Source organism: Tetrao urogallus (genome assembly GCF_951394365.1).
Source record: "Tetrao urogallus genome assembly, chromosome: 24".
NCBI lineage: Eukaryota > Metazoa > Chordata > Aves > Galliformes > Phasianidae > Tetrao > Tetrao urogallus.
The window spans coordinates 3,768,650-3,823,777 of NC_136837.1; the positions used below are offsets into that span (position 1 = coordinate 3,768,650).

General features: G+C 58.0%; 2 protein-coding genes across 2 annotated transcripts; both read left to right on the top strand.

Moving 5' to 3' along the window:
- Nucleotides 1-6,167: 6,167 nt before the first annotated feature.
- On the top strand, nt 6,168-47,379 carry PLEKHA6 (pleckstrin homology domain containing A6; the record flags this gene model as incomplete). Its single annotated transcript, XM_079546372.1, has 28 exons — nt 6,168-6,250; nt 6,604-6,680; nt 6,998-7,055; nt 32,252-32,332; nt 32,459-32,579; nt 32,679-32,783; nt 32,888-32,960; nt 33,428-33,528; nt 35,649-35,824; nt 36,028-36,516; nt 36,804-37,311; nt 37,677-37,763; nt 38,554-38,607; nt 40,183-40,263; nt 41,339-41,410; nt 41,699-41,779; nt 42,041-42,190; nt 42,311-42,406; nt 42,799-42,910; nt 43,026-43,165; nt 43,691-43,840; nt 44,973-45,096; nt 45,262-45,371; nt 45,634-45,816; nt 45,963-46,127; nt 46,350-46,483; nt 46,562-46,704; nt 47,264-47,379. The coding sequence occupies 28 exons, from the start codon at nt 6,168-6,170 to the stop codon at nt 47,377-47,379; spliced, it is 3,870 nt and encodes a 1,289-aa protein (XP_079402498.1).
- A 2,879-nt stretch (nt 47,380-50,258) lies between these two features.
- GOLT1A (golgi transport 1A) lies at nt 50,259-51,497 on the top strand (the record flags this gene model as incomplete). Its single annotated transcript, XM_079546465.1, is given in 6 exon segments — nt 50,259-50,283; nt 50,767-50,784; nt 50,787-50,857; nt 50,953-51,135; nt 51,215-51,277; nt 51,459-51,497. Coding segments are annotated over 6 exon segments (399 nt in total).
- Nucleotides 51,498-55,128: the final 3,631 nt, after the last annotated feature.

Consider the following 55,128-nt stretch of genomic DNA (forward strand, 5'->3'; position numbering starts at 1 on the left):
TAATAAAAGCTCACTGGTCTTTTAGATTGGTTCACTGGAAGCCACACCACGTTGCTTGAATCCCTTTGCAATGAAGAAATGGTTCTCCTCTCCATCACATCACGCCCTCAGATTCCACGGAGCAGCTTTCTGTGCTTAGGAGTCCATTTTCCTGTGCTGTTTGATAACTGCTCTGCTTTTTATTTTTGCTTAGGGAAAAGCATGCAGGACGATTGATGCGTTGGAATGACAGGAAACGTGGTGCTGTGTGACCCCAGCATGGCTGATAAATCAAAATGCTGTTCCTTGCCCTTGGTAAAATGCACCATATCGATTTTTCCGTGGCGTTCCTCATCCATTTGCTGTTGCTCCAGCTGCTCTGGCTGGCACACCTGGTGTTGGCACAGAGTTCTGCAGTGATCTGAATTAACACCTGCTAACGCTGCTCCACTCTTTGCAGACACTTGGGAAAGGCTGCAGCTGAAAGGAGCAGCGTTGACAAATGGCCCCCAAACTCCATTGCTGAGCTGCTGCTTCCAACAGCGCTTCTGATTGCTGAGATAATTGGTTTCAACACCAGCACTCGGTGCTAAAACTGGTGGTTCTCAGTGAGGAATTGCAGCTTGGTGAGTCCTCTCTCTCCTCTCAAACCTGATGCTTTCAAATTGTCCAATGCAAGGCGATGAGAAGTCATGAAACACTAAATTAAGGAGCAAGCTAAGCTTATTAGTCCCCATTTCCCCTATAATGTCCCTTGAGGTGGTCTTGCAGGACATGTGTGTGTGGTTTAAGTGAGATGTGAAAACCAATTGCTGAACTTTAAATCAAAACTGTGATTACCAGATTTTATTTTTGTATGATTTAGAGAAAGCCAGAAGACCTTCAGCGTTGGCTTCATACAGATTTTAATTGATTTGCGTCGAGTTTGTTGGGTTTTTATAAATCTAAAAGTTCTATTTCTGTACATAATGAAACTATTCAGAACTAATCTGTAAATTGTAATAAAGATATTTGCAGGATAAAGGCTGCGTTGTTTTGCTTTTGGGGGGGCAGGGGGTGCCATGTATGTGTTTGCTTTCTTCTCCTTTCTGTGCTGGGAGAAATGTGAGGTGTCCTTGTGGCAGTGGGAATGCCAAACAGCTGAGCTCTTTAATTACAGCCACATCACCCCTATGTTCTGCACTGTAAGCTCAGCCTTTAATTCAGCACATTCTTTCTTCTCCTTTATGCTGTAATGATGTATGAAAAGGAGAGCCTGGTGTTTGTCCCCATACAGCACAAGCAAGTTTCACCCTGTGCTCACAGCCCTTCCAGGCCCCTCTGGAACCTCCTCATGCTGCATTTGTTTCTGTAGCAGCACAGAGCTGAACGAGGAGGAGCATTGGGAGCTGCCTGCAGTGCCATCCCACTCTGAGGGCTTGAAAGCAGAGAACAAACAAACCTACGCCGTTCCTGTGAGCTGCAGCAGCTTTTTGAAGCCGTGCTCACCTGTTCTGCTGGCTCCAAAATCTGCCCTAAGAATGAGAGTTGTAATTTCTTTTGATTCAGCTTTAAAGAAATACAGCGAAGTGTTGCTAAATGGGAGCTGCTCCGTATCTGGCAGCACATCAAGGTGCCATCTGGAATGGAGAAATCCTGCTGTGGGGTTTTTTGTTGTTGCTGCTGTTATTCTATCAGCGCTGAAGGCTGCAGTTGGAGCTCGGCTGACGGTTCATCCGTGTTGGAGTGGAATTGTTCTGTGCTGAATCTTCTTCAGAACTTGTTTGTCAGCACACAGGGAGTAAATAAGCTGCTATTTTTGTAGTCACTGCTGACTGCATCCCCCTAAAGTGCTGCTTGCAGGTGAATCCAGTTGCAGAGTAATCCCCCCCCAAAAAAGGAGTTTCTTCTGAAGCTGCCAGGCAGAAGGCGATGGCAACTGCAGGAAGGATGAGAATCACGCACTGCGATTCCAGGGAGAGCCCAGTGCTCCTCTGCTGCACAGAGGTGATGGGCTGCACCTCAGCTGTAACCCCAAGGTCCCGTTCTGTGCCAGGGAAGTGCTTTCTGAAAGCAGCCCATTGGTCTTGAAGGCATGGAGTATCAGAGCCCATCAGCAGCAGGCACCCAGCTGCCCCGACTGCTAATGCTGCAGATAAGGCGGCTGGCAATAAAAGCACGTGCTGCCTTGTAACAGCTGTACAAGCACACTGTGTGTGTGCCCCTTTCACTGCCTGTTTTCAGTGCTTTGTTCGACAGCTGACATCTTCCACATTCTTCTTTCAAGCAGTAGGCGCTGCTCCTAGCAAAACAAAAGCAAACAAATGCAAAAGCAAAGCCAAACAAAGCCAAACCGAACTCAGGACTGCACTGGGCTGCCTCCATCTTCCCACTGCTCCTCCCATGCAGCCCCGCTCTGGGAGCTTCAAACCTTCACCAGAATGCTCCAAATGCTGCAAAGGCCATTTTCTCAGCATCCTCTGGAGGATCAGAGCTCATAGAGGTGATTGGGATCAGCTACAGCCTCAGTCCAATAAAAAGGAGAAAACAGAGATAGACCTGAGAGCAAAGGCTCGGAGTAGGAGCAAGGCTCAGAGCGTGGCTGCACAGCACAGCCTGCAGCAAGGCCAGGAGCTGCTGGGGAGGCAGAGGGAAAGCAAAGCCCTTCTGCACCTGGTTTTCAATGGAGAAGCAGCCCGAGGTGGCCCTGATTGTTACAGGACTCAGGTGGCAGCTGCTGGGTGCTCAACAGCAGTAGGGGCTGAGTGTTGTATGTGGATTTCATCCTTCCATCTCTCCATTCATCCCTCCATTTATCCCTGCATCCCTCCATCCATCCCTCCATCCATCCATCCATCCATCCATCCATCCATCCATCCATCCATCCATCCAGCCCTCCATCCATCCATCCATCCATCCAGCCCTCCATCCATCCATCCATCCATCCATCCATCCATCCCTCCATCCATCCATCCCTCCATCCATCCATCCATCCATCCATCCATCCATCCATCCATCCATCCATCCATCCCTCCATCCCTCCATCCATCCCTCCATCCCTCCATCCCTCCATCCCTCAATCCCTCCATCCATCCATCCCTCCATCCATCCATCCATCCATCCATCCATCCATCCATCCATCCATCCCTCCATCCCTCCCTCCATCCATCCATCCATCCATCCATCCATCCATCCATCCATCCATCCCTCCATCCCTCCATCCACCCCTCCATCCCTCCATCCATCCTCCATCCCTCCATCCCTCCATCCCTCCTCCATCCCTCCATCCCTCCCTCCCTCCCTCCCTCCATCCATCCATCCATCCATCCATCCATCCATCCTTCCATCCCTCCATCCATCCATCCCTCCATCCATCCATCCCTCCATCCATCCATCCTTCCATCCCTCCATCCCTCCATCCATCCATCCATCCCTCCATCCATCCATCCATCCATCCATCCATCCATCCATCCATCCATCCATCCATCCCTCCATCCATCCATCCATCCCTCCATCCATCCATCCATCCATCCATCCATCCATCCATCCATCCATCCATCCCTCCATCCATCCTTCCATCCCTCCATCCATCCATCCATCCATCCATCCATCCATCCATCCATCCATCCATCCATCCATCCATCCCTCCCTCCATCCCTCCATCCATCCATCCATCCATCCATCCATCCAACCAACCAGGCCTGGCTGGAGGGGGGCACAAGCAAGGCACGCACCCTGGGGAAAGAGCTGGAGAGATCCAGATGGCGATAGGGTGCTGCCCCCTCTGCACCCACACCTTATTTTCTAACGCAAGAAAAGCAAAAAAAAAAAAAAACATTAAAAAAACGTGAACGGGAGAGCAGATAGCAGCCGGAAGGAACGGAGAGGGGAGGAGATACGGAGAGCAGCCGTTCGTTCCCCGGGAGGTGGTGCCAGAGCCACGCTGCTGCTGCTGAGCCACGGGCGGTGCGATGCCCTCGGGATGCTCCCGTGCTCGCCATCCCTGCTAAAGGGTGCAGAAAGGGGTTGGGAACCTCGCTGGGATCAGCTCTGGAAGCACGGAGCGTAAGAGTTGTTCTAAAGAAGGCCTCGGTGTGTGCCTGCCTGCCCCTAACCCGTGCGGGAATGAACGGGGAGTTTTAAAGGGATTGGAAACAATAAGAGAAGAACAAGTCCTTGCTGGGATTTCCCCTTTGAATTTCCATTGGCTTAAGCTATAGAGAAATGGGGGGAGGGCTGAAAAAAAATCTCTTGTGGAAAGCAATAAAAGCTGATTTATTTACCTGGCAGAACAGAGCTCAGCATTCTTGGCTGGAGGTCCAGCACAGCCCTCCAACAGCTCTGCCTCCCTTACCCCAGCCTAAAGCAGCTCCATTGCTTCTGCTGTTGGCGTCTGATTCCCTGCAGCAGCTCTGATCAGCTGAACCCCATCACTGCCACAGGTAACCTCAAAATGAATGAGGGGACCTCGGTGATACCCACAGTTAGGGAAAGGCGTCCCTCCCTAGGAGCTGGAGAGAGGGTAGGAAATCTTTTAGGATCATCTGAGCTTATCTCACGCAGACTCTGATCCCGCACACCCCTGGGGTGGTCGTAGGGGTGATGCTGCAATCATCAGAGAGGTTTGGCCCTGGGCTAAAAGCCAAGAGCTGCTCACAGTGAGCTCTCAGCGCAATGGCTGCGTGCAACCTTTTGGAATCCCTCCTGCTTGGAAGGTTTCATTGTCACATCTGTAAAAATCTAAAATGTAAAAAACGTTTAAAAGGAAGAAACAACCCAGCAGACACTGACTTTGCAAACTCCTGGTCCTGATTGCTGAGATGAGGACATCTCTGGTTACTTCTGGCTGCTCTGTGCCCGGAGCATTGGATGCTTTTGGTTCAGATCACCAAAGTGTTTGTGCTGAGTGCTGATTCAGGCTGAGCTGTGACTCAGATTGAAGGTGGATCTGAGTAAACGAAACTGCGGTGAGCAGAGCTGGGCAGGACAGGCAGGAAGGGAGTTGTGCCTTTGGGGTGACCTCGTTGTCCCCAGTGCCTCCCAGAGAGCTGACATTGTGATGGAGCAGCACCACACCGAGCTGCTGGGGTCTGGGCAAAGAGAACACGAAGAGCAGGGATTTCCCTGCTGTGTTTTGGCTGCTGTGGGGACCCAACTTCCCAAAGCTGGGATGCATCGTGGCACCAAACCTCGGGGTGCGCGGGTTTGCGGCAGAGCTGTGATGTTGGATGGGAACATTAGAAGGGCAGGAGCGCTTGTGTGATGCAGACAAGAGGCCAAATCTTGTACCAAGCCTATGTGCAACGTGTGACGCTTTGCACCCCAGCACTTCTCCCACGAAGCAGAGCCTTCCCAGCAAAGCAGTGCTGGGGCTGTGGCATCGTCCTCTGCTGCACTGCCATCCCTTCTCTCTCCCAATGCTTTTGCACACAGTTCATCCAAGAGCTGTAGGAAGAACCTTTGGATGAACTGATGCCCTGCATCCCATCAGAGAACCACTCTGATGTGAGCATTGCTCAGCAGAACAACTCCTTCGTCCTGCTTCGGGACCAGCTCCTGCATTCACCTCTCTCCTCCCCTCACCCCAGACCAGCTCATTTCCCTGTGCCATGAGAAACTCCCCAAAGGCACCACAGAGACACGAGGGCTCACAGTCACCCAGCCCGACTGCCTCCCAGACCCCACCTTTCCCCTTGAAAGACGTTTAATTGATGGCTAAGAGCGAGCAGAGAGAAAATACCCATGGGGCAGCACCGAGAGCGCAGCAGATAGTCATCAGGGTGCCCTACATACTGCCTCTGCTTGGCTGCGAGATCAGACGGAGAGAAGAATTTGACATTGTTTAAAATGAGCAGGAGAGGGAAGGAACAACTCCATCATTACTCAGCCCGAGTTAATTGACGGTAATTACACCGAGTAGGCAGTGGAGGAAGCGGTGATGGGCTTAGCCCTGCAGAGTCACTCGGAGCCGTGCCCTCTGAACCCTGCAGCCCGGCTCTCAGAGGGTTAAGTTGATGGGTTTGGTTTTTCCTTTTCCTTTTTTTTTTTTTTTTTTTTTTCCCTCCCTCCTGGGTTATTTGCAGCAGCAAACACAACCCGGGTGGAAGGTCTGAGCTAAGCAAGTGTTTGCTCGGGGTGGGGGCAGGAATTGTTCTGCATTTCCCAAGCGGTGCGAAGAGCACAGGACCGGGCTGCTGGGTGCTGTGCCCATGGCAGATGACATCGACTGGCTGGACCTGCCAGGCAGGTGGACCTACGGTGTCTGCGGGGACGGCCGCATCTTCTTCATCAAGTAGGGTCCCACCGCAAGGCCAGGGAGGGGATGGGGCATGGGGTCTTGGGGGGAGTCTGGCTTCTGGGTCGGTGCGTGGCTGGGGGGCTGCAGGGGATGAGGGCTCAGCCTGGGGCCCCCATCCCTGAGCAAGGGTTCCCACCTGCTGCTTTCCTATTGCATGTGATCCGCTCTCCTTGCTCCCCGTTTTTCCCCTCTTGGGGTTTTATCCCAGATGCTTCCTGATAGATGCTACTTTTCTTTTCCCAAATATCTGCTCCTTCCCTTTCCTTTGGCTGCCAAAGTTATCCCTATCACCAAAGAGTGTGCAGGGATACCCGGAGCACTCACTGCCTGCTCCTTATCTTTCACAGCGACGAGACCAAGTCCACGAGCTGGGTGCACCCCAGCACAGGTTACACCATCCAGAGCGGGCATTTCTCCTGCACCGGTAAGGAAAGGAGCCCTGCTCTGCAAGTGTGCTCCTCTGGGACAGCAGGAGGTGTGCCATGAAATGCTCCAGAAATGCATTAGAGATGCTGAGAAGCTGCTTTACAGCTCGAGTGTTTGAGGAGCTTTGAATGATGTACGAAAAAGCGTTGCTGCATCCTTTGGGGAATGCACGAGCCTTCGTAACCTGGGGGGTGGGTTTGTAGCCAGAGGAGTTTGACTGGTGTGATGGGGAGGGGACCAAGCTTGCCCCTCTGGTACAATGCCCAAAAGCAGGAACAGGGAAGGATGACCCCCACTTCTGCTGTGTGCTTCCAGGGCTGCCCCGAGGCTGGGAGGTGGACACCACGCTGCACGGGGGCTTCTATTTCATCAAGTAAGTGATGAGGGCTGGGGGGAGCAGCTCTGCCTGCTGCTCTGGTGCAGTTGACAGCCACAACCGATGCTGCACCCTCTGCCTGATTCTTTCCAGGGCACTGTTATGGGGTTTGCCCCTATCCTTTGGGGGTGCTGGTGCTGCTGGTCTTACCTTGCACCCTAAAAAATGCTTTCTCATGTGATTCAACCCATGTGCAGTGCCAGGCAGTGTGGTCTGGGAGGCTTTTGAATAGATCAAAATGCTGCTGGTGAATGGGGCTGGAGTTCATGCTGAGTGCCAAAGCATGAGACGGAAGGTGGGCAGGGGGTTCCTGTGGGTCATCTGTGCTGCTGCACGTGCAATTGTGACAGTGCTGTGGGTACCAGCAGCCAAATGACAGCACAGCTCTGGCTGGCGCAAGTCCTTGCTTTCCTGACCCTGGTGAGGACATGGGCAGTGCCTGCACTCCTGCATTCCTGCACATGAAGGTTTCCTCCCTGCACAGCTTCCTTTGTGCTCCCCTCACCACAAAAGCCACCCAGGGCACCCAGCAGAGGCAGCAGCAGGACCTGCTCCGTGCTGCAGGCAGCTCCTGCACCGACTTCCCATTGCAGATGCAAAAATTGCAGATCCCTGGGGCAGGTGGGCAGCCCTCAGCCCCCTGCCCCACATCTGGCCCTTGTGTAAGGATCCCTGGAGCCACTCTGACCCTGCATGGGGAGTTTGGTTCCAGGCTGGTGCACTCACTGGGGACAAGAGCAATGGGATCGTAGCTCCATTGGGATACAGGTGACGGTGCTGTCTGCATGCACTGAGGCCGTCTCGCCTCCTGGAGCCTCATGCAGAGCTCCAGGTGAGGTGAGGGCATCACGGATGGGATCTCTGAGCCTTATCTGCCTCACTCAGAGGCTTCGCCGTGTGCTCAGCCCACGCTGAAGCCTCCGGGAGCAAAGATCCCGAGGCGAGCAAAGGGCTGCAGTGAATCACTGTGATTATTGGGCTGATCTGCTGAGCAGAGATGGCTGTCCTTGAATCAGCCCAACTTTGTGTGGAGCAGCACAACACTGCTGGGAGCGGGGCTGGATGGGTGAGAGCTGCACAGGTGAGCCCTCCTTTTCAAGTTTGAGTGCCTGCAACGCTGCTCCACACCAGGGACTTTCCTCCCACTTCCAACCTCTACTGTTGTGTGCAAAGTGTGCCGGTTCCCCATGCACCACAGCAGCTGGGCAAGCCTCAGTGGAGCAGGGAGAGTGTCGTGGCTGTGGCTGGGGGGCTGCCACCAGGGCTGCTCCCCCCTCCAGGCTGCATTTTACAGGAGCACCCATGAGGTGGCACTGGGGATGGCACAGCAATGCACGCTCTGCACATTGCTGCACGTGAGCCATTGGTTGCAGGGATGGGGCTTCTTGCTGAGGAGCAATGCTGGATACCATCCCCATCTGCACCAGTCTGTAGGGGTGGGGAAGGAGTCAGCATCCAGCCCCTTCCCTGCTGAGTGCAGCTACAAAGGGCCCTTTGCTGCCCCACTCCTGCCTCCGGCTGGCTGCCCGGTTGGTGCCAGCAGAAGAAAAGGCCACGCTGTGTCTGCGCCTTGGGGCTGAGACGTGATCGGGACCGACGTGACAGCAGCGCGTGGCTTTTGTCCTTTTGTAAGGGGGGTAGGGAACAACCGGCCCCCAGCCTGGATGGAGTTGCTGCACCCTTCCTGCTGGGGCTCAGGGGCCAGTGAAGCTGGGGATGCCCTTAAGAGCCCTCACTGCCCACGTCTGTGGGCTGTTCCACAGTTCTCAAGGCTTCTCTGGGTGACAGCAGGGGGGGGCAGAGTCCCACAGTGCTGCCTGTAGGGTGAAGGGGTGCTTGGGGGCAGCAATTGGGAGAGGGGTCCCTGTGCAGTGCAAGGAGGGAGGGAGGGGAAGGAGGAACTCACCTGTGGCTGCAGGGGAAGGAGGGGGAAATGCAGACTGCAAAGCCTTCAGTGAAAGCCACCCCCCTGCAGCCCCTAATACCTTGAGGCTATGGGAGTGATTATAGGATCAAGGGAAGCCGTGGTGTTTTCCCTCCTGGAGAATCCCATCCCTCCCCACGCCAGCACACATGTGCTAAGCATGGAGAATCCCTGTGCAGTGTGGGGTCTGGGCTGGGCATAGACAGGGTCCCTGATGGCTGTGGCTGGCAGAAGTAGGGCAGTGCCATAGATTGGGACACGGTGCCATCGCTGTAGGGCTGGAATTTGCAGATCTGCAGCTCAGGAATTGCTGTGCTGCCAGGCGCTGGGGGTGGGTGCTGAGCAGGGCTGGGGGAGGATCTCTGCGCTCCAACCTGTGCTTGGCAAACTGTCCTGCTGCCCGGCCTCTGGGCACCAGCTCCCTGCAGGCTGCTCTCCCCGGGTTGCAGAGCCTGCAGGCTGCTCTCCCCGGGTTGCAGAGCCTGGAGGTGCTTCCTGAACCCCCCCCCCCCCCCCCTCCATACTCCGGGGGGGTTAACAGACGTGTTCCCCCCAGCCCTGGGAGATGTGGACAGCAGGAAAATGAATGTCCCGGCTATTTTCCAACGCTGGGATGTGGGGTTAGGGCTCGTGGTCACGGCTGTCCCCCAGCAATGCGATGCAGGGGGTGTGTGGTCACCCTCCTATACTGAGAAACAGAGGGGCTGCTCCCCCCCCTCCCACCCCCTCCGTGCTGCAGAGCGGCAGCACGATGCGTTCGACCCCCCCGAGGATGCAGAGATCCGGGGGGCACACAGCGCGGTCCCCCCTTCCCGCAGTGACGCAGAGAGCTCCGCTGCCGGGCAGAGGGGGGGAAGGGGGGGCACAGTGCGGCGGGGTGGGGGTGGCTGCTCGGTCCCGTCCCCCCCCCCCCCCCTCCGCTCGGTGCCAGCCCGGCATCACGTGCCGCTCACGGTCCCCGAGCATGCCCAGCTCCCGCTCCGGCTCCCGCTCCGGCTCGGGCTCGGGCTGCGGCTCCGGCTCGGGCTGGGGCTGCCCCGGCAGGATGCTGAGCTCCTGAGTAACGGAGGGGGCCCGACCGCTGCCCGCCCTGCACGGTGAGTGCCCCTCAGGGCTGCCCCCACCCCCCCCCCTCCTTCCTTCTCCCTCCTCCTCCTCCTCCTCTTCCTCCTCGGGTTTGCGGTGGGGGGGCGTGAAGCGGCGGAGCATCCCCAGATCGGGACGTGCGCTATGGGGCCGGCGGGGGGAGTCTTTCCTTGTGGTATCTGTGCTCCAGAGGGGGGGCCCAGCACTCCTGGGCTGCTCTGAATGTGCCCCGTGGTGCTGCAGAGGTGGCACCTTCTGACGGTCCCTTGGGAAACCCTTTCTGCAGTGACGTCGGTGAGACGTGGGGACCCCCCCCCCAAGCTGTCCCCACGGTGTGTTTGTGTGCTGAGTCCTCCCTTGTGTCCCCAACCCCACCGCTGTAGGATCTGTGCTTTGGGGAGGGAATGGGGGGGGTGGTCTCTGCATCCCTAAGGCCCCATGCTGATGGCTGGGGGGGGGTCAGATTGTTGGGTTCCCCCAGATATGCATGCACTGAGCTTGGTTTCATGGCTTTGTCAGGATGGGTTGCAAGCAATGCAGCCCAGGATGTTGTCTGGCACTTCCCTGGGCTCCATCTCACTGCCCACTTGTTAGCAGCACTGAGCCCCCCCATGGCGGTGTGTCAGCAGTGAGGTGCTGTGTTTTCTCACCCCCCCCCCCCGCCGGAGCACTGAGGTGTCTGGCAGAGCTGGAGATGGTCCCTGAGCAGTCAATGGCAGCTTTGTGACGCTGCTGCTAAATCTGAAGGCACACGCTCTGCTCCGTCATATGATGGTGCATGCTAAATTAAACACGGGTCTGTGAATCCCATGTGGAAGGGCTGGGACTGATCACCCCATGGCAGTGGGGAGGGGGCACGTGGCCATCCCTGGGTGTACAGGGGAGTGGGCAGCTCTGCTGGAGGCCGTGCACTGAGGAGACCAGGGTGGCATTCACTGGGGATGATGTTCCTCCAGGCAGACGAGGCTGTTGGTAGGCAGTGCATGCTGCTCTGCAGCTGAGAATTAGCAGCATCCGTCGGTTTCTCCCACTTCTACATGCTGAAGGTTTGCAGCCCGCTGTGCATCGCATTGCATCCTGCTGTGCATCCCATTGCACATCCCATTGCATCCCACCGTGCATCGCAGGGCAGAACCTGGGCATTCTGCTCTCCAGGAGGAATTGCTCCTGGCCTGCTCCGATCCGCGCTTCTTGACCCCTTTACTCTGCTGGGGAAGAACTGGTGAAAGGTTCTGGTGGAGCAGACAAGCAGCTCTCTTCATGGCTTTGGGCAGCCAAACCAGTGCCAGCCTCACTGGGAGCCGTGTTTTCCTGCTGAGTTCCCATAGAAACCGGCAGGAGCAGCAGCAGGGCTCGCAGGACTGAGGAGAGGAGGGACAGGCATGGATGGAAGGGCGAGCTGCACGCCTGGCACTGCAGGAGGAAGCTGCTGTGCCTGCTGCACCTCCCTGGCTGCTCCCTGCTTGCAGGAAGATGCATCAGCATCACCCGATCTGCAATGCTTTTATGTGCATGCGTGCATGTGTGCATGTGCCTGTGCACGCGTGTGTCCATGTGTGGATGTGCATTTGTACCCGTGCACGCTGCTGCCTGCTGGCCGGCCCTGTGCTCTGCTGCTCTGCAGCCAGGCCTGGCATTGCCTGAATGCTGCAAACATCACCCAGATGGGCAGCCAGGGCTTAATCCCCCGCCAGGCTGCCGAGCTCAGCTTAACCCCTTGCAGCCAGGCTGGGGCTTGGGGTTCTTTTCTTCTCCATCTGTATCCGCAGGAATCAGCTGGGCTGGGATTTCTCCTGCCTGTCGTTGCTAGCTGGAGGGGAAAGCACTGCTTCTCCGCCTGCCCTCCTCCCTTTCTCTTCTCTCTCTTCTCTCTCAGGCATTTGTAGTAGCATCCCCCCTTCTGTTTTCCATAGCTTGAAACACGATAATCCACAGCAGGCAGAAAGAGTGCAGCAAGGAATGCGCCGTCTCCTCTTTAGCCTCGTTTTCCCCCAGGATCTGCCAGCTCCGTGGCTGCAGGGGGGCACCCAGCTGTGCAGTGCTGCCCCATCCCAGTGGTACTTAGGGGTGTTCTGTGCTCCCCCAGCCCCAGATCTTTGTGATGGGGGCAGCGGGATGAATTGTGCTGCTGTCGCATTGGTTGTGCTGGGACTCAGGTTGTGCAGAAAGGCTGTTGTTGGTTTGGGGGTTTTTTTTTGTGTGTGTTTGTGTGTTGTTTGTTTTTTCTTCCTGGATTTTTGGTGCAGTTTTGCTTTTGGTTCAGTTTTCACTCCGTGCAAAGCAGTGAAAGCAGCAGCTGGGTGAGGTGGCAGGGAATCAGGTTGGGTGATGGCAGCGGCCGGTGGTGGCCTTAATCTGTGAATTTACCAAAGCTCTTTAATAAAGATTCAAAGTCACCAACTTCTCAATTAAGGGATGAGACAGCGCTTGATCCACGTTTCTGGGTCAGCCGGAGAAAGGCCGTGTCAGCCCCGGCTGATGGCTTCCCTTTGATGTTTCTGAAGGAGACATCCTTTGCATAAGGACCGTGCTGTGATGCAGCAGCAGAGCTGAGCTGCTCCCTCACCCCCAGGAGCCCCGAAGAAAGCCTCTCCCATCCCCTGTGTGCGCTGCGGGGACACGGCCGGGCCAGTGCCACCACCCCGGGGGTGACACCGCTCTGCTCTGGGGCTGGGTGGGCTGCGTCCTGCCGGAGCCCCCAGCGACTCCAAGGGTGCTCATAACCCTCTGTTTACTCAAACAGCAGCCGCTTGCATGGGTGTTAATTGCAGAAGCTGGCAAAGCACTAATTAGGGGATAATGAGACGGCTTTTGTGCGCGCCTGGCGTCCCGTCGACAGACAAACGCCCTGCTCTAAACATGCTGCTCCGTGTCCGTGCTGCCTGCTTGGGTGATCCTTACGGGTCGGGATATTCTATGAGTCTGTGGCGATTCCCCACTCCGTGTTACGATCCCCACTCAGGATCCTGCCGGCTCGCCTCCCCTCCCAACCACGCACAGCACTTTGGGTGCTGCTCCCCATCTGCCCCCATTGCTCCATCCCAGCATAGCAGTGCAGCCCAGGGTTTCCTTCCACACCTCCCGTATCACCGGCTCCCAGTGAAGCCTTGCGATGCCCTTCTGTTCAACGTTCCTCTCATTGCAGCTGAGCAGCTCGGGTGCAGCTGTGCTGCCCTGAGCCCCAGTGCTGGTAATTAAACGGCAACCAGAGCCTTCGCAGCGCAGCCCTTTGTTCTCAGCAGGGCTCAGGCTGTCCCCATCCCCCGGTGGTAAGGGGCACGGGACCGGAGCTGGGAGCATTGGCAGAGCAGAGTAGAGCAGAGCAAAGCATCCCCTGCAGCCCACATCCTCGTGCCGTGCACAGCTCCGTCACCCATCTCCCGCCGAGCAGCAGAGGCTGCTGTTCCTCTCCTGCTGCCTGCAGTTGCTGGGGACTCACAGCAGCGCTCTTCTCCTCGCCTCCCTTACGTAAGCAGCGGCGGCTGCTCCGACAGCTCAGCACCGCCGGGGCCTGGAGCCTCGCAGCTCAGGTAAGAGTCGCCCCTGCAACGTGTCTGGAATAGGTAGAGGTGCTGCTGCCGTGCTCAGCCTTGGGGTCTCACATTGGGGGTGAGCTGGGAGGAATGCGCCGTGTTTGGATCCGTCTCCATCCAGGCTGGCAGCTGGAGGAACAGCCAGGACCAGTCTGGCAGCACCGGGAGCACTGAGCTCCCCATCCAGCTCGGCCGGTTCTTACCCAGCCCCGCTCTCCCCATTCCCGGGGCACCGTTTGGGAGATGCAGTGGGCGCCCTGCTCAGCACCTTCCTGGGTTCTGTGCCCCCAGGGGACGGCGCTCGGCGCCGGGTGAGGATGGGGCGTGTGCACCCATGGCACTGTGCCCCACACACAGCCGTGCTGGGGCTCAGCATCCCAAGGGCCAAACATCCACGTAGTGCTGTGTTGCACCCGTGCTCCAGGCTGGGCATCTGAAAGCCTTTGGGGGACTCTTTGTGGTGGGTGCTGCGCTCTCGTGCAGTGCTGTGATCCGGCAGGTGAGGGCTAATTGTGGCTTCAAATGAGCTGCTGCAAAGGGCTCACCTGGCGCAGGTGGTGTGGGTGAGGGTGAGCCTGGCTGCTGCTCTGCACGGCTGCTCACACCGCTGTGTTCCAGAGGCTCATCCTGACCTCTCCATTTGGGATCACGGGAGGTGGAACCCCTGGGTTGCACAGGGATTCCCTTCCTTTAAATCCACGGGTGATTTGGAGGTTTGGGTGCAGGATGGGGTCGGGCAGCGAGACAACACCCATCCCCATAGAGGACCCTTGGAAGCGTTAATTCTGCAGGGTTGGGGGCCAAGTTCTGTTGGGTTCAGAGGGAGGGGACGTGGCTGCCTGTGTGGTGACCCAACCCCCCCTGACCCCACAGCCTCGGCAGGGCTCAGCTCTGCCCCTGCTGCTCTTCAGGGCATGTTGGATCCCCAGAGCCATCTGCTCAATGTGCCGAAACTGATTTTCAAGCCTTTATTCTTCCGGAGAATTTGAAAACGAGTTGGAACCCTCAGGGTCAGGGAAGCAAATCGGGAGATGGAAATCTGTGAGTTTCGCGTGTGGCTGATTGCTTTTAATTGCAGAGTGCTGGGCAGTTGGGCAGGCAGTGCTGGAGCAGAGCTCCGAGCCGCAGCGCTCCTTTGCGTCTCATCCTCCATGTGAGCGTGGGATTTCTTTTCCTCCTTTTCTTTTCTTTTTTTCTTAAGTGCATATTTTGTGAATGTGCAAACGCAGTGACCTTTGGCAGGGGCCGCCTGCAGCTCCGTTGCTGCCTGCCGGCTGCTCTCCTGCCTGTCAGGGAGATGAGGGATTCGAGAGCTACGTGCGAACTCCACAGCCCCTGGGCTCCAACTCTCAGCTGCAGTCGTGGTGATGAGTTCCCGGAGGGAAGCGCAGAGCTCCTCATCTCTGCCTGTGTGCTACGAGATGTAGGGCCCTTCAGCAGCCGTCAGCGCTGCCGCTTCGTGCCCTGTCCCTCATCTCCTCCCTGCCAGCTGTGAGCTGCTCTTGGAGTGACCTTGTCCTTGCTGCCATCATCGCAGGAGGAGCGGGTGCTGGTGCATCCGTTGGGGTGAGCAACCAGGAATGGGGCCAGCGGGTCCAACTCCTGCCTGGCACAACCAGCTCCTCATGCTGCCCCATCTCCCAGTGTCCTCGGGCACGAGATAGGGCCACGACCTCCTACAGGCTGCAGACAGATCTGTGTGAGCCCACTGGAGATAAGGGCTGTGCCGGCCGGGAGCCAGCAGGAATGTGATTTATGTGGTTAAAGTTCACCTGCTCTTAGGGGCCGTCCCCACTGATGGAGGGTTTGGGGTGGATGAGGCCGGTGCAGACCTTCCTGTGTCTGTTCCCGGTTTGAAGCCCTGGGATGGGGATTTTGGGGGCTCCTGGGGTTGCTCATGAGGGTGCAGCGTCCTGTTGAGGTTGGGGATGTGATGCAAACGAAGCTCCCGCGCAAAAGCTGAGATCTCTGAGAATGGTACGAATGCAGAGAGAGGGGACAGCTGCTGTGCTGGTGCACAAGTGGGGAAACAGAGGCACATATGGTGGGATCCAGGAGTCCTCTCTCTGCTGTCTTTTGCCCTGAGGTTTCCTGGGGTGTGTGTGTGTGCGTGTGCACACGCATGCAGAATCCTGGCATCCAGCAGTCCCATTTCCTGATGGGGGTTTGGGTGTTACCGTAGGATAATTATTCTGTAATTACTCTCTAATGAGGTAGCAATCCTGCGGTGGGGCTGCAATTAGGGCTTCCCCCCATCGGGTTGTGCCCTGAGCCCTGGCCTCATGCACAGGGTCCCTGCAGGTGGGTGCCCCTCACCCCTGGGCTAGGACAGGGAAATTTGGCCTGGGATGTGTTGCAGGAGGACTTTCCTCTACACCCATCCCCCTCTCCCAACCAGCAGCACTGGGAACACTGGAGGGGGCTGGGGTCTGTCTGTGTGTTCCCACAGTGCTGGCGCACGGCCCTGGCACCGACCTGCACTGCTTTTCACTCCCTCCTGGCACCGGTTCCGCTGCCTCCAAGGCCCTGTGGGGATTTCCTCCAACTCTCCTTCTCTTGCCCTGCTGGCACAGCTGCTTCACTCCTGCTTGAGGCATCCCATCCCCCCTCCATCCCCCAACCCCCTCGGTGCCAACAGACTCAGGATCCATCCTGCAGGATCACTGTGGCCAAGTGAACAGTGTGCTTGGTCCCTGAGGCTCAGGCTGGCCCCGGCTGAGCACTGTTCCTTCTCCCTTCTTCCCATGCTGCAGGGCTGTTCCCTTCAGTCCCTTCCTAAATCTGGGTGCTGCTCAGAGCCAGGGATAGCGGAGCTCCAGCATCCGCTGCTGGTATTTATAGCCTGGCATGATGCTCGGAAGCAGGCATGGAGGGGGGGGTTGTTTTGGTGTTATTTCTCCCCAAATCCTCCTATTTTTCAAGGCCAGGGTGATTCTGCTGGAAATAAAGGCATGCAGTGGGGCTGCCCTATGTCACCCCATGAGAGATGCTCGTACCTGGGGGACCTCAGATGGGATTTTCTCATCAAGGAGGAGAAGCAGCCAAGATGGGGTCAGGTGAAGTCCGTGTGCCCTGCGCTCACCCTTTCGGTTTGTTTTCCCAGGCAGCATCTCTCCTTTCAGCTCAGCTGAGCAGCAATGATTAGCAATTCCTGCTTTCATTGCAAACCCTATGCGTGCTGCATGCCTTCCCCACCCTCCCCCACCACTACCATTCCCTGCTGGGGGGACCTGCTCCACATCTTCCGATGCAAACTGTTTGTTTCAGTGTTGCCTTTTATTATTTGGTTCTTTCTCCTCCTCATCCCAGAATCAAATAGATTCTCTAATTTAGAAACAATGAGCAGCAGTCGAAGTGGGAACGTAATGAATCTTTTAAAGCTCGTTAGTGTGAGAGGTTGCCTTGCACTGCGGGGTGGCCAAGGGGTGCCCATGGTGGGGGGTCAGCGGGGGTCCTGTGGGACAGTGCATGCCATGGAGCGTGGGGTTCAGTCCCACATTTTTGGGATCGTGGGTCAGGACCTGAGACTGAAGGGGCCGAGATCAGCCCCGATGCTGGTGCAGCATTTGGGATGTGGATGCTGAGACCTTGCTTAGATCCCACAGCCTTGGGGGGACAGTGCAGTAGGGCAGCAGCCACCCCGTGCTGCAGAGTGGAGGGAGGGCTGCTGATAGTGAAGAGGCTGCTTGGAACCTTATGTTATCCCTCATGTGCTGGGCTTATCAGCAGACATGCTGGTGCTGGAGATAAAGGGGACCTTGGGTTCAGGCTGGGGCTGGCGGGGGGACTGATGCTCCTTGTGCTGGCATTGGGTGGGCTATGGAGATGCATGGACATTGGGGGGTGCACCCTCTGTGGTTGAGGACTGGGGAGGAGTCCCCCCAAGGCATGGAGCAGCCCCTCCAGCTGTGCTCCCACCCTCAAGGGGGATTAGGGTTATGGGAATGGCGTGAAAGGCTCGACCCCGGCTCTTCTTCTCCATAAGGAAAAGAAAAAAAGAAGGAAAAATGCCTTTCAGACAGCTCAAAGTCCTTTGGGATGCTGACCATGGGGAGGAAATCCCTGCCCCAGGCTGTCTCATCCCCACTGCACCCAGCGCAATCCCATTTCTCAAAGGCAAAGTTGTTCTTCTGAAGAAGCATCTTAAGATCTCAGGGTCAGCGTGCTGCTGTGTGGGGTTGGAGCAGCCGGGATGAACTGGTCGTGGTGCTCTGCGTGTTGCCAGCACTTCCATGGGAGCAATGGGGACGAGGAGACAGGTGGTGGCCCTGCCCTGGGAGGAACAGCAGAGGGTGCAGGGAGCCGTGCATGGAGCAGAGCTTGGCGTGTCTCCTTGCAATCAGGTGGAGCAATGGGAGAGGAGGAGGAGGAGGAGGAGGAGGAGGAGGAGGAGGCAGGTGCTGGGCCTCGTGAACAGGCTGTGATTGTTTGTACCACAGCAGCGCCTACAGCTGCTTGTGCAAGCGGGGCAGGGAGTTGGCTCAGAGCTGTGCTGGGCTCGTCACACCTGGGACAGAGGATCTTAAGGTGAATCCGGCCTCAGGAGCTGGAGGAGCACAGGAGAACCCTTAGCTGTGCTCGTGCTCTCTGCTCTCCCAGCACAGTGGAGAAGGGTCTTCATGGATGCACCCGCAAAGAATCTCTCTGTGCCAAGGATCAGCAGTCCTGGGGCTCCCATTTCCCAGTGGCAATGCCCCAGTGCTGCGTTCCCTGAGCAGGGGGCACAGCTCCTTCTCTCCCCGCAGGCGGCTGCAGGATGAAGCAAGCAGCCAAGCGTGCAGCCCGGCCCCGCCGATGGTATGTGGCCGCCCCGGTTCTGGGCTGCAGGTGAGCCTGGAGAATTGGGAAAAACAGGGCAGGGTTTTGTCTTCTTGAATGTTTCCTGCCACTGCAGGAAGTACAGCCACGGTGGCACAAGGAAATCCCACAGTAGCACTGGCACAGAGAAGCCCCACGGTGGCACTGGCACGCTCTGGTTGTTAGGAGATGGCGAGCAGAGGGGCTCTGCTGTGGGGATGGCAATAGGCCTAGGGGTGAAGCTTTTGGCACCACGGTGGTCATGACCCCATCATGGTTTGTGCATGCCTGTTGCTGCTGGGTGAGGGATGCAAATGTGCTCTTGAGCACAGGCATCTGCTTGGCTGACCCTGCGTGCTGCTGAACCCCTCCGTCTGACGGTGTGAGGCTTCCATACTGCTGCTCTTAGCACCCACATGGTACTCAGCCAGTGCCCACCACAGGGTCACAACACCTTTGCCATGAGATGCAGAGCTGGGAGGGACAAAAGCCCCCCTCTGCAACGTGCCATACCCCAGCACCAGCCCATGCTTGGAGTCCATATCAGCGTGCTTAAGTCCAGCACTGCTGACGGGGGTCTCCATGGCACAGCTGTGCCCTATAGAGTGCTGGCGTGGCTGTGAGCAGGCGGGAGTGGCGTGCAAGCTGGGGGTGTGCGTGTGTGCGAGCGCCTGTTTATATAGCAGGCAGCCAACCTGCACTCTCAGATTTCAGACCTTGCTTATCAGCCCCCGGCAGCGCTCGCTTGGACGTGGCGGCTCTCGGCGGCTGCTTCCCCCTTCCCTGCAGCCGGCGGCAGCTCCCAGCAAGCAGGTCAGGCTGAGCCTGGGTCTGGGTGGTTGGTGGAGCTGGGGGTGGAGGGAGGGGTACTGGAAGAAAGGGTTTGGGATAGCGGAGGGGCAGCAGGAAGCTGGGCTTTGCTGGATGGTGGCTGCAGAGCTGCTCGTGTGGCGCTGATGAGTCGGGTTGAAGCTGGCACTGGTGGGCACAGATAAGGTGAGGATGTGCAGGGGCATGGAAAAGCTGAGGATCTGCAGGGATGTGGGCACGGGTAGGGTGAGGATTTGCAGGAATACTTGTCCCCGTTTGCTGGCAAACACAGCATACAGCCGAGGCTTTGTGCCCACGAGCACAGCACGGTGCCTGTGTGCACCCTGCCAGGGGTTAAACGTCCTACAGGGAGTTCAGTGGCACCTATGGGAGCACTGATAGCTGGCAGGGCTGGGAGCAGGGCAGGGGCAGCCCAGAGGGCTGAGCACACAGCTGGGCTTGCAGCAGGATGCGGGCTGGGGTCCTGCTGACTGTGTCCATGCTTTGTGCCATTGGCTGGCTTTGAAACCAGGGAGAGCCCCAACCCTCCTGGCTGGGGGATAATACAGCAAGTTGCTTGGGATGCTGCTTCAAGCCACCTCTGCAGCTGGAAGCAGGACATGGCTGCATCCTTCTGGCGTCAGACACATCTCCCCTGCAGTTCCCACAAGCTGGCAGGGCTGTCCCCAGCTCCTGCATCCCCTCCCTGGGGTGTGCATGGATGGGGTCAGGATTCCCTGCACTGTACCCACGCTGCTTTTCCATGTCTGTGGCAGCAAATCTGTTGACAGGGCAATGGTGGCATCTTGTGTGTCAAAGTCTGTAACCAAGCCATCCCCACATCTCTTATCTCCTGCACTGCTGAGATAAGGCAGGAAGCACCCATGCGTGTGGTGCAGCTGCAGTTCTGGATGGATGTTCAGAGCTGGATGTCACATCTGCTGTCCCTGCATGGTGTCTGCAGCATCCTGCTGAGCAAGGATGGCATGTGGAGAGGGGGAATAGGCCTGTGAGCCCAGTGCATGGCTGGCTTCCTTCCACTCAGTGGTCTCCTAAGGAGTTAGGTTTGATCACACCTCCAGGTGCAATCCCTCGATTCCTGAGGACTTCCTAACATCCTGGTCCAGAAATTTCAGCCAAATGTAGCCGAGATCTGCAATCTTCATGCATGGTCCTACAGTTCTGAGTGGACAGCTGTGAGCGAGCAGAGCCATGGCACTGCATGGATGATTGTGCTCTTCTGTACCTGCCCATGGAGCAGCAGGGAATCCAGCTCTGACACAAACCCATCCGGAGCTGCTGGGCTGCCCCAGAACCTGCTGAAGGCGAGCACCCACCTGGATCTGCCTGTCTCTGCCCTCCAGAAACTCACTGCCAGCCTCTGGCTCTTCCCAGCGCCGCCTTCCTGGAGCAAACCAGTTCTTTATAGAGGGCAATAACCAGCTTTGCTCATCTCAACTGGGACAAAGAGGAAGCCTGATGCAATTTCCCAGCCCCTGCTGCTGGGAGCCTCCTCCAGGGGATGCTGCAGGCAGGTGCAGTGGCAAAGGGATGCAACCAGGCTCCAGCACCAGCTCGGCAGCTCCCACCCCACCTGCGTCCCTCCCCAGGCACAGCTGCAGGCACTGAGGTCCCATCAGGCTGTCACCCACTGCCCAGGGCTGAGAGCAGCACTGCAACCTCTGTGGGATGAGCACAGAGTCAGGGCTGGGCTGCAGACAGAGCCTGAAGTGCTGCATCTCCCCTCCTCGCTTGGAGCTGGATTTATTTACTGGATACTGGGAGAGAAAGGGGAACTGGCAACGGGCTCGCTTGCGAATGGGATTTCTGGGAAGTGGAAAGCTGGCTTGCTTTCAGCCCGAACTGTCCTGATTTCCAATTGGAAACATCCCACGGTGACTAAACTTCATTCAGGGGAAGATCTCATTGCGTGGAGCTGACGCTGCTCTGCACAGCGCGGCCGTGTGGAGGTGGTGACAGCAAAGGGCCGTTTGGTGGCAGAGAGGCACTGCTCTGAGTTTGCACTGACCTGAGAAGCTCTGCTCCGTGGGGCTGCAAAGCCTTGCAGCTCTCTTTGCTTTTCCCACAGCAAATTTCTCGCTTTTCTCCCGGCGAATTCCTTGCTTTTTCCCCCTGCAGCTGTCCCTGGGACCTCACTGGGAGCGCTGCTGAGGACGTGGCCTCAGTGATTCACCACGAAGCCGTGCCCCAGCTCAGCCCTGCGACACGGGGCGTGATGGGCTGGAGGCAGCCATAAACCCAGGGCACGGCTGTCCCGTCACTGCTGAGCCTGTTCCAGTAGCAACTGGGCTCAATCCCGGGTGTTTTAATGGCTTGTGGAGGAGGCTGATGGCTGGGTGTGCAGTGAGCCCAGCCCTGCAGGCTGCACCGTGGCGGTGCCACCTCTGGTTGCGTTGCTGCAGCGCTGATAGGAACCGGTCAGAGCTGTGCCAGGAGCTGCTTTGAGGGTGGTTGGGGGACAGCGAGGCAGCAGCTTTTGTCCCAGGTCCTTGTCCCATCCTGAGGGTGTGACAGAGCTGGGGAGCAGAGCCCCGCCGTGCATTGGTTTGTGGGCCTCTGGGATTTGCTCTGAGTGCTCTGAAACACTGATCTGTGTCTGCCTCAAGCCGTGCTCTGGATGCGCAGCCCCAGCGGTGCTGGTGTCCCCCACCTGCCTGTGGTGGCACTGCTGCTGTGCCCTTCTGAGCAAAGCCACTCCTGCGGTGAGCTCAGCCAGCCCAGCCCATCCCTCTGCCTGGGCTCCGTGTGTTTGGTTTGGTCTGAAATCTGTTTGCTTACAAACAAAGCTCAGGCTGTGGGGAACCTTTGGTTCCTGCTCTGTTTGTACGCAGAGGCTGCGGCGTGGACGCGTGCACAGGCAGGGCTGTGCTGGGGGCTGCTGGTGGCAGGGCCAGGGCGTGCGGCGCATTGCTGTCACATTGGAGGTGCCACTCCTGGATACTGGGGAGCCCTTTTGGCTGCTCCTCCATTGCACACCCATGCTGTATTCACATGCTTCTCTCAGAGCTGCGTGCAGGGCTGTGGGTCCTTGCAGGGACCGAGAGCCTCATTCACCCCATGTAGATCAGGGCTGCTGCCTGCACCGTCCTTGGGAGCTGCCTGGCACCACGCACTTGCACAACCAAAATGCATGTGCTCTTGCATCACAGCATGGTTGCAAGCTGTTCTGAGCCTACGAAGGCTCAGGATCAGATCTGGAAACAGTGAGTTTTCCCACTGCCACCGTCACACCCGTGCAGAGGTACAGAAAGCACAACGCTGCACTGGAAAGGCCCTTGGGATGGCAGTGGCTTTGCCAGAGTGAGACTGTACCAGCTTCGCTGCAGCACGGGGACTGTGAACTGCAGCACATGAGCCTCTTTGCAGAGATCCAAGCTAGCTGCTTGTTCCCACCCTTCCTCTCCACTGTAACAGGTGTGGGGCTGCACACCGCGCCGGCACAGCCGGCAATGCCAGGAATGTGCCGAATGCGTCGGGGCTTGACTGCAGGAGGTCTGGGCACAGAGCAGTCGATGAGTCACTTGGAGGGCTGGCAGCAGCCCATGAACCCGTGGACAAGTGAACCCAAAGTCTCCCCCAAACCCAAATCCATGCGAGAAGCAGCCGCCGTCCAACCCGCAGCTGGCTGGATGCTCTGAGCCCGTGCTGTGCTGTGGTGGCGGCAGTGGGGCTGAGGGTTTGGCATTGGGGGTGGAAACAGAATGATGTTTTGCCCCCCAGCATCCCGAGTTGCTGCCCCGGGAATGGGAAATCCAAAGGCTGCACCCATATGCAAAGGGGCCGAGCCCTGCTGCAGGCAGATCTTATCGGCCGCCGCATCTGTGCTTATTTACAGCTCACTCCTGTCTGTGTGGGTTTTTTTGGCCGTTCGATGGTCTTCTATCTTGATTAAAACCATCCCCACAGCAGCCCTCTGCTTTCCAGCCTTCACGGGGTGGTGCCGTGCAGATGTTTGTCCAAAGCTATTTATGAGCACTCGCAGCCTGGACGCCCCCGGGGTTGCAGGCAGGGCTGAGCTGCTGGAGAAGACAAAATCCACTGCGTGTCGGTGTCTGAAATCCCAATCTGCATCGGGCTGTGAGTACCTCTACCCCATGGCTGCAGCAATGGGACCGCGCTGAAAGAGGGGAGCATGGGCTGAGCGTGGATGTTTGCTCCATTACTGCAGGAAAAGGGGAAGCACGGGGCTGGGGATGGAGATGCTTTCCTTACCCCGCGGGTCTGCTTTGGTGGCTGAGCTTTTTCTCATCCCCTCAGTGGCTGCAGGCACTGATGTGCTCTGGCATGGGATGGTGGGGGCCGGCGGCAACTGCAGCCCAAGGTTAATCATCAGCTGCCCCACAGGATGGCTAACAGCAGTAGGAAGGGAAGGAGATGTGTCCAGTCCCCGCAGCACTGGGGGGGGGGGGGGTCTGTGCCTGGGGAGCGGGGAGATGTCCCTGCCAAGGGATTAACCCTGTACTGACAGCACGCCTGGCTGCAGGTGGTGACTTTTGTTAGAGGGAACGTTCGCCCTTCCCAGAGACGCAAGGATGGTGCCAGCTGCGTGCTGCACCCCACAGCATCCCCCCCTCTGCTATTCTCCGCTGCTCATTGGGCTGCAGAGTCCAGCCTCACTGCACAGAGGCAGGATGAGGCCCTCAGGGTCCACGCTGCGCGGAGACGTGGAGCAGCGTGGGATGCTCATAATGAGGACTTTGCAACCGCCACCAGGTGCAGCTGCTCAGTGCTGTAGGGACAGGCACGAATCCCCCAGGGTGCAGAGCCCCTCGGGAGCCCCTTTGTGTTGGGAGAGGGTGGATGGGTGAGCCGCACCGCGGTGACGCGCGAGGGGCTTTGGGACACCGTAACCAACGCCGATGGAAGAATCCTACCGCTGCGGCGCGGTGCCGAGGGGGTTAAAGCAGCCGGGCTGCGGTGGCTGTTAATGATTGATACTGACCGCGGTCCCGAAGGGCTCTGCAGGAAATCATCCAGCGGCAGCTCACAGCCGCCGGCTTTGGCAAACGGTGCGGACGGAAGGGACGCGCGGTGGCGGCGGTGAGTGCGTGCGGTGCGGTGCGGTGCGGTGCGGTGCGGTGACACACGTGGGCCATTGTCTGCGGGCGGGGGGGCCGCGGGGCGACGCGGATGCGGCCGCCGAAGTGTCACTGCGGTGCCCGTCGCCGGAAGGATGCTGTCGCGATTATCGTGTGCAGTGGTTTAAGCAGGTGCTGAGGATTTAACCCGAAAGGATTTCCCCACGCTGCTGCCGTAATCCCCCACCCCTGACCTGAGTTGCCCGAGGAGAGCTCGGCTCTGGTTTGCTTTCTGCCTCGATTGCTTCAGACAGGTATTTCTGCTGCCTGGAGGTGGTTTGGTAAAGAGCTTAGGGAGAGCTTTATATCCCTCAGGCCTGGGGTTGATGTGCGGTTCTGTGGCCATATCTGTGCAGCACCTGGTGTGGAGGTTTTGCCCACAGCACCGCGCCGGACCCTGCGCCCACATCCCCACTGTGACCCCATGGCCAGGGGGATGGTCTGCAGATCCGGAATGGTTCCAGGTTGGTGGGGGCTGTGGTTTTGTGGGGGGAGGCTGATGGCTGTGTCCTGAGCTGGGTTATGCACTCCACGTCTCCTGTCTGCTCACCCACGCTGTGCCATGTGCATCTCAGCGTCTGCACAGCTCTCTGTGGGCACAGTGGGTGCTGGGATGTGGGTGTATTTGTCCCCAAGAAGGGACAGCGGGGTGATGTGGCTGAAGTGGGCACAGAGCTGTGCCCCCATCCTCGGTCACTGCTGTCACACCGCTGCGACATTCCTCAAATGTCAGACCATGGATATGGGCTGCCCCAGGCTCTGCATCTCTCTCAGCAGCGCATTCCAGCTGGGCTGTCCCTTTGAGGGATGCCTTTGCCTCTCCCCCTTCCAGAACCGGAGCTGTGATGGAGCTGGAGTTACCAGGGAGATCAAACATAAACTCTCTGCTTCCCCCGGACTCTTCTCCTTGGCTGGAGCAGGAGGGGAGTGCCGGCCCCCCCGCCGCAGGCAATGCTGACTGCCAGCAGCCGCTTTGTTCTCTGGAAATCCCCTGAGGTCCTTGGGCTCCATCCCGCCCTGCAGTGCTGAACACAGACGGGGCTTCGCCATCCTATCTCCCGTCTATCAGGGCTGGGACCCCGGATCCATGATGGTCCCAACCTTGTAGGGTCCCTCAGGTGTCCCGCTCAGTGCCACCACCGCCCAGCTGCGTGGTGGTGACGTTACACGTTGTGCTCAGTGATGCAGAGTCACACTGTGGGATGTGGGTGCGCAGGCAGCCGCCGTGCTCCCTCCCTTCCGGGGACTTTGCCCAGCAGCTGCCAACCCCAGCGCTGCGTGCAGGATCCAACTCAGGCTTTGTGACTTTCCCTACTTGTGTATCTCCCATGGATTTACTGCCAGGATGTGTTTGCAGCCTGGAAAGCCCAGCCTGGCTGAGGTGCTGGTGGGCTCAGTGGCCCACCCTGCAGGGTGTGCAGGATGCAGCAAATCATGGGTGCAGGCTGACGTCCAGTGATGGATGGTGAGGTGCGGTGCTGTGGCAGCTGACGTGTGTGGTTTGTCACCAGGGTGGGGTGGCAGAGAAGACGGGTGCTCATGGCACTCTCCCTCCTGGGGCTGCTCAGCGTTCCTTCCCTGCATGGCCAGGCTTAGAGGTGCCAAATGGCACGTGATGGCCAAAGCGGCCCAGCGGTGTCCCAACACCAGGGCCAACTCCCAAGCCCAGAACAGGGCAGGAGGTCAAATAAATGCATTGCATCCCCAGCAGCTGAATGGGGAACACAACAGTGCGTGGGCCTGTAGGAGCAGGGTGTGCAGATGCTGCTCGGATGCGTCCCCGCACCGTGCCAGGAGCAGCAGGAGCCAGGAGCTCGTTGTTGTTAGCGTGGGGGCTGTGCTGGCTGCTGGCCCCCATCCCTGCCTCGGCGGTGAATGCGGCTCCGGAAACGCTCTCTCAGCTCAGCTGGCGGCGTGGCTGGGGTTAGGGCATGGATTGGGTTACCCTAATCCAATGGGGGAAAACCAGCGGTGAGAGGGAAACCTCCGTGCCTGGCTGCGCACCCAGCACGGCTGTGTGGGTGCCCACAAAGCGCTTTCATCCCAGGGCTGAGCTCAATGCATTTCCAGGCTGTGCTGAGCCCGTGTCAGTGCCTGGTTAGGATGTGGGGCAGGCCAGGGGGGTTGCGTGGAGCTCTGCCCTCCTCTCTTTGCCTTCATCTCCTCCTCTCTCCGCAGCCTTTTCCCTTTCAGCCCCCCCAAGCGAGCCAAGCCTCACTCATAACTCCTGTAAGCAGAAGGGAATTTGGAAACGCTGAGAGCAGCAATTCCCAAACTTCTCCTCCATCAGCTCTGCTCCTGGCTGCTGATTCCCCGCTCTTCCCTTTGTTCAATTCCTATGAATTCCTGTCCGCTTGTTCTGCCCATCCTCCCACAGTGCTGTGACCCACGCTGGGACTGTCACTGTGCACCACGCAGCCGAGCAGGGAGGACGCACAGCCCTCGTTATCCCACTTGGATCAGTTGGAATGGCTGCACAGGGAGCAGCCCGGCCCCCTCCTGCTGCCTTTGTCACGGCCCCTCGCTCTGCGTGGGGACGGCGGAGGAGCTGAGTGCTGGCACTCATCCTCTGGCTGTTGGGTTGCTGCTGCGCCTGCAGAATTGCTTCTATTTATTTTTTTCTCTCGCATCCAATGTGCAGAAGTTGTGCTCTGAGCAGCGCACAGAGGGTCCGGTTTATTATGGCTCAGGGGGAAATAAATCTTCCCAGAGCGTCACTGATTCCTCGCAGACAAAGCTGCTCCTTTGTGCTCCCGGCTGTGCAATGGGGCTGCTGTGTGGATGGAGGAGAAAGGCTCCATTTCCCGATGCTTTGCTCCCACATTTTTGCCCTGTGCTCCCCAGCAGGTCAGGGCTCAGCAGTTTGCACGGGGCTGCTTGGAAATGGGTTCTTCTCTCCCACCTCCTCGCAGGGTGCCCATGGCTGACACCCTGCGTTCCCTTCTTCCTGGGAAAACAAACAGCTTTCAAGGGCTTGGTCAGAGGACAGGGATGTGGCTGAGGAGAGGGAGGGAGAGAGGTGAAGAAAAGGCTGGAAAAACAGAGGAAGGAGGCCAGGATGAAAGGAGGGTTTGGCTCACAGCCACCTGAGCCCCTCGCCCAGGAGCTGCCTGGATGCTCGCCCCCGAAGCCGCTATCGGGACGTGCGTAAATGCTCCAGATTTACGTCTCCAGATTTACACCTCCAGATTTACACGGGGCCCCTCAACGGGGCTGGGGCCAGGGGGTGGGGAGGTGCGTGCAGAGCTGAAATTCGGGTTGGGGTGTGGGAGGACAAGGTGCTTCGTTCCCGGTGGCGTGCAGCCAACACGGGAGCTGGGGGATGCTGTTAGCAGGCTGAGAGCCCTTGGAGGGGTTGGTCTGGATTGAGCCTGACCAAGGAGGGGAGTGCAGTCGGGATCCCCTTCCTCACAGGTCTGCTCTGGGTTTGGTGTTTGGCTGGTTATCAGGGATGGGAGGAGAGGCTGTACCCCCCTCCTCCTCTCCTGCTCCCAGCCCATGTGGATGACAGCTCACAGCCTCCACACCACAAGGATGGCCACAGTGTAGGAACGGTTCCTGGGTTTTGGGTGCAGCTCAGAGGTGACTCGTTCTGTCCCCAGCTCCAGCTCTCAGTGTGCTTTTTGTATCCTGGTGTATCCAGCTTGCTGTGCACACTTCAAGGAGCTCTGCCAATGCATGGTAGCAGTGTGAGATGGGGAGGTAGCACTCATGGTTGCAGTGTGAGTTCCCGTGCAAAGGAACTGCAGAGCAGACTGGGCACCTACATGGATGTGGAGCCTTCTGCACATGACAAGCACTGATGGAGAGGAGCTGTGCACCATACCCTGGAGACCAGGAGGGGTCCTGACCTCCTCCAGGGCAGGCAACTGAAGAGGAAGAGAATGGGATGCAGAGGAACTCCAGGCAAAAGCCTGAGCTTTGGAACAGCTCCTAGACAGAGGCAGCCAGCTGTGAATCCTGCCAGGGATGCACAGCACTACTGATGAGCTTTGGTGATGTACGTGTGGCACAGTGCTGCTGCTGCTGCTGCTTGCACCAAGGGGGAGTGCAGGAGAGGGATGCACCCATGCAGCACTTTGGCCACCGCAGGGTCCTTGGGTTGTACTCCTGGCCGTGTCCCAAGGTTTTGTTTGCAAACGCTGGGCAGCAGTGACCTTCACAGTGCAGGAAGGGCACCAGGTGAGCCAGGAGGGTTTTCCCCATGGGGAAAGGGTGGGGTTGTCCTCCCCGCGCTCGGCAAACTTTGACTTTGGGGAGGGGGGAGGAAAGCAGCACCCAGAGAAAGTTTGTTCTTCACTTCCTGTGTTTATTCCCTTCCCTTTCTCCCTACCTTTTGGAAAAAAAGCAATGGGAGATTGAGAATATGCTTTTTGTGTGTGTGTGTGTTTACCCTAAGGAAAAGCCCCAGCTTTTCTCTCCTGAGAGATCCAGGGCAGCCCCCACCCAGAGCTGCTGCTCAGAGTCCCATTGTATGGCTGCTCTCTCTGGCACAGATGTGCCCATGGCCGTGGCCACCCTGGGCGACTGATGGCTGTGACATGGCCCAGCTGGCACAGCCAGAACAGCGCTGCCCTGAGACCACACAGCCAAGGCTGAACCCCACTTCACAGCTCCTGAAGCCACTACTGAGAGCAGCTCTGTGCCACCCTTGAGTGGCACCAGGGATGGGGCAGGCAGGGAAGCATTGGGGTGTTTGCTGGCTCTGGTGTTGGTGCTGGCACTGGGTGCACAGCAGCGGGTTGGCACGTGCCCATGGGCCGTTGGGGAACCTTGATCGCTGGCAGCAGATGGTGGCAGTGATTGGGGAGCTGCAGTGGTGTGGATGAGTGCACGTGTCCCACCCCACAGCCAGCAGCGTGCTAGCAAGAGGAGCTGTGCATTGCTCCTGGCTGCCCTCACAGCAGTGTCAGCCAATGGTGCTCTAAAGGGGTGCACAGGGTTGACTGGGAGCCGCCATCTCAGCCTTGCTGGACCTTCCTCTGGTTTGCTACTGGTGACGTTCTCATCCCCGGCTTCTCCCCGCTACCCTCCTGGCAGTGACGAGGACTGTTTGTGTTGGCCAAGGTGAGCATTGGGGTTGGCAGCAGCATTGGGGTTGGCACTAGCATTGAGGTGGGCTCCAGCACTGACCCTGCTCACCCCAGTCTGGCCAGTGAGGGAGTCTGTGCCTCCAGGTCCTGATTTCGGGAGGAGCAGGTGAATGATGCAATGCTGCTGACGCTGGGCTGAGCAGCACTGCATGCTGGCCGTGTCCCGAGGTGGTCCCAGGGCACCGGCAGAGCAGGGACGTGGTGTGATGGAGGCCAGCTGCTTGCTGCGCTCCGCTTCCTTCTTTGGAGGTTTCCTTGGAGGGGAGGGAAGGCAGCGCTGACATCTCAGTGCATTATCATAACAGTCCTGGTGCATTCGCATTGGTTTTTCAAAGCGCCGTGCCCAGCGGGAGGGCTGGGTAACCCCGGCTGTGCCTCCCCCCTTCTTCTGCTGGGTTGCAAAGGGCTCCCCAGATCCCATCCCCGAGTGTCGAAGCCCCACGCGGTCCCCGTCCCCTGTGCTGCACAGCGGTGGTTGGTGCTGGTGGGGGTCCCGTTGCTCTCCTGATGTGACCTGGGAAGGGACGGAAGCGCAGCAGGGAGGGAGCGGGGAGGGTTTGGGGACAGAAGCAGGGGGAAGGGACGCAGACAGCGAATGCAGGGCAGCGGCAGCGCCGGCACCGCGCGGCTCCCTTCCTCACCGCCGCACCGTCCCCTCCCTGAGCACACTGCTCTGTGCTGGGGGGGGGGGACGACCCCGCAGCCCCCATCTTGCCCCGCTCGCCCTTTGCTCGCCGGATCGCTGCACCTGGGTTGGAGGAGGGGGGGGGGAAGGAGGCGGCGAGCTCTGCGCTGCCCTTCGCTTCTCCTCTGCTTGGGGACGCGAACGGGAGCCGCAAGCTTGTCCCCGCTTTGCCGCCTCGCCAAGCCGCACCGCATCGGGGCTGCCAGCGCCCGCGAGAGCCGCTCTCTGAGCTCCACCGCTGCCACCTTGGAAAACACCGATGCCACCGGCGCGGATTGGCGCAGCTGGGAAAGGACACCGAGCCCCACCGAGCGCTGCCGGTGTCCCCCTGCCCGTGCGGCACCGCCGCGCCCGTGGCACGTGGGGCATAAGCGGTCGCTGGGTGGCACGGGACCTGCCTTGCCCGCTGCTGCCATGGTGGGAGCCGGCAGCCGGCGCTGAGCTCGGAGGGCCACGGCATCATGCTGAAGTTTCGGGCGGATCGAAGGGTGAGGTAGGAACCGCCGGGGTGGGCAGGGGGAGGTCGGGTGGTACGGAGGTGGTGGCGGTGGCTGGGGACCCTCAGCCAGGGTAGGGACTGCTGCATTGCAGTGCTTGGGAGGCGATGTGAACTCGGAGTTTCTGGAGCAGGGTCAGCCGAGACAGATGGTTCTGGGGGGGGTTAAGGAGCTTCTCTCATGTTTCTGAGGCCTGGGGGTGGGAACGGCACAGGGAGGGAGCGTGAGTGCCTGGGCTGGTGCCGGGAGGAGGCACAGGGGCTGTGATGCTCGGTAGGCAGCTTGGCCTGGGGCAGAGCTCAGCCTTTGGGCAGAGAAACCCACAGCAGTGTGAGGGTGGTGGGCAGGGCTGGGGACTTGGGGGATCTGGGGGTTGTGCTCAGTGGAGGCTTGGTGGTACCGGTGACTCAGGGCAGCCCTACTATGCAGGGCTGAGGATCAGGGTGCTGCTTGCTCACTGCATGCACCCTCCCTCGGTGTCAGCATCGTGAGCTGCCCTGTCACTGCCATGCTGTGGCTCTCCAAACTGGGGACAAATGGTGGCTGAAAGCCCCTTTGGTGCCTTCAGAGCTGGGAGCAGGAGTTGGGGATGCTGCCTCTGCAGAGGACTCACATCAGATGCGTTGGCGGCACAGAAAAACCCAGTGCCAGGGGAGCGGGTGCTGCCCCTCGCTGCAGGTTGCAGATTTTTAGGGTAACGCCCAGCAAAGGGGAGAGCAGAGCTGGGTTCAGGACCAGGGTGGGACCTGCATGGGGGCAGCTCCCAGCAGGGCTCTTTTTGGCAGAAAGCTGTGGCTATTCCTGAGCCTGGCTGCAGCCCAGCCTCAGGGTGAAGCGTGCATGGATGGGATGGTCTTGGCAGATGTTTTCTTGCTCAAACTTCCCCTGTTTTGCTGACACTCAGCTCTTGGGCAGCATGACGGGCTGTTTGCACGCTGTCTTCATGGGTGGCCATAGGCAGCTGTGTCCCCATGCCCAGCAGTTTTGGGGGACTGTCGCCAAGAGGGGGTCATTTGCACCCCCCTGTTGCAAAGCAAACTTCCCAGGATGAATGTGGCAGCCCTCACCCAACTTGAGGCATCTGCTGCATTTTGGGCTCAGCTGGCTGCCAAAACCCCACCTGGGGATCTACTGAGAGCCCCCTTCTCCCCCACCAGCAGTGGGGCCAGGTGCTTTGTGACCCTGGCACTGTGGCAAATAGCCCTGAAACCAGCGAGCCCAAGCACAGGATGTGACGTCGGCGTTGATGCTTTCAGCTCAGCCCAGGCTGAGCCTCGGCTGCTGCTCCTGCAGCGATTTATTCTGACAGCTGGGGGGGGGTTATGGAAATGTCTCACCACGCGACAGCCGCTGCTGTGTGATGTGTCCAGCAGAAGTAATGAGGTCTCAGCTGGCAGAGACCTCATTCCGGCTCTTGGCGAGATGAATGCAATCTGGGAAGCGCAGGTGAAAGGCGGTGCAAATGGTGCAAGAAGCACAACAAAGCTCTGGTGCTGGAGCAGCAGAACGGTGCTAAAAGCAAAGGGATTTGGGCAGCGAGCAGGGACGGATGGAGCTCTCTGCTTTGCACAGGAGGGTGGGCAGCACCTCGCTGGGTTTCTGTGCACCCTTGGACCCCATCCTTCCCCTTCCTGGGTGCTAACAGAGCCCACTGCGTTGTGTCTTGCAGCCACAATGAAAGGCGGAACACCTTCCTGCACCCAGTGACAGGACAGCTCCCGGAAGAAAACTCAAGATCAGACTTGCAAAAGTAGGTTGGGTCCCACCTCCCTTTGGTTTCAGGACCAGGGTGGGCTGAGGGATAGGGAAACATCGCCTGGGGAGAGAGGGGAATGTGGGAACGCAGCCATACCGACAGCCCCATCTGTGCCAACAGGCCGACCTTGGACATGTCAAGCAAAGCAGGCAGCAAGCGCCCGGCGAACAGCAGCAACAGCAGCGAACCCTCCAACCACACCATGGTGACAGAGCTGGCTCCGGAGCGGCCCGGAGGCCGGGTGCGTGCCTGGGTCCACTTGGCACAGAGGGCAACGACAGAGCAGACGGGAAGCGTGGGTCCCCCCCGGGCACTGAGCTCATCCTCTCCTCCTCTGCAGGCGTCGCGCTCCTCCCGTAAGGGCATCGCCTTCGGGAAGCGCTCCAACTCCATGAAGAGAAACCCCAACGCCGCCGTCACCAAGAGCGGTTGGCTTTACAAGCAGGTGCCCCAGCCCCGCCGTGCTCCATCCCGAGGGAGTGCTCCTCCCAATGGCTGCTCCTCCCGATGCCTGCGTGCTGCCAGCATCTCACTGCTACTCTCTTGCAGGCCAGCTCGGGGGTGAAGCAGTGGAACAAGCGCTGGTTCGTGCTGGTGGACCGCTGCCTCTTCTACTACAAAGGTACCACGTTTGTGGGTGTTCTTGTTTTTTGCAAGTGCTCACTTTTGCGGGTGCTCACTTCTGTGGGTGCTTTTGTGAGTGTTTTTGCTTCGGCAGGTGCTTGCTTTTCGTGGCTGCGTGCTTTTGTGGGTGTTTGTGCTTTTTGCAGGTGTTTCTGCTCTTTGCAGCTGCTTGCTTTTTTGCGGGTGCTCACGTTTATGGGTGCTTGCTCCTGTGGGTGCTCACCATGCTGGGGCACTGAGGGGTTAATGCCCTTCGCCCGCCTCCTGGCAGCTCACTCAGCTCAGCTCTCCTTGGCAGCCGAGGGCGAGCATGAATTATTGAGCAGGTTGGCGTGCCGAGCAGCGGCACTGCTTGCAGGGGAGGGCGAAGCAACAGGAAGGCAGCGCATTGCCACAGGTGGGCTGCTCACCATGCGTGCCTGCTGGGTCCCACCTTGCCTCTAAACGCCCCTGTTTGCCCACCAGATGAGAAGGAGGAAAGCATCCTGGGCAGCATCCCCCTGCTCAGCTTCCGCGTGGCAGCCGTGCAGCCCTCTGACAACATCAGCAGGAAGCACACCTTTAAGGTGAGTGTGGGGCCGTGTGGGGCTTGGGGGAGAGGGGGGGCTGATGCTGGTGGGATCCCTGCTGTGCCCTCCTCTCGCTTTCTTGGTGGTGGGGCGTGGAGCAGAGCCCAGCTGTGGAGAGGGGAACTGCCAGAATCCCCTGGGATGTGCTGGGGAAACTGAGGCATGAAGGGGGCAAAGCGGCTTCACCTCCCACTGTGTGGGCTGGGAATGCTTTCCCCTCCAAGCCCTGCTCCCATCCTGCCCATTCCAGTGGTGTTTCTCAGCAGAGCTCTCTCTATCAGGCACAGAGCATCCCCAGCTCCATTTTTTTTTGGCTTGCTTTGACTGGTGCATTAGTTGCTGCTCATCAGCCCTCCCTGCAGTGGATGTAGGAGGGGAGAGCTGGAAGGCAGAGGATGGCTGTCCCACATTTGTCCCTGAGCAGACCCCATCTGTCCCCTCCACACGATGCTCAGTGGCGCTCACACAGCACTGGTGGGTACCAGTGTGCACCTTGGGGCACTGCCACCCCTACTGCCATGGTTTCTGAGCACCTCCTTGCTGCCTTGATGCACAGCCTGACTTGTGCAAAGCCAAGCTCACACTTTCCTGCTCGTGAGCTCCACAGACCCATTCCTGCACCTCTGCACTCCCTCAGTGTGTGTGCACCCAGACAGACCCATCCATCAATAGAAATACTGAGCCAACCCCCAGTGCTGGAGCTGGGGTTAGGGCACTGCAGCCCTCACCTCTGCACATGGGGTTTCCCATCCATGAGCAATGCACGTTGCCAGCTGTGGGCTCCAACACCTCAAGCACTGCTCTAAGTTCATTGTGGGGATGCTTTTGCAATTTGAAGGGCACATTTTTGTAGCTGTCACCCTGAAAGCCAGAGCAAGCATGGCTTAGGGTGAGTGCTTGCAAGCAGTGATTACCATGTGCCCATGCCCAGAAAGCTGTGTCTGTCTGTCTGTCTGTGTTGGGAGCAGAGCAATGACCCAGAGGTGGCTTGTGATGTGGTTGGAGAGGAGCCCTGGAGGGCTGATATTCACCAGCTGAGCTCTAAGGACGAGGGGCTGTGTTTTCGTGTGCACTTGGGGGTGCCCGTGGATGGCTTTGTCCCATCCCTGGAGGTGCCCGATGTCATGGATGGAACCCTGGGCAGCCTGAGCTGTGGGTAGCAGCCTGCCCATAGCATGGATGATCTTAAGTCCCCTCCAACCCAACCACGCTGTGGTTCACTCAACACACACCCGAACGTCCCAAAGCTGCGGTGTCACAGTGATCCCCATCCACCTCCAGGGCTGAGCAGTCCCCAAAGCAAAGCGAGGGCTGCGCCCCCGCTCCCCCCGCTGCGCTTTGACCCCATCTCTGTGTTTCCTCCTCTCTCCGTGGGCGAGGATCCCCCAGGGCAGGAGGTCTCCGCGCTCCCGTCAGCCACGCCAGCACCCAGCATAGGTACATTGGCTTGTGTTATGGGTGCATGCAGAGGGTGAGGGGCTGCATGCTTTGCTCACCCCGCTCCCACTAACCTGGGGAGGAATTGGTTTGGTTTGAGCTCTCGTTCAAAGCTCTCGAGCTCTACGAGGGCTGGAGGGACCAGGCAGGAGGCGTCCCTGTCCCCAAGTGGAAACCCCAAATGGAAACCCAAGGGAAGGTTCTAATCAGAACCTCCTTTTTGTTTTTGGTTAATTAAAATGATAAAAATTGAACCCTGAAGGCCTTTCAGGAGGAAAAATCTGCTTTTTTTTTCCATTTCTTCCTCCTTGTTGCCTCCCTTTCCTCTCCAGAGAGGGGGAAGGTGGTTGCTTCAAAAAGGCCCAGGGCAACCAACTCTGCCTACAGCGCAGGGTGGGCTGTGGGTATGGAAAATGAACCCAAAGTGAACTTTTTCCCCCTAAAACATTGTCTGAATCAAGAAGCCACCTTCCCCCTCATCCTGCATGAAGGATAGATAACACTCGGACTGGCTGGGGGTGAGGGCATCACAGTGAGCTTTCGTCCCACCCAGTGCTGTGAGGATACTCCTGGGGGGGGGAAGAACGGAGCACTGCAGCACCAGGAGCTCTTGCCAAGCAGGAGATGGAGCTCTCACACCTTCTGTCTGTCTCTCTCCCCACTTTTCTGCCTTCCTGCAGGTGACGGTGTGCTGGGTGGAGGAGGTGCCGGCGAGTAACGAACAGTCCCTGTCTCCCCAGGCCGAGCACGCCGGCATCCGGACGTACTTCTTCAGTGCTGAGAACACAGAGGAGCAGGAATCCTGGATCCAAGCCATGGGCGAAGCTGCCCGGGTGCAGATCCCCCCAACCCAGAGGTCAGAGCGTTGTCCCTGTCACACAGGGCTGGAGACGCTCCTCTGCCTCTTGGGAATGGGGTGGGGGGGCATGGGAGCAGAATGGAACTGGGGAGCGTCAGCATCCCGCTGAGGCTGTGGGAAGAGGGTTGGGATGTTGACGGCCATCCTGAGGGCGTTATGAAGGAAAGGTAATGCTCTGCTTTCATCTCCGTGCCCTCCAGACACGAGAAGACGGATTCTGAGAACATCCCCCCCAGCAAACACCACCACCACCATCGTAATACCGTGCACCACGAGCACCCCAAAGCTGACCCCAGCGCCAAGACCCGGGGTGAAGGCGACGGCCGTGGCTCAGAGAAACTCGAGAGGAAACCAGAGAGAATGGAGAGCAAGAAGGAACCCTTGGCCAAAGCCAACGGCATCGCCGGGCAAGAGATACCCTCCGAGCCCAGCAGCCCTTACCCCGAAGCACCGCGGGTGCCGACGAGCACAGAGAGGCCGCCCCAACCCAACGGTTGGCCCTACACGTCCCCCAGCCGCCCTGGCAGCACTGCCTACCCCCCACCCGATGGGGAGAGCGCTGCCCATCGCCGCAGCTTCGCCCCCCGCACCAACCCCGAGAAGATCGCGCAGCGTAAGAGCTCCATGACGCAGCTGCAGCAGTGGGTGAACCTGCGCCGGGGCAACGTGCCCCCCGAGGAGCTGCGCAGGTAAGGGCTGAGAGGTCCGGTGGGGGCTCTGGATGTTCTCCTTTTCTCCAGGGTGATGTTCTGGGAATATTTGGCCTTTTCCCACCTATTATATCCCCTTTTGGGTGTCTACAAATCATGTTGGTTCCAAACTGTAGGATACCCCAAAAAGCAAGCAGGGGGGGTTTTGGAGGGGATCACCTCGTGCTTCCCCAGGACGAGGGACACCAGTCAGCTTTCCCAACGCTGCTTGCTCTAAGGGTGTCCTTGCCTATTGTGACCACTCAGTTCTCACTCCTCTCTTCCAGCCCCACCAGGTTTTACCCCGTGTCTCGCCGGGTGCCTGACTACTACCCTCCCTACTCACCCCAGTACCCTGAGGACTATCAGTACTACCCACCCGGCGTGCGCCCCGACAGCATCTGCTCCATGCCCGCCTACGAGCGGGTCAGCCCTCCCTGGGCATTGGACAACAACAAGCGGCATTCCTTCCGCAACGGGGGCCCCTACCAGCTCCAGGAATGGAAGGAGCACCCCGGCTTCGGCCGGCAGGATGTCCCTGTCTGGCTCCCTGGTAGGCAGCCGACTTATTTCGATGAGGTGGATGCTGCCTCGGGGTCGCTGCGGAGGATGTCGCTGCAGCCCCGCTCCCGCTCCGTGCCCCGCTCGCCCAGCCAGGGATCCTACAGCCACACGCGGGTGTACTCCCCGGTGCGCTCTCCCAGCGCTCGCTTCGAGCGGCTGCCGCCCCGTGGAGAGGAGATTTATGTCGACCCCGGCACCTTCATGATGAGGAGATCCATCAGTTCTCCCAAGGTAAGCGCTGGCGTGTGCCGGGGTGGAGGGGAACCTGGTTGAGGGCTGTAGGGTGGGGATGCTGCAGCGCAGCTTGTCCCCTCTGCGTGCATGTGTTGGCCTCGAGGTGCCACCAAGTCCTTGGTGTGCAGCTTTATGTCCTCACTTAGGACCTCACAGTCCCAAGTGGGGCGTGCTGATGCTCCTGTATGTCTGCTGCACTGATAAAAGCCAGCCCTGACCCTCCTGCATGGCTTGGCTCTGTGCAGAGGGGAGCAATCTGCCTCAATTTGCAGCAGTGCAGCGTAGAAAAGAGGGGATACAGGGAGATACCACGTACCCCTCACCTGTCCATGGGGTTTGATGGTGGTCTCCTCTCTCCTCAGTACGACTACCTGGGTGACAGGCGGCCCATCCCTGCAGGAATGTACCCCTACCACTACCCCGCATCCCCCACGGTCCACGACAAGATGGTACGTATGCTGTCAATGTCAATGGGCTGAGCTGGGGGGCTCACAGCCAGGGGGTTCACAGCCATGTGCTCCTCGCTGCCCTCAGCCCCATGGGATGGGGTGCAGGGTCTGTTGTGGGGCACAGCTCACCCTGCCTTGGATGGATGAGAAGGAAATGGCTGCTCCGGAGGGTTGGAGATGGGTTGCAATGGGGCAAGTTGGGACTGTGGAGCTCGGACTGACGCCTCTGGTCCCTCCTGGCCATGCTTTATGAAAGCCCCTGACCCTGTGCTGGGGTTGAAGGTGCACTGAAGCACCCTTGCACCCCCCTATGCTCTGCAATGCCCATCTTGTCACTGCTCCCCCAGGGCTGGGGTGAGGCTGGCGTGCTCCCTGCACCTCTGCTCTCCTTGTATCTCACTTTGGGCTGCTGCTGCTGCTTGTCCCTGGATGGTGTTTTTTCTCCTGGATCGTGGAGCTGGACCTGCAGGTCCACACAGTGCAGCACAGCCCTGAAACTTCATGTCAGGAGCAGCCACTGCAGGAGGGAGAAGCAAAAATGTTCATCAGCTGTCCATGCTGCCATCCATCCTCACCAGCAAGAGATGTAGGGACAGCGAACAAAGACCCAGCATAGGGAGAGGGACCTGCACCATCTGCAGCCCTCCTCGCTTTGGGCAGAGGAGGTGGCACTTTGCTTCCCCAGCCAAGGGGTCTTTGCATTTCTGCAGCCTTCACCTAACCGCTTTGCTTCTTCTTTTATATGTTTTGTGTGTTCGTTTCTTGCCGCATGCCTGCTGGCTCCGGGTAGGATGAACTTTTAGACCTTCAGTTGCAAAGAAACCTAGAGTATTTGGACCAGCAGGTAGGCAGAGCTGGCTGCAAGCCTCACGCTGCTTACATCCCCATGTGCCTCATCCCCAGCAGCGTCCCCGTCCCTCCCAGTGCAGCATCTCGTCCCCTAACATCCATCCTCACCCTTCTTGGCACTAAAGCAGCACGTGTCATCTTTGGTTTGCTTCCTCCATCCTCCCCCTCCGTAGGGTTGTTCATTGCTTGGCAGAAAACCACCCCTGACAGTATCTTCTGTGTGGTGTGCTGGAGCCGAGGGGCAGTGGGGGGACATCCCTGGGTCTGGGGGTGCCTACAGCATCAGTGCTGCAGAAATGGTGGCCCAGGGCTGGGCACAGCACATGGCAACTATAGGCACGGAGGTGCTGGGGGCTTGCCCAGCATCCGCACTGTGCTGCAGGGGGGAGGAAGACAAGCACTGTGCTTTGGTGATAAGCTCACCGTGCGCATCCTCCAAAGCTAGAGGTGGGATGCAGAGCTGGGATTGGGTGACCGGCCCTAAAGTGACAGCTCTGAAGTTTGGCATGCTGTGGGGTGTTTGGAGGAAAGCCGGGAGCTGACCTCATTCTGGGAGCAGGGTGAGGGAGAGCCTTGGGGATCAGCTGTGGGAGTGGTGGGGTGGGAATTGCCGGCACCAGCTGCCACCAATGCGGGGTCTGCAGCCATCGGCTGTTGCTGCCGCCTGGTGCTCGTTACAGGAGCCGGGTTTGCACTGAGGGAGCTGCTCCAGTACAATCTCATTAGTCTGTGAATCCCCATCGGTGCAGCAATCACCGAGATCTGTGTCTGCCTTGGAGCAGAGCCAGGGACAACGCAGGAGCACTCGGTGCAATAAAAACTCTCTGGATTATTTCAATGCCGTCGGCGGCAACGCTCCCTCACCGAAGCACTTTAAAATGCTCCCTAAAAAGGCTTTCCATCTCCTCCTCCTCTCCTGCTGACCTCTAATTCAGGGCAGTGCTGCCAAGTAGCTCTTTGAAAACAATTCACTGCTTTATTTGCACTCTCCGCGTTTATCCAGAGAGCTGTGATGTGTCACCGGTCGGCTCCCTTGGCTGCACCCCAATTGGTGCTGGTCCCCAGTGGGCTCTGCTCCTGGATCTGTGCTGCGAGGGCATCGTCACCTCTGTCTGCAGCACTCCCATGTAACATATCCCCACGGGAGCACCCAGCTCTGCTGCTTGAAGCCACCAAGCTGAAATGGGGGACACAGCCGTCCCCATCCCCACCTGAGCAGGGCCATCCCTCTGCTACGAGGGCAGGACACAGAGCTGTTTGTTGGCCTGACCTGTCTGTCTGTCTGCTGGGGCCATGCAGTGTGTTGCAAACAGTGGGCATCGTGCAAACTTGTGTCTGTGCGTGCGGTTTGCTGCCCAGCCTAGGCTGGATTCAATTTGTTTTCATCCCCAACGAAGCTTTCAGCTCCTGGGATGCTCTCAGCCTGGGACAGCTGTCTGCTGGTGGCTCGAGCCCTTGGGACATCTCTTGGAGGTGGCACCTTGCAGCACAATGCCCTGAGGGTTCCTGGCCAGCACTGCGCCCTCACCTCTCCGCTGACCTCTGACATTTCCTTCCCTGTCTGTCGCAGATGAGCGAGAGCGAAACCCTGATCAGTATGGTGAACAGGATGGTGGAGAGCTCCTCCCCTAGGGCTCAGCTCTACATGCAAGTAAGCCTTGCTAATGCCCGTGCATGGCAGGCCACACCAGCCGCCCCATGCCATCCCTGAGGTCACCTCCTGCCATTCTGCTCATGCAAACTCCAGCATTCACGCAGTGCTGGCACACATCACGCTCTGGGGGTCCCGCTCGTCCATCCCAGGCTTTGCTAAATCCATCCATGAGCCATTCCAGCCCTGTAAATCCTTGTGGTCCTGTGAACACAAGGTGGGGAAGCAGAGGTCCTGAGCTCTGCATCTGTGTTCGGGCGCTTTTGTGTACCAATGTGACCAGAAGGTGGATCTGGAGGAGCCCAGCCAAGGATCTGCAACCAAAGAAACATCAGAGAGAAGCAGCAGCCCATGCACATGGCTGCTCTTCTCCTGCCTGGAGATGGGAGAGACTGCAAAAGCCTGGGGACATCAGTGCTGATGGGTGCAGCTCAGAGTGCTGATGCCCCATGAGGAGGGGAGGGTGTGTGGTCCCATCCCTGGGCTGTGCCTCAGGGTGAAGCTGGAGCTGTTGTGATGCCTTGGTTGCTCTGTGCAGAATCTGCATCCACCAGGCTCTGGCATTTCCCAGGTTCGGGTCTGTTAAGCATTGTCCTGTGGTTTTAAATCACTCTGAAGTAGCATCTAGCTTTCTAGCAATAATGATCTCCTTCTTCCTATCTTATGCCTTTCATCTCGAGGTCTTGGAGGCATTTAATTGGTGAGGTCCCATTAGTAATTTAGATTTCCAGGAAAGGCAAATGACTCACAGAGAAGCTGGATGGTAAACAGGTCCTGATGCAGCAGCTGATTTATGGGCGCTCTGACTCCACTCAGTGGGATTACAGCTTAATCTTGCTGCCTTCATTTCCCTGCCCGTGGAACAGTGGCAGTTGTATGGCAGGCAGTTAATGAGTCACGAGACATCTCTTGGCGTCAGGCAGAGAGCTTGGCTCGGTGCTGCTCACCCAGCCCATGGCACTGGGGCTGGCACTGGGGCTTCCCAGGGCTGGGGCAGAGGGGCTGCTCCTCCCTGCAGGGTTCCTAGCAGCCCCTGAGACCCCGGAGCTGAGCTGACCCCATGCTCTGCTTGCAGGTGACGACGCCTTTCTCAGAAGCCTACAGGGAGACCCTGCATGCCTACAAGATAAGCGAGCAAGACACTGATGTAAGAGCAAATGTCTGTGCTGCGTGTTCTCAGTCTGTCCCGTGCTATTGCCTCTGTCCCTGTGTGTCCTGTTTCCTGTAGGCTGAAGCCCACACATTGTCCCATCCAACCAATGCCATGTTCTGTGGCCTGGCTGCATCCTGTCTCTCCTAGAGAGAGATCAGCCCACTCCTGTCCCTCCTCTTGGCCCTGGTTGAGCACAGATCTGTTTGCACAGGTGCCTGGAGCATCCCACACCCCATTTCTGGGTTCTCACCCTTCCCTTTCTCTTTTTCTTGCCGGGAACAGAAGCTGCTGGGGAAGCTCTGTGAGCAGAACAAAGTGCTGCGGGAGCAGGAGAGGCTGGTGCAGCAGCTCCGAGCAGAGAAGGTTTGTGGTGTGCATGGTTCTGCATGATGCTGCTGCAACACCAAGTGCCCCAGGGCTGAGTGCATTTGGGGATAAACCCCACTGCAAGGCAATGGGGATGGCAAGGAAGTGGCGTGTCCTGCTTTCCTGGCGTTCATCTGTGGGCTGGGGGAGATGTTGTGCTCACGTCGTGGTCCCATGCATTCATGGCCCATTGAGAAGGGAGAAAGCTACATCCTGCACCAGGATGCTCACAGCTGCAGCACCTCTTGTTCTCCTCAGGAGAGTCTGGAGAGTGCCCTGATGGGGACACACCAGGAGCTGGAGATGTTTGGGAGCCAGCCTGCCTACCCTGAGAAGCTGCTGCACAAGAAGGAGTCTCTGCAGAACCAGCTCATCAACATCCGCGTGGAGCTGTCGCAGGCCAGCACGGTAATGGTGCCGCTCTGCATTCCCTATCCCCACCCATCCATCCCTAATGCATGGAGCAGCCAGCAGAGCTTGCACTGGGGGGCAAATCCACCAACCCAATCCCCCTAACTCCTTCCACAGGCCTTGGCCAACAGCACAGCTGAGTATGAGACCCTGGAGAGCGAGGTGTCCGCCCTGCACGATGACCTCTGGGAGCAGCTGAACCTGGATATCCAAGTGAGCATCCCACCTTGTCCCCAGTCCCATGCAGGTGGAAGCCACCTGGTTCCTCTGCTGAGAGCTAATTTGCAAGCAGCTCCTGGTGCTCAGCGTCCTGCTTTGACCTTGCCTAGCAGCACGCAGGTGCTGATGAGGGTGTTTTGCCTTGGGTGCTGATGAGGGGCTGCACGGGGGCCGGGGGGCTCCACCAGCTCCACCCCGGCCTGCAGCTCCCTGTGGGATTTGAGCTGTGGGTGTGATGGCTCAGCCCCCCCTAGGGCTGTGTCTGTCCCAGCTGAACACCCCAGGCCCCGTCACTGGGATGCAGCCAGGATGGAAGGCGCAGGGCTGGGTTTGGGGCTGGTGGCAGCGGGGGCTGCTCTGACCGCTGCCTTTCTCCCCCTTCTCAGAATGAAATGCTGAACCGACAGATCCAGAAGGAGATTTGGCGGATCCAGGATGTGATGGAGGGGCTGAGGAAGAACAACCCATCCCGCGGCACCGACACTGCTAAGCACAGAGGTGAGATGGCTCCGTCCCAGCATGGCACAAAGCCCAGCATGACACATCCCTGGTGACAGCACTTTTGAAGGCACTGTGCCATGGTGCATGCACTTATTTCTGCTTTTCTCTGCAGTGGCCATCGGCCCCTCGGGCACCTACAGCTCCAACAGCCCTGCCAGCCCACTGAGCTCCGCCAGCCTCACCAGCCCCCTCAGCCCCTTCTCCCTCATCTCTGGCTCCCAGGGCTCGCCCACCAAGCCAGGTCCCAGCGAGGTGAGTGAGCCAGGATGTGTTTGGGGAGCCCTTTGTCTCCATCAGGTCCTTCCTTGTCACTTTGCTCATGGGTTGGCCCAGCCTCCTTGCTCTCAGGTGATGGATGGGCACATGGGAGGCTGCAGGGTCTCCTGGAGACATCTGAGTCTGTGTTCCTCACAAGGTATTGCAATCTGTGGGGTCCTACACCAAGACTTGCTCAGCTCTTTTTGCTCAAGGTCCGGCAGTGCTGAGCTCACCCACATCCTTGTGAAGTTGAGGGTGGAATGTGGGGACTCCCCACAGCTGTGCCAAGCAATGCTGATTGTCTCCTGGGGGCTGACAGCTCCAAGCCCTGCCTGACCCTACTCGGAGGTGGGAAACATCCCCCTGTGCATGGGGAAACCCGGCCGGCAGCAACCGCTGCGCTTCCTCCTCCTGCCCTGGCCTTTCACTGTGTTTTATCTCGGTCTCTTTCTAACTCTCTTTTCCTTCCCATCTCTTAGTTTCTCTGCTCTCACGCCTAAATGCTCCTCTCCACCCCAGGAACCCGGCCCGCCTCGACCTCCCCTCCCCAAGTCGTACATCCCCCTGGAGCCTCCTCCGACCGTACCTCCACTCCCTAGCGAGAGCCGCCCCTGGCCGTACCCCACCTCCCCTTCCTGGCAGCGAGGCGGCGAGTCACAGAGGGGACAGGTACCAGAACCTCTCCAAGGCAGCCCCAAAAAGCGTCCCTTCCCTCCATCCCTCCCTTCCTCCCTCCTCAGAGGCTGGTACCAGAGGATGGGGCTGCCCACAAAGGTGATGCTCGGGCGACAGCAGCACGTGGCACTGCCTTTCCAAGGGGCACAGTGGGCAGGGTCCCCATGGTGGCTTCGCCATGTCCTCTCCAAGTCCCCGGTGCTGGTGCACATGCTCAGGACAGGGACAGGCTTCTCCTGGGCAGCTGGACGAGATGCAAATCTGCTGCAGCCTCTCTACTTTCCTCTGCCTTGTCCTCTCTTGCTGTCCTTTCACTCCCCGCTGCGCCAGGGGCTCAGCTGGCCTGGGATGACCACATGAGTACACTAAGGATCTCTGGTGACATCTCAGCCTGGGAATGAGACCATGTTTGTACTCTGGAAGACAGAAGCATTCCTGCAACTTGGTGGTCCTGAGAGGGGCTCAGGATGCATGCATGTGGGGCTGTGAAAACAGGGAATGTTTGCTTGTGCAAGGAGCACCTCCAGCGTCCATGCAACCACAGAGTAACCACAGTCATGGTTGTGTTGTCTGTGTGGTGTAAAGGGTTGTTGGGGTACATCATCTCCATGCAGAGTACAGGACAGCAGTGTGGGGTCACACTGCATTCTTCAGCCTCTCCCTGACCCCCTCCATCATGCTGGATCTGTTGCACTGTTACCAGGCAGGACTCTGAAAGCAGACTTGGCTTGCTCCCTGCTGCTGTCTGCTGTCCTACAGAGCCCCGTTCCCTCCTGCACACAGGGGCTGGAGCTCAGCACTGGGCACCTCCATCCTGCAGCTCTTGGGTACCACCTCTGAGCCGTGTCAGGACTGTAGACAGCTTGTCCCACACAGAACTGTGTCACCAGTACAGCGTTGAGTGCCTGACCCCAATGGGTTTGGGCGAGAGCTGCGGAGCCCTCATAGCCCATGTCGCCACTGGTGGTGCTCATTTGGGGAGCACAGAGACTGCCTAGACAAGTGTCTGTCTGTCCACCTGCTCCTGAGGCTGTGTGCCAACCCATGGCAGCATGCTGTGCCCAGGCAGTTTGTGTGGCCACCCAGCAGAGCAGAGCTTCACCACAGACTCACTTTCTCCCCGCAGCCCAAACCAAGCTTGGAGCAAAGCAAGAAGGAGACGCAGCGAGCGGCTGCCCCCAGCTCCACTGCTGAGGGGCTGCTGAGCCGGCAGGAGCAGGAGGCAGAAAAACAAGCTGCCCTCAACAAAGGTAGGTGCCACCCAGAGGATCCCCTCCAACAGACTCACTGAGCTGCCCTGGCCGCGGGAAGCATTTGTACAACACATTGCAGCTCTCTATCAGCTCTGTGCATGACCAGGACTCTGCTCTGCATCCCCAGAGGGGCTCAGCTCCTTGTTTTGCTTTGTCCTGCAGTGGGCATTGTGCCGCCCCGAACCAAATCCCCGACGGAGGAGGAGGTGGTGCCCACAACAGGGATGCTGAGGAGGAGTGCCAGCGGCATGGCCAACGGGCTGGGCTCCCGGGTAGGGGCTGCTGAAAGGGGCTGGGCAGGGTGGGCAGTGCCAGGGGCTGGGCTGGCAGCTGGGGGCTCAGCAGCGCCGTCTGGAGAGGAGGGAGGACACGTCGCTGTGTCTCAGCACCTGGCTGGGAGACACCCAACAGTTTGGGTGTCCCAGGAGCGGGCTGAGCACAGCAGCCCTCTACAGAGTGATGCAGCACAGCTGGATGGGGCTGGATTCTGTTCCATTTGGGAAGGGTGTGACAATGGGGCTGGGCTTCCCCCAGGAGAGGCCGAAGAGCGCCGTGTTTGCCAATGAGACAAAGGTGAAGATGAGCGTGGAGGAGCAGATTGACCGCATGAAACGCCACCAGAGCGGCTCCATGAAGGAGAAGCGGCGCAGCCTGCAGCTGCCCGGCAGCCAGCAGCCAGACACCCCTGGCACGAAGGCACCCACGTCCTACAAAGTGGTGAGTCCATGCACCCACTGGGTGCAAAGCAGGATTGGCTTTGTGGGCTGGGCTGAGGTCCCTGAAGGAACAGAAGGGGCACTCGGGGCTGTGGCAGGGCACTGTTTGCTGGCTGTGGGGGCTCAGCAAGGCTGTGGTTCCTGCAGGTGCACCGGCACCGCAGCATCCATGAGGTGGACATCTCTGACCTGGAGGCAGCGCTGCGGTCTGATGAACCTGGCAAGGTGCATGAGACACCCCGAGAGGAGATCGCCCGGCTGCGCAAAATGGAGCTGGAGCCACAGCACTACGATGTGGACATCAACAAGGAGGTGAGGACAGGAGATCCATGGAGATGTGGGCACGAGGCATCCCCTCTGCTGGAGGATCAATCCAGCCTCTGCATTGTGTGGGGCCCTGGTGCTGGAGTGAGTGCTGCTTCCATGCCTGTGTCTGGTGTACTGAGAGCTGGGGGTGGTTGTGTGGGGATTGTGTGTGTGCTGGGGAGGGGATGAGGCCCTGCTGAGCAGTGCTCAGCTCAGCCTTGCACCCAGCTATCCACGCCGGACAAAGTCCTCATCCCTGAGAGGTACATTGAACTGGAGCCTGACACGCCACTCAGCCCCGAAGAAATGAAGGAGAAGCAAAAGAAAGTGGAAAGGATAAAAACCCTCATTGCCAAATCCAGGTGAGGTGCAACACCCGCGGTGTGCGCCCCATCCCCAGCATCTGGGCGCATCCCCCTGAGCCAGCACTGTCCCTGCAGCCTGCAGAACGTCATCCCCCTGGGTGAGGGTGAAGTGGACGCTCCCCAGGACCCCGAAACACAGCTGCAGGAGCAGGAGAAGAGAATAGAGATCTCATGTGCTCTGGCTGCTGAGGCATCCCGCCGGGGCCGCATGCTATCGGGTAAGACATGGAAGGTCTGGGGTGCACACCCACTGCCTGCCAGCCCTGCAGGAGAGAGACTGCAGGTACCAATGTACAGAAAGAACTGTTGCAGTGTGGAACAAGCAGATTGAGTGAGCGGGTGATGGCAGCAAAGAAATGGGCTGTGCACACAGAGGGCATCCTGCATTGCTGTAATGCAGCGCCGTGCAGCAGCCAAGCCAGGTGATGCTTGCAGATGCCAAGGCAGCAGCACCGAGCATTGCAGAATGAAGTGCTCGCCATCAAAAGCTGCCTACCCCACACCCAAGGGAAGGAACCCAACGTGAAGCACTCAGGGATGGGGAAGCACTGCCCATGCCCAGTGGTGGCACACAGTTTGCCCACAGCCTTGTCCAGGAGGAGCCCTGGGGGAGCTCACGTGTGCGTGCTGCAGCCGGGCAGTGGCTGCTCGCCCTGCTTCCTCCCTTCTTTCCTCTTGGTTTCCTCCCCTCGCTAACCTGCCCGCTGTGCTGCCTCCTCCCCTCTTGCTGCCCTCAGCTTGTGTTCTTCATTCCCTTCTCCCATTTCTTGTTTCCAGCTCAATGCGCTACCCCAAGCCCTCCCACCTCCCCAGCTTCCCCGACTCCACCGACCAACCCCCTCTCGTCTGAACCATCCCGGGTCGCCGACTGCAGCCATTTTATGCGTGTCTGAGCCATGAAGTAAGCACCTTTTCTCTTGTACTTCATCCCATCCTCTCCACCCAGGGATGGGCGGGGGGGTGCCACTCCCCCCGGTGTCTTTTCCACCCGGCCTCCATCCATCACTGCTTGCTCCAGCTAACACCTCCGAGCCACGTCAGCCCCGTCTCCTCCTATGGAACAAGTGCAGCGTCCTCTGTGGTGTGGGACCCAACCAGGGACCCCGGTGTGGGCATGGGGCTGAGCTGGCTGCTGCCCCCCAGGAGGTGTTGTTCCCCAGGAGGTGCTGGGCGTGGGTTTGAGTCTGTGGGGTTTTACTCCAGGCTGCTCAGGGGGCATCTGTAGGGATCACAGCACTCAGCTCTGCTCCTCTCCCTCCAGCTCAAGCCCTGGCAGCCGCTGGTGCCATCAAGTCTCATGGGGCCACGTTCTAGTGCAGCACTACATGCGCCATGGCTCGACACTGACCCTCTCTGCGCCATCGTTTTTGGTTCTCCTGGACCCCTTCCCTCCTTCCCATCGATGGCATCACCATTGGGGTGGATGAGAGGGGAAGATGCAGCTCCAACGCTCTGCCCCATCCTGGAGGAGCTGTGCAGATGCCATAAGCGCCGTCCCCAAGGACTGGGGACACTGAGCTTCCACCCAGCACTGGGACACAGCTGTGTTGTCCTGGGTGCATGGAGGGACATGTGCAGCTCTGGAGGAGTGCAGCAGCCCTCAGCTCTCTGCGCATTGGTCACACAAAGGGGGCCGTCTCCACTATGGATGGTGCATTCTCCATGTGCATCTGTGCTCCTGGCTGTGCCCTGAAAGCTTTCAGCACCTTGCTGGAGGGAGGTGCCAGCCTCATCGTGGCTGCAAGTGGGAACAGGGCACACAAAGAGGGGACACAATGGGACACAGGTGTCCCAGGGGCCAGGATGGTGAGGGCTGCCCAGCACAGAGCCGTGGGCATGGAGCAGCAGGTGCAGGCAGGGATAGGGGATGTGGGGAAGGAGCAGAGGAACGGAGCGGAGCCGATGGCCAAGCAAGCAATCTGCAGGATGGATGGGGATGGTGACAAAGAAGGGACCGGGTCTGAGCCGTGAATGCTTCCAGGTGGTAGCAACACTTTGCTCATGGTCACCTCTGTCACAGCCCAGGTGGCCCAGCAGGAATTCCGTGACACATGCAGCACTCCCTGGGCAGCCTTCTGTGCTGGAGGAGGGATTCCTTCTCCCGCAGCACCGGGGATGGATGTGGGACAAGGAGGGGGCACCTCAGCTGCGCAGCATGGACTGGATCCCTCTGGTCTCACCGCACGCCATTGCACTCCAACCACGTCAGCTTGGTCATTTCTCCTACTGCGAGCCTATCCTTGATTTCATTTTATTTTCGCTTTCCAAACGGAGGGAAAAACGCTGTTTCTGCCTGAAAACACAGCACCGTGTGGGGGGGGGGTGGGGGGCAGAGGTGGGGGTTGGGCAGTGTCCCCATGGCTGGATCCTGATGTGTGCCCCCTCTGCATCCCCAACTCCCCCCCCCCCAGCTCTTAGCAATACTCATAGGATCCCAGGAACCCCAGTCCCCCTCTCCTCCTGCAACCCCCTTAGCTCATAAAGCTGGCCCTTTATTTTGCTATTACATGCCTTAATATATGTTTTATGGAGAGTTATACATTTATTATATACGTATATATATATATATATATAGATGGGGTTTGTTTTTTTTCCTCTTCTTTTCTGGAGGTAGTTTTGTGCTGATCTCTCCGCAGGGTTGTCAGCACAACGAGAGCAGATTCTTTGCCAGTTTATCAGAAAAATTAAAATTATAAAAAAAAAATAATAATAAAAATTAAAAATTAAAAAAAAAAAACAATATATATATATATATACACATATATTTTTTTCTGCTTTTATGAAAAGCAAATTTATTTAAAAATAAAATATATATATATGTGTGTAAAGAGAGCGTAAGGTGGAAGAGGTGACGCCTTTATTTCCCAGCTGGGGGGTGTGCAGGGCAGAGCCCTTTGTGCAGGGGGGGTTGGCTGGGGGGCACTGGGCCTCTCCCATGGCTGTAGGAGATGGGAACCCTCTGTGTCCTCATCCCACAGCTGCAGTGCAATGGAAAGGGGTCATTTGGGGCTTTTTTTTTTTTTTCCTTTCTTTTCTTTTTTTTTTTAAGAAAACAGCAATGGCGACAACAACAACAACAAAAAAAAAGGCAAAAAAAAAAATAGTTTGGATGCTGAGTTTTTTATTTCGGTTCTTGTTTTTCGTACCGCTTTCGTGCAGCAGCGACTCGTCACAGAGAGAAGAGTTGGCACTGGGAGGAAATTATTTATGCACTGGGTGTGGGGGGGGTTGGGGAGGGGGGGGATGTTTTGTTTTCTGGATTTTGGGGGGTTTGTTGTTTTTGGGTTGGTTTTTTGGTTTTTTTTGGCTAGCGTTAGAGAAATAAAAGCATCTCCGAAACAGCGCCATGTCGGTGTCGTTTGTGCAGAGGTAATGATTGCAGTGTTGGATTGAAGAGGTGTGGGACAGACGGCCCTGTGCAGCACGATGCTCAGCCCACGTGTGCTCTCCTCTCATCCTTTCTTGGGGTTCTTTTTCCCATTGATGTCTCTTTTTCCCAGCTGGGAATTATTTGGAATGCAGCTGCGCAGCCCTCAGCCGGAGCAAAAGAAATCACACTGATACCAGGCAAACGGGCCAAAAACCTCCGTGGATTAAAGCCATCCCCTTTGCAAACTGTGGGGTGAGCCTGGGGTTGCATGTGCCCCATAGGGAGATCCCCCCCCCCCGAGCAGCTGCAGGGCCGTTAATGATTTGCAGGATGACGTGGGGACTAAAGGGCTTTCCAAGGGTCACTGCTGGAAGCGCCCGACACGAGGAGCAGTGGGGCAAAATGGTGACTCTGAGCGACTTCCAAAGTGAGTTGGGCACCAGGGTGGGATGCTCGTGGGGGGTGCTGGGGGTGCTGACCCCACAGTGGGGCTGGGGGCACCGGGGAAGGGAGAGGGGGGTGATGGTAAACTGCATGGTGTTGGGGTCACGGGTTGGATGTGATTCACAGGGGGATTGGCACAGTGGGGTGGGGGCTGTGTATGGAAGGCAAGCAGGGAGGTGCCCGGCCCCTTGCCCCACCAGAACCTCTGTTCTACCCTTCGTGCAACCACCTGGGGTCGTGTGGAGGGTGACCTTCCTGGTTAGTTTACCCTGTGATTGATTCTACACCTCGCAGCCACCCTGAGTTCATAGGGTTTACAGCCTCCCCGAGACTTCAGCGGGGGGGAGAGAAATCACAGGGACATTTCTGGGAGGGAACGGCATGGGGTGGCCCTGAGCAAAGCGAGCGCTGCTTGGGTGGAGCAGAGCAGTGCATCCAAACCCTCATTTCAGCCCATCCTCCACAGGGGTTGGTGTGGGGCTGGTCGCTTCGGCATCTTCTTCATCCTCTTTGGGATGCTCCTATACTTCGACTCGGTGCTGCTGGCCTTTGGGAACGTGAGTGTGGCATGGGAAGGGGAGGGGGGAGATCTCTGGAGCAAAGTGGCCATAGGGCAGGGCTGCTCTCACCCCTCCTTGCTGCCTCCTCCCAGATCCTCTTTCTCTCCGGTTTGGTCTTCATCATCGGCTTCAGGAGGACCTTCACCTTCTTCTTCCAAAGGCAAAAGATGAAGGGCAGCAGCTTCTTCCTTGGGGGGGTCCTCATCGTCCTCATGCGGTGGCCGCTCCTGGGGATGCTGCTGGAAGCTTATGGCTTCATCACACTCTTCAGGTCTGCGTGGACCCACACAAAACCAACCCATGCCACAGCATCTACCGTGGGCAGGCTTAACAGAGCCTTTTGTTTCGGTGCAGGAGCTTTTTCCCGTGGCTTTTGGCTTTTTGGGCTCGCTGGTGAATATCCCTGTTCTGAACAAGGTGAGCAGGGTGCTGGGCAAGGCTCTCTGGGTGTGGACCTTTGGGATGCAGTCCTTGGGGGATAGAAATTGCTGGCATTGCTGCATTAAAGCAGCACTGTGGGCATGCGGGAGGAGGTCAGCACAGTCTCCCTGCTGCTCCTGAGTATTGTGCTGCTAACCAGCAATGGTTCATCTTACAGCTCTTGGAGAAACTGGGTGACAGCAGCTCCATAGTGTGACCACGGATGGATAATGTCACAGGTGGGACAGCACGAGTGGTCCTTCAGTCCTGCTGGGGTTGGAGATGGTTGTGCTGCAGGGATGGTGCCTCGCAGGCTGCGCCAGGAAGGCTTTGTAATTATTATTATTATTATTATTATTATTATTATTATTATTGGTGTTGTTGTCTTTCCCTCATGAGAGCTGGATTTCATTTTAAAAAGTGTGTCTGAGGCTTTTTTCTGGGGTTTGGAGCCTACTTTTAGTGCCACTAAGAAACATCGTGGCCATGGCTGGAGGTGATACGAAGACCTTCCCATGGCCATGGAGGTGACATGGAGACCTTCCCATGGCCATGGCTGGAGGTGACATGGAGACCTTCCCATGGCCATGGAGGTGACATGGAGACCTTCCCATGGCCATGATTGGAGGTGACATGGAGACCTTCCCATGGCCATGACTGGAGGTGACACAGGGACAACCCCAGTGGCTGCAGCTGCCTTCCCACGCACCCAGCAGGACCGTGGGCCGTGGCAAGCAGAGCCAGGGAGCAGAGGGAGAGGACAGGAGAGGTTAGGAAAACACCCGTTAAACCACAATAACATTTAATGACCTGATCGGAGGAGAGCAAATTACCCTTTGAAATCCAGTCACCACGAAAAAGCAAACGACATCCAGGGATATGAATTAACTGAGATATTGGGGTGGGGGGGAGAGGGGGGCGAAGCACTTGTAGGGCAGCACACGGACACGGGGCTGCTATCTGAGCGCTCACGTTTCCCACAGCCCCATTTCCCATGGATGCACCCAGCTGGGAGCAGGGCTGGGCGTACTGATGGCAGCACAGCAGGGCTGGTGTGGGGCCAGGAACTGCTCTGCTGGGGTGCAGAACAGCCTCTCTCCAGGAGAGAACAGGTTGGGTAACCCCACAGCTCTGCAGTCAGAGGAACGAGCTCAATGGATACGAGCTGGGATTCTACGAGCACTTGGGAAGCCGGGTGCAAGCAATGAGTTTAATTAAACCAGGGCAATCACATCAAAGCTGGTCCCTGCGCAGATACCTTCTTAAATGGCAGGAATTAATTAATGAGTTTGAGTTAAACATGTTCCCTCCTTACTGGAGTGCAGCCTGAGCGTATTGGAGGTGCTGGCAGATTTGGGAACAGTTCGGCTGCTGTGGAGCAGTGACTCCTCTGCCACACCTGGGGTCTCAGAGCTCTCCAGCAGGAATAAAGCGTGGCAGCCCCCTGAGGTTGGGGTTCTTCTGCTGTGTGTGGGGCTGTGCTTATGGGATGCTGCTGTCTGGAGGGGGGTGTCTGTAGATCTCCTCCCTTGAAGCTTCCTCTGTGGTTTCCTGGTGCCTTGGAGGATGGCAGAAGTGGGGCTGGTCCTGCTTTAAGTCCAGCTGTAGTGGCAAAGCACTGAGGATTGGAGCTGCTTGGTGAGCCCAGCTGGGCCTGGCCACAGTACAGGTGAGTGGGACCCACAGCTCCCCTGGTGTGTGGCTGTGTCTGCTTGCAGGTAAAAAGCCTCATTTGGGCTATAAAGCAGCTTCTTATGGCCAAGCTGCACCTTTGGATGTTCATGAAAAACTCGCCTGTGTTTTCCCCTCCAACTCAATAGGATGCTGTCTCAATGCGTTCTGCAGCAGTGCTGATGTTAAGAAATCATTTCAGGTGAAGCCCTGACACTGCTGAAGTCAATGGCCCAGTTCCCTCAGTGCTGATGTAACCCAGACCCTCTGTAGTCCTTCCCAAAAGCTGCTTTGGTGCTCGAGTGTTTCAGCCGTGCCTTGCAGGGAAGCTTTTGTTTCCCTTTGGAAAGCATTTTCCTTCACTTTTAGCTTAGTGATTTGGTTCCTTGAAAGCAGGCAGGAAGCCATTGAGGAATGTTCCCCTTTTATTTCCAGATAAGTTTAATTTTCATCTCTGTAGGATGAGGAGCTGTATGGAGCACCTGCAGCTGCTGTCCATCACAGCAGCAAGCGAATCAAATGGGGGGAATTTCAGCTCTGCCTGACATCCTCCCATCCTGAGCCTGCAATATCAGGTTGGGTTGATGTGAGGAGCAAAGCTCCTCTGTGCTTTAAGGCTGCATGGGAAGAGCTCAGCATGGCCCCTGCAGCTCTGCTCTCCCAGGGGGTGAGGGATAACTTCAGTAAGTCTCAAAGCAGCTGATGTCCCTGGGGCTGTTCCCCCTGTGCTGCCTTCCAGTAAGTTAAGCAGTGCTCCTTTCCCTGCAGCTCTGTGCACAAATGCACCCTTTGCTGGTTAGCTGAAGCCCTGTGCCAGGTCTTTCTCTCGCTGCTCCCGTGCACCAGCTGCTTATCCTGCTGGGGGTGGAAAATGCCTCGTGGGGTTTTTCCTTGTGTGGAGGGAGGAGCATCCTTGGGGACCTGTGGATGTGCTCCTCCTGGTTACAGCAGAGATGGAAACCTCGGAGCCCCATGGCCCCATGCCCTGAGTTCACCTTCTTCTGGCTGATGTGGCTCCTTTAGAAGTGACGCTGTACCCCAAAGTCCCTCCTCTGGGGACTTATGAGCACTTAGGATGCCCGGAAAGGGGATTTATTCCTGGTGGCTCCTTGCCAGGGGCCGGGCTGCTGCCTCCTGACCCCGCAAGGCTGCCCCTGGTGACGCAGCCCCAGGGCCTAGCATGGGAAAAGACGTCAAGGCTGGGAGAAATGGGGCCATGGCAGATGAGGTGCCTGCCGGGTTCAGCCCTCCCCTGGCTCCAAACGCTGCAACCCAAAGCCCTGAGGAGTTCGGGGTGGAGGAGGCTGTGAAGCCCCAGGTTTGGAGGTGAGGTGGTGGGGGGGACCCTCCTTGTGCCCCCCAGCTTCTGTGTCCCCAGGTGAAGGTGCCAGCAGTGCCCTGAGCAAATCCTGGCAGCAGTGGGAGCACACCAGTGTGTTTGTGTAGCTGTGGGCTTCAAGGAAGGGGCAAGTGTGTCATCAGGTTTCTTCTGAGAACATTTTTATTGCTGCTGCAGTCGTTTCCCACCGAGGTTCCCTGGGTCCTGAGGTCAAGTGCTGGGCTTGGAGCCACGGGGCTCAATCCAGCAGCCATCCTCCATGCACCAGGGCTGGGTGTTGAGCAGGGAACTGCAGCAACAAGAGCTGGGAGCCAGCAGCACAACTTGTATGAAGGAATCCTTTGCTGTTGCAGTTCTTGAGCAGTTCAGCTTGCTGTCTGCATCACCTGTGCATCCCCACCCTGTGCTGCTTGGGCACCATGAGCTGTGCTCCTGCACACTGCAGTCATCACATTGTGCCTGGCCAGGCTGTAGCTGCTTATACAACAGCAATGAGTTCAGCTGTTCTGTGCACAAGTCTCTGCTCCCTCACTGGGGTGAGAAAATGAGGGGGAGACTTTTCCCTGTGCTCAGAGCAGCCCCCATGAGGACAGCAGCATTTGGTAGGTTTATGGCCAAGGAGCTGTGTTTGCCATTTCCACCCTCCATCCTAGAGGAAATCCCCATTCCTCTATTCCCCTCTTTCTCTGCTCCTTAGCAGCACAGCTGGACCAGACCTGAGCCACCACCCCATGTGTCCCCACCACTGTCCATCTCTCCTCCCTGGTGGCAGCAGGCATTTGGCCCATGCCCTGCATGCAGTGTGCTGTTGGTGCTCAGGGCTGACACAGCAGTGCCA